Source organism: Helianthus annuus, chromosome 11, assembly GCF_002127325.2.
Source record: "Helianthus annuus cultivar XRQ/B chromosome 11, HanXRQr2.0-SUNRISE, whole genome shotgun sequence".
In the NCBI taxonomy this organism is placed as follows: domain Eukaryota; kingdom Viridiplantae; phylum Streptophyta; class Magnoliopsida; order Asterales; family Asteraceae; genus Helianthus; species Helianthus annuus.
Window position 1 is genome coordinate 101,997,689 of NC_035443.2, and position 72,089 is coordinate 102,069,777.

Genomic DNA, 72,089 nt, shown 5'->3' on the forward strand with positions numbered 1-72,089 from the left:
AGGCTATAGCTATGGTCACCTAATGTGTTTGGTCGGATCCTAATGATCGACCAAATGGGTCGGGTTCGATAGTATAAGCGATGGTTTAGATCGCTTACCTTACGACCCTATATAAGCACTAAACTAAAAGTGACGAGCTAAGCATGTTAGAACATGCTTAACTAAGTTTAGAAAACAGGTTTGGCATCAAAACAAACGGCTTTGATGCCCACGAGTAGTTTGGTTACAAAATACGCAAGAATGCGCATTTTGGCCGAAACTACGACTCGTCACTGAGCCTAGATAACGTGGTAATCAGTAGGTATAGTCACTACGGACTGTAACCATCGTGATCACGCTCACGTTATGAAGTTCCATGAACTTCGTGTTGACCATAGGCTGGTCAATGCAGAAAGTCAACAAAACGTTGACTTTCGGACTCGAAAAGCGAATAAAAGAACGAAAGAACACTTACGGAGGGTCCCCGAATGCTAATCTAGATCAAAATAGCTCAGGTATGAAACAAAGGTTCCAACTTAGAGCTTAGATCAGATTCTTGTGGGTTTTAACCAAAAGGGGGGGGGGTATTTATAGGAAAAGCAAAGCCGTTAGGATCGTTTCTTGAAAAACATGATCGAATCTCGTGCGTACACTTGTCGCAAACTTGTGGTTACTGAAAATGCCCCTTAGTGAGCTGAAAGGGCAAGTGAAAACATGTGGACGAGGTTTAATCAGCTGAGATTCGCTGACTAATCGATCTTATCTGATCTGCTAGTCTGACGCGCCCCACTAAAGGATTTGGGCAATCCTTACGCGCCCCGCCTGGCCCTGTCTGATCTGCATCACTTGCAGAATTTACAGTTTTGGTCCCTGTCGCGTATTTAAGCCATTTCCGACACTTCTAAGGCCCGTAAAGCCAACTTTAAGGCCCTAAAATGATGCCTAAACATTGTGGACATGAAACATGCCCAAAAATATGTCGGATGTTGGTTCGTTTGGCCGTACGATCGCGATGTTCGCTTAATTACGACAGAATGCGCATAAGCGCGAAAGACGATCCAAATCACGCGACGAATGGATTTTTCTCATGCCAAATACTAAGGCATAATATTAGGATGCTTACATAAATTTTTGAATGTCCGGATGTATTCAGAATGTAAGTTATGTGCGAAAGTGCAAACTTGTGCACTTTTTGACACTTTTAGCCCCTGAATGATCCAAAAGTTACTTTTAGCGTACCAAACACCTCAAAGCCTATTTCTAAGCTTTGTAGAGGATATTTAAGGTGTGTTTAACTCATGGTCATGTTCCGGAATGTTTGTTACAGTTCAAATTGGCATACTTTCGCAGTTTGTCAAGTTTAGTCCCTGTAAGCGAATTAACTTGTTTTTGCCATACCAAAGCCTTCAAAACTTATTTCTAAGTTATGTAAAGGTTATTTAAGGTATGTTAAGTGTATGATGGTCTTCCAGAGTATTTGTCGCATTAAACTGAGTACGTTTACGCACTAGTTTGCGTATAACTCCCCAGAAAGTGTTGTAGAGTTTGAAGTTAAACAAGAATTTATATGTGCAAAAGATACACATATTTATACACGATCCCAAGAATGAAATACAATATTTCATCGGCTTGGTATTTGTTTGATGGTTGAAGTGACACAGGTGTCACAGTCTCCCCTACTTTAGGAAATTTCGTCCCGAAATTTAATTCTAGAGGAAACTTGTGAGGACAGCTGTGACGGTTTCGCCTTCTAATAGATCCATTGAACCCTTAAGTAAAACTCTGGGCCATGTTAGGACTCTTAGCGAATTTGTTAACCTTCAAAGTGAATTCCTTGTAATAGTAAAACATGAAATTTTTGGACTACAGACAGAAGAACGTTTCTTATGAAGGCTTATCATAGGAAACTTGGTGTGTGATTGAGATCAGAATTGGGGGAGCATGAGAATAAATGACATTGGTCGAGGTCCGAGACTTCTCCCGTATCATTATTCTTGTCACTAGGTCTTAACACATGATGAAGCTTCCTGTGGCTCCTGTGCACTGAATTCCATAATTATGTAGGCCTCCATAATTACGTAATTCCTTGCACAGTCCGCACAGTCCATTTCATAATGCGTAGGAAAAATTACTTGAATAAACATGAAGCGATTCGACTAGACCACAAAAGGATCCTTTTAATTAGATCAACGAACGATTTTTTTTAACTAGATCAACACATGATCTTCTTAACTAGACCGTCGTACGATCTCTTTAAATAGACCACTTAAGGGATCATTTTTTTTGTTATATCATCACATGATATTTTTAATCAGATTTCCAAAATCAATTTGTTTAACCAGACCATTCAAGAGGTCCAATTATAGAATAATACTTTATAACCCGAGGGACTTAACTACAATGTTGAAGTCCGTTAAGGGTTTAAGATAGTATCTTTGGATATCCTATTATGAATCTCTCGTATGAGATATGAAAGATTCTATGAGGATTTGGATGGATCACATATAACCACAAAACATGTAAGAAAGCACATGAGCACAAATTTAGTTAGCTTGATTCTTTATTTTGTTATCTTTAGGTATGGATATTTAAAGCACACTAGGAATCCAATCCATGGATTTCATTTGGTACTTTAATGATTTTTAAGGATCTATCTATAAAGATAGAGGGATTCTCAATAAGAATTTGACTTTGTTTCTTAAAAGAAACGAGAGTTTAAGGTTCTTGGGGAGATCTCAAGTGATCATAATATGACAGAACCATACGAGTAGTTTGTCTTTGGGTTGACATCATAAGGTTTCATCAAGCATTCATACAAACGCATAAATTTTGCAGAAATAAAAACAACAAATCTTTATTTATGTAACAACGGAATTGTTTTGAAGTGTCAAAAGATAACAACCAAGGAAACACAAAACACTAATTGTTCACTGCTGCATCATTGTTCATATTTGCCTCATTGATGTTGAACACTCGTCCACGCGCTGGAGGTATGTTAACAAGCCTTGGGCAATTGTTCCTGTAGTGGGTAAGGTCACCACAGTTATAACATGACCCTGGAGGGAACCGTGCTGGAACAGCAGCAGGGTTTGCAGCAGCTTGATTTGCATAATGACAAACATTGATCAAATGTCCCAACCGCCCACAGTGGGTACATTTGTGACACTGCTCTTGCTCTAGATGATGACGGTTGCATTTGTTGCACAAAGGTGCGGTACCAACATAGTTTTGTCTTTCACGAGGTTGTGCTAGCTGGTTTGGTGCAACTTGTTTGTCTTGAGCAGTTACAGCGTAGCTTTGAGAGGCTTTGCGCTTCTTCTTCTTGGACACCTCAGCATTTTCTTCCTTTGGTTCCACATGAGCAGTCTTGTCAGATGGTCTTAAGTCGCCCTTCCGAAACAGCTTGCGCTTCCTGATATGGGATTCAGTCAGAGTGGCAGCAATTCGATGGCTTGTCTGACAGTAGCAGGGTTGCTGCCAGTAACGATATCCTGGACTACGTCAGGAAGCCCATCAATGTATTTCTCAATCGCCTTATCCAGAGGCGTAACCATAGTAGGGCATAACAAGCTCAATTCCTCATAGCGGTCAGTATAGGCTCGATGTTCCCCACTGTCTTGCTTTAAATCATCAAATTCCCTTTCTAGAGCCCTAAGCTCATGACCAGGACAGAATTCCTTCATCATAAGAGCCCTAAGCTCGGCCCAAGTCTGTGCTAATGCAACCTCAGCACTGTGGTCTCTCATAACCCCGTTCCACCACGTAAGAGCCCTCTTCTGAAACACACTCAAAGAAAACTCGACCTTGCGATTTTCAGGACACTGAACGTGACGGAAGGTATTCTCAATGCTCTCGAACCATTGAAGAAGCCCAGTTGCTCCCTCAGAACCACTAAACTTGAGTGGTTTAGCCGAGTTAAAATTCTTAAAATTGCATGGAGCATTGTTGTTGTTGATGGCTTGAGTTATTTGAGCATAAAGATTCGGAAAGGCAGCAGCCATTTGCTGCGCGATGATTTCCGCCAGTTCGGCATTCGCTATCTGGTTGTCGCGTCGAGGAGGCATTCTAAAAGAGGAAACATGAGAGGAAACGAGTGAGAGAATTAGACGAAAAGAATGAGATGAAACAAATCTGATGAAAGCAAGGATAGTGGTCATTTGTTTGTTACTACAAAGCAACAAACGACCTCGGTGATTAGTCAAAGTAAATAGGTCAAAAATAATGTATCGCGAAGACATGCTCGCCTATAAGTGGACACTCACCGCAAGAGTTCCCAGGTAAGAGTGACTGGCCCGATTATGTGGATTTGTACGAACACTCTAGCCTTAGATAGAAAACTCAGGGTACAGGCACCCACTCTTCCAGATTGCACGTGTTCACATTATTTAGACCAACTTTGACGGGATTTTGAAAACTTAAAGGGTTCAAAACCATATAATAAATCATCTTAGAACAGATGATTAGTTTTCAAAGCGGGATAGAAATTTATGTTATTATTGTGGTTGTCATCTAAGAATAAGTGACGGTATTGTTTTAAAACTAGACACAAGAAAACTTGTGTTAGGGTCCTAGGAAGGTTATAGACTAGGTCAAAGCATTGCTATTAACCTAATTCCCTATAACCATGAGCTCTGATACCAACTTTTCTGTCACACCCCGACCACGTGGAACAACAAAACATGACGGAAACGTCGGGGAGTGTTGTAACAAAATCATTGTTTCATAACACATGGAAATTTAAATATTGTTTTATTGATTAAATGAACTCATTGTTCTATTACAATCACATAAGTACAACTATGATCTTCCAAGTTTTAAAGTTGCTAAGGCACGAGTCCATCCTAAATGTAGCATGTATCAACAATCATCTCAAGACAGAACCAGAAACATGTGTAAAAATAGGTACGTCAGCATAAAAATGCCTGTGAGATACATAGGTTTTGTGAAAATGGGATTCATGACTTGAGTTTAAAGAAAACGTTTAATAACAGTCAGTCATGAACCTTGTAATTTGTTTTGTCTTGTAAATCATTTGAAAAATGGTAAAATCAGATGATATGTAAAAATAAGAGAACACTGTGTGGTTAAATGGATAACCATGTAAAATGAGTTTGTATAAGATAAGTCGTTTGTAAATCATTGTCTTGTGAAAGGTGTGTTATTCGTGTAAAATGTTATATGACCTAAATTGAAATGATTCAAATAACGCTACGATATGTAATACCATACAAACACTTATATATAGGAAGTACCAGCGGCGTATCCACCATGCTTGTATCATATTACACACGCCTCGTTACTTAAGTCACTTACGCAAACCAAACCGCCAATATAGAATGTTCATGTTTAAACCAATAGTCCAAGGTTATTGTATAACTCAAGTTAAATGTAAACCATGAAATGTATAAACAAAAGTTATGTATGGTAAGTGAAATGAGATTTCTTAAACCACAAGTAAAAATGTACAAAACAAGGTGTTTGAATAAATCAAAAGTTATGCTTTGTAAAAAAAAGGTTAATCGAATAACCTTATAGCAGCATATTAACAGTATACTTTCGATTTGTAAATAACATATTAAAAATATGTTTTGGTTTGTTGATAAAAAGCTTATGTTGGTTCTGTACAATACCACACATGAGAGTATATCAAACTATACTTTTTGGGAGTATATCAAAATATACTTTAAAGGTGCGATTTAAGAATTCATTCAGACCTAGTGCATCAAACTACACCTTTGAGACTATAAGGATACCACAAAGGAAATCCCTATTTGGATGGAGAAACAAATTGGTTTCAGACATTCCATGACAACAGGAATGGGGTGTCTAGTCCTATAGCGCTATATCATACTACCAATCGGTTTGGTGAACAAAATAAGTACTATTCCAACAATTACTTTTGTAATCTTTGAGAAATCAGTGTTTAAACCATAGATAGTCATTTAGTTTGTCAAAAGATAAATACTAACATGCATAATCAATTATACTTTGAAATCATGAAAATAACAGATAGGTACACATGCTTCACCCCAAAACAGTTGAAAACAGTAAAAGAGGGGAACTATGTACTCACCTGAGATTGCTTAGTAGTCCTTGAATAACAACCAAACAATGCTAGAGATCACGAATATCAAACGGCACCTAATAGGTAGCTATATTAATATACCTGACCAAAATCGGAAGGATCGGATAGTATGCGGGTTCGTAAACCAAACGAGTATGGAGACTCGTGTAATATGGTTTAACAAAGCCTACATACTAAAATGAAACCTAACCTAAGTGCTTACGGCCCATCACGACCCGTTTAGGTAGCTTATGCTACCATAACGCGTCGTTCGCGTAGAACGCGTTTGGAACGCCTAACATCGTGACCACAAGGCATAACCTCGGAAGGCTATAGCTATGGTCACCTAATGTGTTTGGTCGGATCCTAATGATCGACCAAATGGGTCGGGTTCGATAGTATAAGCAATGGTTTAGATCGCTTACCTTACGACCCTATATAAGCACTATACTAAAAGTGACGAGCTAAGCATGTTAGAACATGCTTAACTAAGTTTAGAAAACAGGTTTGGCATCAAAACAAACGGCTTTGATGCCCACGAGTAGTTTGGTTACAAAATACGCAAGAATGCGCATTTTGGCCGAAACTACGACTCGTCACTGAGCCTAGATAACGTGGTAATCAGTAGGTATAGTCACTACGGACTGTAACCATCGTGATCACGCTCACGTTATGAAGTTCCATGAACTTCGTGTTGACCATAGGCTGGTCAATGCAGAAAGTCAACAAAACGTTGACTTTCGGACTCGAAAAGCGAATAAAAGAACGAAAGAACACTTACGGAGGGTCCCCGAATGCTAATCTAGATCAAAATAGCTCAGGTATGAAACAAAGGTTCCAACTTAGAGCTTAGATCAGATTCTTCTGGGTTTTAACCAAAAAGGGGGGGGGGTATTTATAGGAAAAGCAAAGCCGTTAGGATCGTTTCTTGAAAAACGTGATCGAATCTCGTGCGTACACTTGTCGCAAACTTGTGGTTACTGAAAATGCCCCTTAGTGAGCTGAAAGGGCAAGTGAAAACATGTGGACGAGGTTTAATCAGCTGAGATTCGCTGACTAATCGATCTTATCTGATCTGCTAGTCTGACGCGCCCCGCGTAAGGATATGGGCAATCCTTACGCGCCCCGCCTGGCCCTGTCTGATCTGCACCACTTGCAGAATTTATAGTTTTGGTCCCTGTCGCGTATTTAAGCCATTTCCAACACTTCTAAGGCCCGTAAAGCCAACTTTAAGGCCCTAAAATGATGCCTAAACATTGTGGACATGAAACATGCCCAAAAATATGTCGGATGTTGGTTCGTTTGGCCGTACGATCGCGATGTTCGCTTAATTACGACGGAATGCGCATAAGCGCGAAAGACGATCCAAATGACGCGACAAATGGATTTTTCTCATGCCAAATACTAAGGCATAATATTAGGATGCTTACATAAATTTTTGGATGTCCGAATGTATTCAGAATGTAAATTATGTGCGAAAGTGCAAACTTGTGCACTTTTTGACACTTTTAGCCCCTGAATGATCTAAAAGTTTGTTTTAGCGTACCAAACACCTCAAAGCCTATTTCTAAGCTTTGTAGAGGATATTTAAGGTGTGTTTAACTCAGGGTCATGTTCCGGAATATTTGTTACAGTTCAAATTGGCATTCTTTCGCAGTTTGTCAAGTTTAGTCCCTGTAAGCGAATTAACTTGTTTTTGCCATACCAAAGCCTTCAAAACTTATTTCTAAGTTACGTAAAGGTTATTTAAGGTATGTTAAGTGTATGATGGTCTTCCGGAGTATTTTTCGCATTAAACTGAGTACGTTTACGCACTAGTTTGCGTATAACTCCCCAGAAAGTGTTGTAGAGTTTGAAGTTGAACAAGAATTGATATGTGCAAAAGATACACATATTTATACACGATCCCAAGCATGAAATACAATATTTCATCGGCTTGGTATTTGTTTGATGGTTGAAGTGACACAGGTGTCACAATGATTTCTTGTTGTTAATCTTTGATTATGTGATTCATGCAAAACCCTAGTTCTACATGTAATGGTTCTGTGTTTATTGATTCTGAGTATTGTGAAATGGTTATGAATAGTTGTGAAATCACTTGCTGAATGTTAAGATGTCTGTTATGATAGAATGTTTGATTGTGGATTTGATCACTGCACTGCGAATATGAAAACTAGGGTTTCTTGATCGTGGAAAACGTAACTGTTACAATGAAATTGAATATTACATGATTTATGTTAGTCCGACCTTTGTGATGTTAGGATGTTTGTCCGAGTTTTAAGATGGATGGATGTCCGAATTTTGTAAGCATGTTAGTCATAATTTTATGTCATGATCACTTGTCCGAACTTTATGAGGATGCTTGCATAGTCCGAATTTTGAAAGGGTAATAAAGTCCGAACTTTATATGTTGTAAAGGTCCGAATTTCTTGTGATGAACATGAAGTCCGAGTTTGTTATAAGGACCCTAGGTCCGAGTTTGTTATAAGGACTCAAGGTCCGAATTTTAAAGGGTAATGGGTTGTCCGAGTTTTGCTTGTAATAGTGTTGTCCGAGTTTTGTTTAAGGGGAAGTTTGTCCGAGTTTTAAGTGGTGGGGGATGTTTGTCCGAATTTTTAAAGGCAAGGGGGGGGGGTCCGACTTTTGTGAAGCACAACATGGTCCGAGTTTCATGATTTGTTGCCTTGTCCGACTTTTGGTTATGATCTCTTGATCGAACTTTAGATAACACACAAGGTCCGAGTTTTGTGATGTTGTGTAGTCCGATATTCACATGTATATATAACTGTCTGAGTTAGTTATTGTTTGAACTGAGTTTACGTATAATGCTGAATTCAAAACCCTGAATGAAGAACACATTGCATGTTACTGTATATGTTACGGTATATCACTGTATATCACTGTATATAACTGTACGCTACTGTATGTATGAACATTCTATCTGATGTCATTCTGTACACAACCATCACACGAATCTCAGTTGTTTGGATACCAAAGACTTGTAAACCATAATTGAATATAAACACTTACATCGAGTTATGTGCAATGTATCTAGGTCGCGTGTAAAGGACCTAACTATTAATTAACACTAGAAGCAATAACATACTGAGCAAAACAAGGTGAGTTCACACTCTTACCAAGGCATGGGATTCCCGGGTTTTGGGAATCGGATTGAAGGAATAGATTTGTACTTACACAGTTACTAGACTATCTACCATCGTCCTCGGATGCGCAGGATACATACGTAAAACCTACGTATACTTGTACACATCACTGTCCTCAGGTTGCGAAGGACACTTACGTAAAACCTACGTAAACTTATACTCACTACTGCCTCGGTTGTGTCAGGCACTTACGTAAAACCTACGTAAACCCCCGCGTACCCCTGTCCTCGGTTGTGAAGGACACTTACGTAAAACCTACGTAAACTTTATACGTACTACTGTTCTCGGGTTAAGGAGAACACTTATGGTTACAAATAGTCTAGTGTATATACAACTATGGGAAACCCCCACCAATAGAACATACTATCGGCCCAGTAGCGCCACACGTTACGAAAGGAACCTAATATAACAAACTTGCTTACTGTGAACTCGCTCAACTAGTTGTTGACTCTCTGTTACATGCCTTGCAGGTCGTTAGGTATACATGGAGCTTGCATGGGGAGGCGCGGTCGTTGTGGACAAGGATCGTGAATGCTTGATTTAAACATTATGACATTACATACTTTATTTATGAATGGGCTTTTACTCATACGCTTCCTCTAAACTTTGTTATTATACTTATGTTTCGGAACACCTTTCATATGGATTGGTTTGGTTAATTTACCTTTACATTTACTATATACATTGTTCTATATGATTGGTGGCTTGATCCTAGTCAGTTACGCTCCCAAGCGGTGATACTCCACGTGCGGATTTTGGGGGTGTGACAAAGCTGATGTGGTAATTCCGTACCCATTAAATTTTTGTGAAACACAAAATTGCTGAGCTTGAAGAACACGAGTTTGAAGAGTAAATAGCGTTTAGAGCGCTTCTTCTTGTTTGGGTCTCCACTCAAAGGGCTTATTCTTTTAAGTCAAAGCAGTGAGTGAAAAAACGATTTTTGAGAAGTTTGAAAATGATTCGATGATAATATCCAGCAAGACCAAGAGAAGATTGGATCTCTGTTGGTGTTGTTGGTGTATTCTAGTCTTTAATAGCAACAATCTTGGATGGATCCACATGAATACCCTGCTCATTGACTATATGACCCAAGAATTGAACTTCTTTAAGCCAGAATTCACACTTGGAGAATTTAGCGAAAAGTTGTTCCTTCTTCAGGAGTTCCGATGTTAAGCGAAGGTGTTGCTCGTGCTCGGCTCGAGACTTCGAATAGACCAGAATATCGTCGATGAACACAATGATAAGGTTTATAGATCCTATTCATTAAGTCCATAAAGATGGCTGGAGCATTTGTCAAACCAAAGGGCATGACAGATAACTCATAATGCCCATACCATATGCGGAAAGCAGGTTTGGGAATATCTTCTTCGAGAACACGAAGTTGATGATACCCAGAACGCAGGTCGATTTTGAAAAGCATGAAGCACCTTGCAGCTGATCAAAGAGGTCATCAATTCGAGGTAGGGGATATCGATTCTTGATGGTAAGCTTATCAAACTCACAACAATTGATACATATTCGAAAAGACCCATCTTTCTTTTTCACGAAGAGGACAGGGGCTCCCCAAGGTGAAAAGCTCAGACGGATGAATCCTTTATTAGATAACTCTTTAAGCTACTTCGATAATTCTTGCATCTCTGAAGGTGCAAGTTGATAAGGCGCTTTTGCAATTGGGTTGGCATTGGGTACAAGGTCAAAATGAAACAGGACTTGACGAACTGGAGGCAAACCAGGCAGTTCAATCAGGAAACACCTCTGGATAATTCTGAACAGTCGGAATATCCTGAATACTCTTGCTCTTGACTTTTTCCTCGGTGATATGTGCTAGGAAAGCAACATATTTTTTTTTCGTAGATAGCTTTGGGCTCTTGTTTCTTAAAAGAAATGGGCGTTTAAGGTTCTAGGGGAGATTACAAATGATCATAAAAAATGACAAAACCACACAAGTGGTTTATTTTTGTATTGACATCATAAGGTTGCATCAAACATTCATACTATTGCATTGGTTCACAAAAATAAAAACCATAAATTTTTATTTATATAACAACCGCATTGTCTTAAAATGTTAAAAGATAACAACCAGAGAAAATACAAAATACTAATCGTTCACTGCTGCATCGTTGATTGCCTCATTGATGTTATACACTCGTCCACGTGCTGGATTCACATTGACGTTGACGTTCGCATTCAGGTTTGCATTAGCACTCGCGTTTGCAGTCATCAGTCTTGGACAGTTGTTGCGGAAGTGACCAAACTCTCCACAATTGAAACATGAACCCGGTGGGAATCTCACAGCATTCCCTTGAACCGGAGCTTGAACCTGAGCAGTCTGATTTTGTCCCAGACGACAAATATTGGCCAAATGCCCAAGTTTTCATCACGTTGTGCATTGCTTACAAGCTTGCTGTGCAACGTGGTGACCGTTGCAGCGTGAACAATGAGGTGCGGTACCTGCATATGCCTTCTTTGCAGGAGGCTGAGCCGGTGAGTTCTGATTAGTCTTGTTGTAACAGCGAAATTCTGGGCATCCTTCCGCTTCCTCGACTTCTTCGACGTCTCACCTTCCTTATCCTCACCCTTACCCTTTTTCTTGTCTTTTCCAGAATCAGTCGCCTTCTTTTTATCACCCTTGCGAGTGAGTTTACCCTTCCTGACTTGAGACTCAGTCAGGGTAGCAGACAACTCGATTGCTTGACGAAGGGTAGTAGGATTAACACCGGTCACAATATCCGGAATAGAATCGGGTAAACCATCGATATATCTCTCGATTGCCTTCTCCAGAGGGGTAACCATGGTGGGACATAATAGACTGAGTTCCTCAAAACGATCCGTGTACGCATGGTGTTTAGCCCCATCTTGCTTTAAATCGTCAAATTCTCGTTCCAAAGCCCGAATCTCGTGACGGGGATAAAACTCTTTCATCATGAGAGCCCGAAGCTCATCCCACGTTTGTGCCAATGCCACTTCGGCACCCCTATCGCGCATAATACCATTCCACTAGGTAAGCGCTCGCTTCTCAAACACACTAGAAGCAAATTCAACCTTCCGCGCATTCGGACACTGGACGTGTCTGAATGTGCTCTCGATACTCTCAAACCACTGCAAGAGCGCAGTTGCTCCTTGCGACCCAGAAAACTTTAGAGGCTTGGCAGAATTGAAGTTCTTGAAGTTGCACGGCGCATTGTTGTTGTTATTATTGTTGTTGAATATCTCGTGGACTTGGGTCACAACACCTGGAAGCACAGCAGCCACTTGCTGAGAAACCAATGCTGCGATTTCTTCAATAGTGAAAGATTGTGCTTCACGTCGAGGAGGCATTGTCTAATAAGGAAACAAGAGAAACGAGTGAGGTTGAAAAGCAAAAGAGGTATTGAAAATACCGTCAAAACACCAGAAAGGCGATCATTTGTTTGTATTATATTGGGTTGGGATTCGGTGGAGGTGGATGTTATGGTTCTTGCTCAGTCGGCTCAAGTTTTACACGTCCAAATTAATTGTAAAGACAGTAATAGAATTTTTTTCTGTTCGCTGGTTTATGCAGCAAATTATTATGTTCACCGTCGAGAACTTTGGCAGAATCTTCGTGTGCACAAGGCTTTCATTCATGACAAACCATGGGTCATAATGGGAGACTTCAATTCTGCTCTCAATCTTGAAGATAGGTCGATTGGTAGCTCCTCTATCTCTCATGGTATGCGTGATTTCAATAACTATGTTGAAGATATTGAGGTTTTTGATATTAAGCGAACAGGTTTTCAATACACATGGACTCAAAAACCTAAAAAGGGTGTCGGGTTACTAAAGAAGACTGATAGAATTATGGGGAATGTTCCTTTCGTTACTTCTTTTCCCCAATCGGTTGCTGAATTTAAGCCTTATGGAGTTTCGGACTATTGTCCGTGTGTTTTGAAATTGTTCTCGGCTGAGAAGCCCAAACCGAGACCTTTCAAATTTGCAAACTTTTTGGTGCACAAACCGGGATTTTTAGATATTGTTATGGCGAAGTGGAATATCAACGTTGAGGGGGTTCACCAGTTCCGAGTCGTTAAGAAACTGTCTATTATGAAGTCTTCTCTTCGTGCTCTTTTATATAAGCAAGGGAACCTACATGAAAAGGTTGTGAATGCTAGAGGCAAACTTGAGGATATCCAACGTGCTATAGACAGGGACCCCGTAAATGAGTCGTTACGTTCTCAAGAGGCTTCGGTGCTTCGTGACTTTCAGGAGGCGTCGCTTGATGAGGAGAGGTTTCTAAAGCAGAAGTCTAAAGTAGATTGGCTTCGTGCGGGTGATGCTAATACGGCATACTTTCACACGTCGCTAAAGTGTAGAAATCACATTAACCGTATTGAGATTATTTCTGATACGAGTGGTCACGTTTTTGAGGGTGACATGGTGGCTGAGGCGTTTGTTACCCATTATGAACGGTTTCTGGGTTGTCAGGGCCAAGTTTCTCTGGTTCCTTCTCCGGATCTATTTTCCAATATGTTGAATCCGGATAGTGCTAATCATATGGTTCGCCCGGTTACTTTGGAAGAAATAAAGGCAGCTATGTTTTCTATTGGGAATGATAAAGCTCCGGGGCCGGATGGTTATACGGCTGCGTTTTTTAAGAGTACTTGGCATATTGTGGGAGGTGATGTTTCGAACGCTATTCTTGATTTTTTTAATACCGGTAACCTGCTTCAACAGCTTAATCACACGTTAGTTGTTTTGGTGCCTAAGATGTCGACTCCTTCATGTGTTACTGATTATCGCCCTATTTCATGCTGTAGTATTATTTTTAAGTGCATTAGTAAGTTGTTGGCGGATCGATTGAAGGGTTGTTTGAGTGAGATTGTTAGCATTAACCAATCAGCTTTTATTCATGGTCGGAAAATTTCAGATAATATTCTTCTTACACAGGAATTAATGCATAACTATCATCGTGATTTTGGTCCTCCGAGGTGTGCTTTTAAGGTTGATATCCAAAAAGCTTACGATACGGTAGAGTGGAGTTTTCTGAAAACGGTGTTGCTTGGGTTTGGATTTAATGGTATCATGGTAGACTGGATTATGCTATGTGTTTCTACCGCCTCCTATTCGGTTTGCGTAAATGGGAATGTTCACGGGTTTTTTAAAGGTAAAAGGGGTTTAAGACAGGGTGACCCCTTATCCCCTTATCTTTTTACTCTAGTCATGGAAATTTTGACCTGCATTCTCAACCATTCTACGAGAATTGATACGTCGTTTCGGTTTCATAATAAATGTGAGAAGCAGAAAATCGTCAACCTGTGTTTTGCGGATGATCTATTCCTTTTTGCCAGGGGAGATGTGGCTTCAGCTAGGTGTGTTATGGCTTCTCTCACTAATTTTACGAAGATGTCGGGGTTAGTGCCTAGTGTTCAAAAGAGTACAGGTTTTTTCTGTAATGTCCCAAATCATGTTAAACGAGAAATTTTGACTATTATGCCGTTTGTTGAGGGTACATTGCCAGTCAGATACTTGGGAGTTCCTCTTATTTCGTCTAGATTGCTTTACAAAGATTGTAGCATTCTAGTCGAACGTCTCGATCGGCGGATTGATAATTGGAAGAATAAAATGTTGTCTTTTGCGGGAAGACTTCAGCTAATTATCTCGGTTCTTTCGTCGCTCCATGTGTATTGGTCTTCGGTTTTTATTTTACCAGCTAGGGTGGTTAAGGATTTGGAAGCTAAAATGCGGAATTTTCTGTGGGCTCAGTCTTCTTCTAAGCAGAATAGAGCGAAAGTTTCTTGGAAGCCTGTTTGTGTGCCGAAGTGTGAAGGGGGCTTAGGTATCCGTCGGGTCTCTGATTTTAATAAAGCTCTTATGGTTTCGCATGTTTGGAGTATTCTAAGTAACCGTCATTCATTATGGGTTGCTTGGATACACTCTTATCGTTTAAAAGGGCGGAATTTCTGGGATCATAAGGTGCCAGTTAGTTGTAGTTGGAGCTGGAGGAAGATGGTTCAGATTCGTCCCATGATTCGTCCACACGTCTGGTCTTTGATTGGTGATGGCAGAAATACTTCAGCTTGGTTTGACACATGGAGTAATATTGGTCCGCTTTGTTCGTTTTTGTCTCCAAGAACCATAACCCGAGAGGGTTTTTCTCTCAAGGATACAGTTGCAGATATATATTTTAATGGTTCTTGGATTTGGCCGGATGCATGGAGAGATATGTTCCCAGTTCTTATTCAGCTCGACCATATGCAACGGAATTTAAATGCCCAGGATCGTCTTATGTGGAAACATGGAGATAATGTGGCCGAATACTCTTCTTCTAGAGTGTGGGATCCCTTCGAGCAAGGGATCAGGAGGTGGATTGGGCTAATCTCATTTGGTTCTCTCAATGTATTCCTCGACATGCTTTTCTGATGTGGCTTATTGTTAGACGAAAGTTGCTAACTCAGGATAAAATCTTGCAATGGAACCATACACGGTCTAACAACATGAACATGATGTGCTGCTTATTGTGCTATGAAGATGTTGACTCGCATGAGCATTTATTTTTCGAGTGCAAGTGCGCCACGCAAGTTTGGGAGGCGGTTCGTTCAAAAGCTGGTATGGAATTTCTGGAACCTAAGTGGTTTGATATTCTCGACTGGCTTGGCAGTCATTCGCGGTCAAAGTCAGCAAAAAATTTGGTTTGCAGATTGTTAGTTGCGGCCCTGGCTTATACTATTTGGCAGGAAAGGAATAACCGGTTGTTCAGAAATCATGCCCGGCCGCCGGATACTTTATGTAAGGTGGTGTTGGAAAGTGTCAGATATAAACTGATGGGGCTTAGATTCAAGAATACTGCGAGGGTTCGGGAGCTACTTGAAAAGTGGGATGTTCACGGAGCTGATTTGGTCATGGAAAATAGATGAGTCTCGCTTCTCGTTTCAGTCTAGATTTTTAGTCTAGTGGGTGTTTATTTTGTTTCACTTTTAGTTGTTTTTCTTGTTCTACTTTCATGGGGGTATGTCCCATGTTTGAACTAGTAAGGACTTTACCTTACTACTTGTTTTGATTTTTGTGAATATATAGAATCACCGGGGTAACCCTTTACCCAAAAAAATACCTCAAACAAACAAATGACACGGAGAGACTAATCAAAGTAAATGGATCAAAAATAATGTATCGCCGAAGACATGCTCGCCTATAAGTGGACACTCACCCCAAGAGTTCCCAGGTAAGAGTGACTGGTCCGATACTGCGGATTTGTACGAACACTCTAGCCTTAGACAGAAAACTCAGAGTACAGGCACCCACTCTTCCAGTTTGCACGTGTTCACACTATTTAGACCCAAACTCTGACGAGATTTGAAAACTTAAAGGGTTCAAAACCTTATAACAAAGGGTTCAAAACCAAGTAATCAATCATCCTAGAACAGATGATTAGTTTTCAAAGCGGATTTGAACTTCGCGTTCTCATCGTGGTTATCACCTAAGGATAGGTGACGGTATTGTTTTAAAATCTAAACGCAAGTAAACTTGCGTTGGGGTCCTAAAAGTTATAGTCTAGGTCAAAGCATTACTAATAACCTAATTCCCTATAACCATTGGCTCTGATACCAACTTCTTCTGTCACACCACGACCACGTAGGACAACAAACCGTGGCGGAAACGTCGGGGAGTGTTGCAACAGAAGCTATTGTTTCACAACCATGGATACACAAAGAGTTTCGTTTTATTGACAAAATTATTTTTTGGGTAAAGGGGTTACCCCGGTGATTTTATATATTCACAACCAAATAAAACAAGTAGTGTAGAGAGCCTACACTAGTTCAATCATGAGACATGCCTCATGAAAGTATACCAGCAAAAAGCAAACACAATACAAGAAAACCAAAAAACAACCACTAGTCTAAAGAACTAGAAAACTCTAATTCGAGTCTCTAATCAGCCACCTTCGAATCCATCATCACGAATATCCCAATCCTGCAACAGCCTTGCCACTCTATCAGTTCTCTTCAACCGAACTCCCATGAGTTTTATTGATAAAATTAATCATTTCATTGTCTTAACACATAGAACAAACTAGTTTTATATCGTCTATCATAGTTGTTATGTCACCAAGGCCTTGTCCAGATCCTATGTGACGCATGCATCCTAGAAATCAATCAAGTATCAACACCTGAAACATATGTAAAAACTTAGTCAGCAAAGAAATGCTGGCGAGTACATAGGTTTTATAAGAGTATCAGAATCATGGCTTGTTTATATGTTGCAGTACTTTATTAGACTACAAGAGTCAAAATACAAACCTTGTTTTGAAAAGTGTATTGCAACATAGTTAACCAACTCAAATCAAGTGGGTTATAGTTTGTAAAATCCCATAGCCATGCTTCTTAACCCAAAAACATTTGTTTTAGAAAACCAACTTGTAAAACATCTTGTAAAAATTCGTTAAAAACTCGTATGGTTTATAACCTTTAGAAAACATCGTTTGTGTGAAATCGTTTCAAAATCGTTTACCCAAGTGAACTAAATAACGCCACGGTATGTAATATATTGAAAACACTTATATATAAGAAGTACCAGCGGCGTATCTACCATGAATTCACCATATTACACCCGTCCCGTTATCTATATACTAACCAAAAACCAATCGTTTATCCAATTCGTATAACTTGTTCAAATCGTTAACTCGTTTAAATCGTTTAAAATCATCCTCGTTTTAGTTGTGAAAACTTATTTATGGTCGTCTCGCTAACAACATTCAAACCTTCGTGACTCGATCACCTCGCTGCTCGTTTCTCGAATTAACAAACCACCAAAGGGTAAGTTAACAAACATCAGATTCAGTCGCTACCCACAACCCCCACACATAACCATGGGTGCAGTGCAATAACGGGATTTGTCAGATCCTATGGTACCATAACCTAATACTGGTCGGCTTGATCAATGCTAATGAATGTCATTTGTTATGTGACTACAACCATCAAGTTTCGTTCACATTATTGAAATCGTTATTAGTTTAGTAAAAATCGTTTTAATCGTTTTTGAAATCGCCGTTTAAACCTTGAAAATATTTCGTACATATGAATCACCCCAAAACATTTAAAAACAGTAAAATAGGGGAACTATGTACTCACTTGGAGTGCAAAGTATCTTCAATCAATAGAACTCAAGCAACTCAAGTAAACCAGAGCAATCAAACAGCACCTAGTAATCGAACCACTAGTCAAACAATAGATGCCTAAATCGGAAGATCGAATAGAATGAAGTCTTGTAAACCAAATGAGTGTTGGAACTCATGTGATATGGTTTAACAAAGCTTACATCCTAAAATTGAAACCTAACCTAAGTGCTTTCGACCCATTGCGACCCATTAAGGTAGCTCACGCTACTTTAACGCGTCGTGTGCGCAAAAGCGCATTCGAGACGTCTAACTAGTCCTATGACAAGTATTATATGCCAAGAAATGTTTAATTATGTTACATAATCAGTTACGTGACAAAAGTTTAGGTTACATATGCTTAATTACCAATTATGTATGAAAATGGCATTTTGGTAATTTACCAAGGCATATAAACTACTTATCATGCGACTACCTAAACTAGGTGACCATAAGGTATAACCTCGGAAGGTTATTCCCTATGATACTATGGCCACTAAACATGTTTGGTCGGATCCTAAAGATCGATCAAACGGGTCGTGTTCGAAAGTCTAAGCGGGTGTTTAGTCCGCTTGACTTACGACTCTACATAAGCACTAATCTAAAAAGTGACGAGCTAAACATGCTATAACATGTTTAGTTAAGTTAGAAAACAGGTTTTGATATCAAAACAAACGGTTTTGATATCCTAGAGTAGTTTGGTTACAAAATATGCGAGAAAACGCATTTTGGCCGAAACTACGACTCGTCACTAAGTCTAGATAACGTGGTAATCAGTAGGTATAGTCACTAGGGACTATGACCATCGTGATTACGCTCACGTTATGAAGTTCAAACGAACTTCGCATTGACCATAAACTGGTTAATGAAGAAAGTCAAACGCAGTTTGACTTTAACGATAGAAACGAACGAAAAACGCGAAAGAATACCTACAGAGGGTCCCCGCAAGATTGAATTCCAAGTATTTCTCAGGTATGAAGTGATAATCACTCCAACTTAGAGAAAATCTCAGAATTCAAGTGAGGAATGAAAGAAATGAAGGTGGGTATTTATAGGAGAGCTAGAACCGTTAGGATCGTTTATCGGGAAACGAGCTTCGATCTAGACCCTCCACTTGGGCCCATGGTATTGCTAAACAATGGGGCACAAGAAAACCATCAAATTTAGCCCATGGTATTGCAAAAATTGCATTAAAACCCCTGAATTCGACCCAGATTGCAAAATCTGAAGTTTCTGTCTGACAGGCTCTCGCGCCCCGCGTAAGAATTAGGCTTGGCTTACGCGGGCCGCCTGGCCAACTTTAGCAGATTGTCAAAACAGGTCCCTGCACATCAGAAACTTGCATTTCGGCTCATTTTTGACACGTTTAAGCCCCGTTAACCTCATTTCAAGGCTCTAAAATGAAGTTAAAGTATAGGGAACTCAAAACATGCTCAAAAATATCTCGGATGTCGGTTCTTTTGGTCGTACAGTTGCGTTGTTCGGTTAATTAAGACGGAAGTCGTAACGAACGCAAAAACGATCCAAATTAAGCGACGAATGGAATTTTATCATGCCAAACACTAAAATAAAATATTTTAATGCTTACATAAATTTTTGGAAGTCCGGATATATTCAGAACGAAAGATATGCGCGAAAATGCAAACTTTTTTTTTTGGGTAAAGGGTTACCCCGGTGAATCTATTAAAATGCAACCGCAATAAAGTACAAGTAGTGAGGATGTGTTCCACACTAGTTCATATACAGGACATGCCCCATATATGTAGAACAAACAAAAACCAAAGACCTATAACACCCCAAAAACCTAGCCTACTATACATCATGACACGACATCTAGTAGACAAAACAATGCAAAACACAAAACACAATCCTCAACCACCATCATCAAAGATAAAGTAGCCACAAAACCGCAGCCCCTTCAGACGAAAAGCAGACAGCCTATCCATTAGAGAACTTGGTAGAGGAGGTGCTTGCCCCTGCTTTCGAAGAGAAAGGATGAGTACCCGATGTCATAAATTTACTAGTTTCATTGTAGACTTCTTCAACCACCTCCTCATCCGAATCCTGCCTGTCACTCGACGGTTTCTTCTCCACTCGACCCACAGTGGTACCTCCCTGATTACCATTATCATCCTTCAGAATGTCAAACGGGTTAGACGTTGAAACCTGATTCTGCATCGGACTATTTGAGGACGATTTTGGTTTAGGGTTGACAACTGGCCTGTAAACTACCTTTGGCTTCTGGTTTTTCATATGAAGCCCTTGATTATTGGGTTTCTTCTTTTTGGCTCCTACGACCTGAAAGTCATCATTTTTCTTCTTCTCATTATCCCCACTCAAATTTACCTGAGGATTCTTAGGGCACGAGCTATCATCATGACCGAAGACACAACAAGATGAACATCTTAACGGTTCCCAATCATACTCAATTTTAACCTCCACCATTGAATGACTAAGACCCTCCAAAGATGGGATTGCTACAGTAACACTCTTCTTGAACTCAACTCCTGCCTGAACTTCAATAAGAGCTCTAGCATAGCTGCTTCTTCCCCAAGATTCCGCACACATTGTAGCAGTATACGAATCTAACATTATAGGCACCCCAATCTTAGATGCAAGTAAACTAAGCCCATCCTCAGTAAATGCCGCTAACGGCACATCATGCATCTTGACCCAAACCGGAATAGGTTTTAAATCCTCTTTTTCCAACTTGATAGAGGCCGACCACGCTTTCAAAATGATTGGAACATTTCTTATCATCCACGGACCATCCTCTAACATTTGATCCATCCCTTCTTTCGTTTTAAACTTAAAGAAGAAAAACCCGTTTGCATTCATCATAATTCTTGACAACCCATATTTTGCCCAATTGTTCCTGCCGAAGAAATCAACCACAGGATATGCCAGCCGTTTGCCCAGAAAGTAACCATACAAAGTGTTCGCATACCTGTCGGTGACTTGTTTAACTGAAGACACTGGAATGACAACGTCAGCTCCGTCAACAACCTCATTCGATTCCATCACCCTAAAGTTTACCTTAACCTTCTCTTTAGAATCCTTCACAACATTCGCAAAGGATAATTGTTCCGCAGAATCAGAACCTGTTTGTTTCCTCTTGTCAGCCGATATAGGTGCACCAAATAGGTCTGATTTTGGCGTAAACTTGCTAGAGAACTCCCAAACATTATCAGCCTTTTCAACCTCCCGTGTTTCCAAATGAATCGGAACTGTTACCTTTGTGAGATCATCGATGATATTTGAAGAACCACGCTTTGGCTTCAATGTGTTCCCATCAACATCAATAAACCGTGCAGCAATTTCATCAAACGATAATCGCGGCTTCCCACGAGTATCCTATTGATTTCCACCAGAACTGTTAAGTTTATCCATACCCATATTGAGAAACCCTAGTTGCCGTCAACAGAGATTCAGCAAAAGGATTGCCGGCTGAAAACAAGGCAGCCGTGACAAAACCCTAGCCGAAAACTACAATTGAAGTAGATCAAACCCTAGTCGCCGTGAAGCTGAAATTCGACCAAACCCAACCAGAATCCAATCGGAACGAACAAACCAGGCAACTCTCTCCAATAATCAAACAGAAAACAACGAACATGCAACAGAATTACAATCAAACAACGACCGCAACCAACAGAAACGAGCAAAACCCTAATCTAGGCGGCGATTGAGAACGAAAAACAGAAACCCTAATTTTAAAATCGATCACTACTGGTAACAGAATCTGCACTAGAGATTGGAGAAACAAACGCTAATAGCAAACCTGTTAATCAGAAGATTACGAAGAAGAAATTAGGGTTACATGAGGAACGACAATCGCCAGGCTAGAGAGAGAGATTAGGTGCTAAGCTTACATTCCGAAAATGCAAACTTGTGCACTTTTTGACGCTTTTAGTCCCTATTGATCAATAAAGTTTATTTTAGCATACCGAACACCTCAAAGCCTATTTCTAAGCTATGTAAAGGTTATTTAGGGTATGTTTAACTTATGATCAAGTTTCGGAATGTTTTTTTCTTGGGTAAAGGAAAACCCCGGTGATTCTGTATATTCACAACCAAATAAAACAAGTAGTGTGTGGCAATCAAGCTAAGGCCATCCTCTGTATAAGCGGCTAGAGGGACATCATGAATTTTAACCCATAACTGGACTCTCTTCACCTCTGACTTAACCAGCTTAGTACGACATCACTTGCGCATGCCCCATATCGAGGCCATGGAAGCTCTGGGCGAAATTGGCGACACGTGAAACCCTAGCTTTCTTGTTCTTCTTGTTCTTGCTGATCTTTTTCTTGATTAATCTGGGTTAGCGATTGTGGTTTTGTCGTTCCTTCTGAGTAAGGATACTAGACTTTACCGTGGTTGCTAATCTTTTGCCGTCAGGATTAGGGTTAGTGTTGTTTTTTTTCGTTTTCTCTGCTAGGGTTTGCTGATTTCGTCTCGGTTGCTTGTCTTTTGATTTGTATTCACGTTGCATGTTCTAGTTTTTGATTGCCATGGAAGCGAGTCAGATCAAACCGACGGATAAGGATGCAAGACATGCAAAGCCGCCGGATATTTTGACATCCACGTTAAACCCTAATAAGGGTTTTGCTTCGAGAACTCTAAACATTGATGGTAAAACGTTTTGTCCACGAAGGGGGGTCTCGTCTGATAATCAGCAAGGGCAGAAAGTTGTGAACATAATAGATGAGCTTACCAAAATCACTGTTCCAGTTGATGTCCAAACTGATGGCCAGCATGATGCTAATCTAGAGACTGTGAATTTGGTAGATGACCGTGCAAACCTGAATCTTTCTCCTCAGGCTACATATGCAGATAGGGTTAAAAATAACGTGAAAGGGAAACGTGAGGTTAACTTCAGACTTCTGGAATCCATGGAGACGGTGGAAGAGGCTGATGTGGTTATCCCGAAAGAAGCTGTTCGGCAGGTACAAAAGAAATTCGAGAACGTTCTTTATGGTTATTTTCTGGGTGATAGGTTACCGTTTCCGGTAGTAGATTATTATGTTAAGAATGTCTGGGTGAAATACGGGTTTGTTAAGGCAATGATGAACTCTGAGGGGTTTTTCTTTTTCAAGTTTGCAACCAAGGAGGGTATGAATCAAGTTCTAGAGGGGGGACCATGGTTGATACGTAAGATGCCGTTATTCTTAAATGTATGGGGTCCGACAGTCAGTCTAAAGAAAGATGGAATTAAGTCTGTGCCTGTGTGGGTAAAGTTTCATAATGTTCCTCTTGCTGTTTACTCTGATGATGGCCTTAGCCTTCTAGCTTCGAAAGTTGGTATCCCCAAGAGGTTAGATGCTTACACAGCGGATATGTGCATTGATAATTGGGGCCGGACTAGCTATGCTCGTGCCCTGGTAGAGATAAATGCAGAAAATGAGCTTAAGAGTCAAGTAGTTGTAGCTATTCCAAAGATGGATGACGAGGGTTTTGTTAAGGAAACCATCAGGATTGAGTATGAGTGGAAACCACATCGCTGTGATATTTGTCGGATATTTGGCCATAATAAGTCGTCTTGCCCGAGTAATCCTAAGGATAAAGCTAAGCAGGTTACTATCGATGATGAGGGGTATACTATGGATAGAAGGAGGATAGCTAAGCATGGTTTCCCGCAGAAAAAACAGAAGCCGAGATTTGTTTACAAACCTAAGCCTAACTCTAATGGGGCCAGCACTTCAGGTACAAAGGAACAACCGGAAGTAAAACAAGCGTCTTATCATGTGGATACTCAGAATAAGTTTGAAAGTCTAGCCGATGACTCGTTGAAGTCAGGAAATTTGAATGAGCTGAATTATGGTGATCCGATTTATGAGAAGCCTCAAAGTTCAGGTAGTAGTCAAGTTGACAAGAGTCCAATGCATCAAAACCCGTATGATCTTGAGGAGGAGGAATTTCGTGATCCTTTCCATACAGAAGTTTCGTCATTCATGAGTTTGAATAAAAAGAAAGATAATTCTGAGGGGGCAAGCACTCCCGGTGACATGGGTTTACATGGATAGTATAGCTGCATGGAATATAAGGGGCTTGAACCGGCCCCTGAAACAAAGGGAGGTTCAGCAAATAGTTAAACAAAATTATCTGAATGTATGTGCTATCTTAGAGTCTCATGTAGAGGTCTCAAACTTGTCAAAGGTGTGTGGTAGAGTGTTTAATAAGTGGGATTGGACGTCTAATGGAGGGGTTTGCAACAAAGGAACCAGAATTATTGTGGGATGGAATGATGAACACGTTCAGCTTATGGTGCTAGCTCAAACAGACCAGGTGATGCATGTTCAACTTAAGTCTAAGATTGATTCCAAAATCCTGTTTGTCTCTTTTGTCTATGCTAAGAATACCTATCAAGAACGACGGGTTCTCTGGCAAGATTTATGCAAGCATAGGTTGGTAATTGGGAGCCATTCGTGGATAGTTATGGGGGATTTCAACTCGGCCCTCTATATGGAAGACTGCCTGCATGGTACGTCTACTCCAACAATAGGTATGAGGGAGTTTTTTGAATGTGTTCAAAAGAATGAGTTAATGGACATTCCAGGCCATGGTCTTCACTTTACGTGGAACCAAAAACCTAAAGACGGTGTAGGTATCTTAAAGAAGATTGACCGGGTTATGGGTAACGTTGCATTTTTGGACGATTTTCCGAATGCCCATGTGGTTTATCATCCGTTCAGGTTGTCGGACCATACTCCATGTATTCTGAAAACGGCTAGAGAGATCCGAATAAAGCCAAAACCTTTTAAGTTTGCGAACTTCATTGCTGCTAAAGATGGTTTTAAGGAGTGTGTTAAGGCTGAATGGAGCAAAAACATGGTAGGTATTCCGATGCTTTCAGTGGTGAAGAAGCTTCGAAACCTCAAACACCCGTTACGGAGCCTTCTTCACAAGCAAGGTAACTTGCATGTTAAGGTTAATGATCTTAGAGCTCGTTTGGATGATGTTCATAAGCTGATTGATCAGAACCCGTTTGATGCGGATTTACGGGCCAAAGAATCACAGATTATTAAAGACCTCCAGAGCGCTGCTTATGATGAGGAATTGTTTGTGAAACAGAAAGCCAAACTTGACTGGCTTAGTGCGGGTGACGGTAACACGACTTATTTTCACAATTTCGTTAAGAGCAGAAATGCAAGGAGCAGAATTCATTCTATTAACGATGTTGATGGTAATCATTTCGAAGGCCCTGATGTGGAATGTGCTATAGTAGATCACTACATGAAGTTTTTGGGTATAGAATCTGCGGTGGAGGACATGAATATAGAGGAGTTGTTTCCAAATACCGTAAATCCGGTTGATGCTAATCACATGATTCGGCCTGTGACTCGTGAAGAAATAAAGGCTGCAATGTTTAGTATTGGAGATAATAAAGCTCCAGGGCCTGATGGTTTTACGTCAGTTTTTTTCAAGAAGACTTGGGATATAGTGGGTGAAGAGGTCTCCGATGCGATTATGCAGTTTTTTGAGAATGGTAAATTGCTTCAACAGGTTAATCATACTATAATTGCTCTTGTCCCTAAAGTTCCTACTCCTTCGTCGGTGCTCGACTACAGGCCCATCTCTTGCTGCAATGTTATTCTTAAATGTATAAGCAAAATTTTGGCGGATCGTATAAAAGGGAGTTTGGGTGGTTTGGTGAATATAAATCAATCGGCGTTCATTCCGGGTAGGAGGATTTCTGATAATATCTTGCTCACTCAGGAATTAATGCATAATTACCATCTTCATAAGGGAAAACCAAGGTGTGCCTTCAAGATTGACATTCAGAAAGCCTACGATACGGTTAACTGGTCTTTTCTAAAGTCTAGTCTAATCAAGTTTGGTTTCCCTAGTAGAATGGTTGATTGGATAATGACATGTGTGTCCACTGTTTCGTTTTCCTTGAGTGTTAATGGGAATCTTTGTGGTTACTTCAAAGGTAAAAGAGGCCTTAGGCAGGGAGACCCTATATCCCCTTATTTGTTCACGTTAGTTATGGAAGTTCTTTCGTTGCTGTTACAAAAAGCTGCTGCTCAACACCCTGCGTTCAGATATCATGATAAGTGCAAGCAGCAGAAGATTATCAACGTGTCCTTTGCCGATGATCTTTTCCTGTTTATTAACCCGGACACGGTCTCTGTTAAAGTGATGCGTGATACATTGGAATTGTTTACTAGAATGTCGGGACTAACTCCGAATCTAGCGAAAAGTACTACATTCTTTTGCAATGTCTCTCATGTGGTCAAGCAGGAAATTCGGTCGCTATTGCCGTTTCAAGAGGGAGAGCTCCCTGTGAAGTATTTGGGAGTGCCTCTTATATCTACTAAGCTTATGTATAAGGATTGCAAGATTCTTGTGGACCGGGTAGATAAAAAGATCGATCATTGGATGAATAAAACTCTTTCTTTTGCGGGTAGACTCCAACTGATTAAATCAGTCATATCGGCTATGCATATTTATTGGGCATCTGTGTTTATGCTTCCAGCGCGTATTATTGGTGATATTGAAAAGCGTATGCGGAATTTTTTATGGAGCGGGGGGCTGAATAAAGTTAGTCATCCTAAAGTGGCATGGAAGAATGTTTGTCTTCCTAAGACGGAAGGGGGATTGGGTATTCGAAGGATCCAGGATATGAATAAAGCTCTTCTCGCTAATCATGTTTGGAGTATTTTGCTTAAAAGGGAGTCGTTGTGGGTTAAATGGGTCCATTCTTACAGGATTAAGGGCAAGAACTTTTGGGATATTCCGTTTCGGGGTAGCATGACTTGGGGGTGGCGGAAAATTCTTAACCTTCGTGCTTCTATTCGCCAGTTTACTTGGTATGAGATTGGTAATGGCCAGAGCACGAATGCATGGCATGATAACTGGTGTAATCATAGTCCTTTGGGAGCCTTCATTACGCCAAGACGCATACATGGGGCGGGATTTAATATGAGTTCTAGAGTTGCGGATCTTGTCAGTCACCGTAGTGAGTGGACATGGCCTAGCTCGTGGCTTCAGTTATATCCGGGTTTGATGAGTCTTGTGCCGCCTATTCTGAACCAAAATGTTCCGGATAAGTTGATTTGGAAGGATAGAGATGCTAAGCATAGGGAGTTCAGTACTTATGAAGCTTGGGATAACGTTCGTTCGCGGGGGGAAGAGGTTCTTTGGGCTGAGCTGGTGTGGTTTTCTCAGTGTATCCCGAGGCATTCGTTTCACATGTGGCTTGTTATAAAAAATAAGCTCAAAACTCAAGATCGGATGGGGATATGGGACGCAGGTAGTGCAACTAATTTAAACCTTATGTGTTGTCCACTTTGCTGGAACGGTAAAGACTCTCGTGATCACTTATTTTTCCGATGCTCGTTTGGGTTGCAAGTGTGGAATATGGTTAAAGATTTGGCGTACATGGAAACAGTCGATGCCAATTGGGATTCTATTATGAATTGGTTCTATCATAATCCTTCGGGTAAGTCGGCTAAAGTTTTAGTTGGTAAAATGGTTGTTGCGGCTTCTACTTATTTTATATGGCAAGAGAGGAACAATAGATTATTTTCTACAAAGCAGCGGGATGCTACCTTGATTGCAAATATTATTCTCCATACGGTCCGCATGAAGTTGATGACGTTCAAGCCAGGGAGAGGATCCAAGAATCCGTTATTGCTAGAGCGGTGGAAGTTCCAAGTCAAGACTATGAGCATTGATCCAGGCTAGAGTGGATATGTAGTCTTTGTGTGTCTTGGTGTTGCCATTGTTTTGGCTTCTGGTCGTGTTTTGTTATGGTTGTTTTTGTTTTGTTTGGTCGTGAATGCTTGTTGGTGTTTTTGGTTTTGCTAGTCTTGGAATGCCAAGGCTAGCCCTAGTGTGCCTCTCTGGCCCACTCGTGTTATTCTTTATTCTTTATATAAAATTTACCGGGGTAACCCTTTACCCAAAAAAAAAATAAAACAAGTAGTGTAGAGAGTCTACACTAGTTCAATCATAGGACATGCCCCATGAAAGTATAACAAGAACAATCCAAAAAACACACCCAAAAACGGATAACAATGAAAGCCAACTAGACTAAAACTCTAGGAAAAAATAAACACAAAACAACTAATCAACCGCCATCATCATCAACGCCATCCCCATGAATCTCCCACTCTCGAAGAAGTTTCCGCACACTAGCCGTGTTTTTCAGCTTTGCTCCCATCAACTTGTATCTTACCGTGTTTATTATAATCTCACTAAGCTGCTCCGGAGGCCTTAACTGATTCTTGAATAACCGAGCATTCCTTTCTTGCCAAATGAAGTATGTCGAAGCCGCAACTATGAGTTTAGCAACATAAATCAGAGCCGACTTTGACCTAGCACGGACAAGTAACCAGTCGACAACATCCATCCATTTCGGCGAAGTAGGCATCATGGCCACCCTTTGCCTCACTATATTCCAAACTTGAGCTGAATACTTACATTCAAAAAACAGGTGTGGATGCGAATCAAAATTCTCGAAACACAAAAGGCAACACATCATGTTCATGTTTTTCCGTCGCGCTAGATCCCAACTTAGAATTTTATCTTGAGTTAGGAGTTTACCTTTAATGACCAACCACATCATAAAAGCGTGCCGAGGAATACATTGCGAAAACCACACGATATTACACCAATTAACTTCCGGTTCCTTATACCGAACCGAGTGCCACACACACGAAGAAGAGAATTCATCTAGATCATTATCATCCTTCCATAATAATCTATCGGGCTTTGTCGGATTTAGTTGAACTTCGTCTAGTTGAATTAACACCGGATAAATATCTCTCCACGCCATAGGCCAATTCCAAGAACCATGCGAGTAGACATTAGCCACCGAATCATCCAGCCTAAAGTCCGCATCGGTAATGGTTCTAGGAGTTAGAAACTCACCGAGCGGTCCCAGGTGACACCAGAAATCGAACCAGGCTGAAGTCGAAGCACCATCTCCTAGATCCGACCAAACATGTTTCCTTATAAGAGGACGTAGATGAATTAGATTTCTCCATGACGAACAGCAATTCAAAGGACTTTTACAAACCCAAAAACTCTTGCCTTTCAGTCGATAACTATGCACCCACGCTACCCATAAAGAATCTCTTTTAGAGACGATGCTCCAAATGTGAAACGCCATGAGAGCCTTGTTCATATCTCAAATTCGCCTAATACCCAATCCCCCTTCATATTTTGGAGTATAAACAGACTTCCAAGAAACTTTTGATTTACCCTTAGAAAACGATGTTCCTTGAGACCAAAGAAAGTTTCGCATCTTAGCTTCTAGCTCTTTAATAACCCGAACCGGCAAGATAAAAACGGACGCCCAATAAATATGCATAGAAGAGAGGACTGAAATAATAAGTTGTAACCTACCAGCAAATGATAGCAACTTGTTTTTGCAGTTCGTGATCCGTTTCTCAAGTCTTTCCACAAGCACTCGACAATCATTATACCCAATTCTGGATGAGATTAAAGGCACTCCAAGATATCTAACAGGAAGATTCCCTTCCACAAATGGCATAAGATCCAAAATAGCATCTTTAACAAGGCCACTTACATTGCAAAAGAAAATCGTTTTTTTTCTGGTTACTAGGAACTAACCCCGACATCTTTTTTTTTTTTGGGGGGTAAAGGGTTACCCCGGTGATTCTATTATAGACAACCGCCAAATAAGTACAAGTAGTGAGGATGAGTTCCCCATTAGTTCATATACAGGACATGCCCCATATATGTAAGCAAACAAACAAACAAACCAAGTTACCACCTCAATCTAGCCTAGTACAATCATGTTAATGACTAACTAGTAGACAAACGAAAAAAATCAAACAAACGACGTCAACCGCCATCATCAAATATGAAATTGCTACCAACCGGCAGCCCCTTTGCATGGAACCGAAGCCACCTATCTATTGGATAACTTTATGTGAGAGGTGCTTGCCCCTGTACTGGAAGACGTAGGATGTGTACCCAATGTCATAAACTCATTCGTTTCATTATATACAACCTCTACCTCATCCTCGTCAGACTCCTCATTTAGCTCACGGCCTCCTTTATATCTCCCCTGCAAGGAACCCCCATTCCCCCCAACAAACCCAAGAGCACTAAACGAATTGTGTGTTTGAACCTTGGACGAACTAGTGCACCGCGCATTCACGTAGGAAGAACTCACTGCCTTTTTCTTTTTATCAACGGGTCTATATTCAAACTTGGGCTTTTGATTGTTAACTTGAAAACCGCTCTTCTTTACATTCTTCTTTGTCTTGACTTCCGTATAACCATCCTCATCTACTTTCGGACTGTTTGTAGGAGGTTTCACTGTCGATCGAATGCATTTTGGACACTCCTGAGAATCATGCCCAAATACACAACAGTGGGCACATCTCGGGGGTTTCCATTCATACTCCACACGAATAGTCTCAGTGACATACTTGGTCTCATCCAACTCAGGAATAGCCATGGTTAGGACCTCTTTAAAGTCATGTTCAGCAGAGATATCAATGAGGGCCCTAGCATAGCTGCTTCGTCCCCAAGCCTCGTTGCACATATCAATAGTGTGACAACACGCAATCTGAGCCTATCTTTGTGTAACATTCGTGAACATGACACGACTTTATGAACTTGACTGATTATGTGAATAATATGATTGTTGAATACATGATATGTTGTTATGTGGATGTGTGCTATGTATGTATGTATGTTAATCGAGCCCAACCAGAGCCGCACAATTCCCTCTCGATCGCACAAGCCCACTTCGGGCCTTACTTTTGTACACGAACTAAGGGCGGCCCATTTAGGGGTCCGGCCCACTCCTCTTAAACGTGTAAACACCTATGGTTGGGGTTGGTGCTCTCATTTGTTACAATCACCTCACACACACAAGAAACCCTAATCTTTACTTCTCTCTCTCTCTCTCTCTCTCGTTTTGCTTTGGAACCCGATGGCAAATACCCTTCGAAGCTTGTGAACCAGATCGATCCTCTACTTCCATCCGGTTAGTGTTTTAGCATTTGTGTGTTACTTGGTTGTATGATGTATGCGTGTGCGGTATATATGAATGTTTTGATAAGTCGGCTTATATGATGTTGTTATGTTCATACGAATGGATAGATTATTGTTTATGCTTGAATTAGGGTTCATATGGATTAAACGGTCATTTACCTTGTTTAATCGATTATGGATTTAATTGGGAAACTGTTAGTGTGAATTGAATGATTATGATGTTTGTTCACGATTAAACCGGTTAGAGTTAATATGAAATTTGTAATAAAAACCTTGTTTGATCGAAAGAACGTTAATCGAATAGATGGAAATTTTGTTGATTGATTGATGAAAACTTGGAAACTAATAATGTGTGTAACCGATTGCCATAAGTTTCGGATGATTTAAATGAGTCGCACAAGATCACACGTACAAGCTGTCCGGATCGCACAAGGGAAACCAGGCCGCAATAGTCACTTATGGGTTATTTAGTTGAACCGATATTGGACTGCGTGTGTTATTGGGCCGAACAAGTCCAAATTCAGATCGCACAACCCAAGCAGATCGCACAAGTCTGCTTGGATCGCACAAGGTCACACATATAGTGACTGTTTGGGCCGAACGGTGATTGGACTGGGCTAGTCCGATCGCACAAATCCAGCGGATCGCACAAGTTATACATTTTCACTTTGGGCTGTATATGTTTGGACTGTTTATCTATTTGGGCCGGGCATATTGGATCGCACAACATGTTGTGGATCGCACAACATGTTGGGCCGATTACTATTGGGCATATAAATTGCACAAGTTGAATGTGTTGCTTGACTGTTAAATGTTGCCAGGATCCATTCGTGTTTGTAACGTGTTAACTCTGTGCAACCATACGTGCCTTACTTGAACCAAACCTGACTTGTATGGTAACCCTGTTAGGACGTGATTGACCACTCTTAATTCAAGTAACTTTGGTATAATCTGCCGAGCAAACCAAGGTGAGTTCATTGCATTTCTCAAGCATGCGTCCCGGTGGTTTGGGACAACTAGTATACGTTTGGAAAGGGAATCTTGGGTAAAACAATGGAATTGAGTCTTGGTTATTGCATATGGGATCGATCATTACCAATGCCTGGTTAGGGGCATTGGGGGCTGGACACACTCCAGGTTATTGAGGGACACACTTCCTGGATACATATGGGCACACTCCCTAGGGTATCTCAACAAGTTATAAACAGCATCAAATCAAAACACAACGTTGACTTGACCTAACGTCTATTTGGTAACAAAACACGATAACTAAACTTTGAACTCACCAGCGTCGTCTGACACACTTGTCTGCATGCTTGCAGGTCGTTAGAATACGAGACATGGACTTGCTATCTGGGAGTGCTGGAGTGGTCATGGATCGAGACTCTTGGATTAACTTATATTTGATACATTGGTTTTAAGTATTATTATAAAACAATTGCTAAACGAATTATTACATGCTTCCGCTATACAACATTTTGAGAATTGATATCATGTTTGATATTTTCTATTGGTAATAAATGGTATGTTTTATTTAAGTATTTACCATTGGTTCAATGTGATTGGTGGCTCGAACTCTGATGCGTAACACGCCTCGCGGGGTTTCCGCAGGTGGAATTTTGGGGGTGTTACAAATAGTATACGAATCCAACCGCAAAAGAGAACCAATTTTAGACGCCAACATGCTTAACCCATCATCAGTATACGCCGCTAGAGGAACCTCATGCAATTTCACCCAAACCGCAGCCTTTTTAATATCTTCTTTTTTAAGAGTGCTTGTAGGGGACCAAGTGTTGAGAAAAAGAGGTTTGTTCCGAATCAGCCAAGGACCCCCTTCAAGAACATTATTCATACCCTGACTATCTTCAAACTTGAAGAAGAAAAACCCATTCGAATTCATCATAATTTTTTGAAAACCATGCTTTTTCCAATTTGTTTTCACAAAATATTCAACAACCGGATAAGCAATTCTATCCCCCAGGAAGTAACCATAAAGAGTATTTGCTAACCTGTTGTTAACCTGACGAACAGAATCAATTGGTAAAACTACATCCACTCCTTCCAAGGAGACATCCGACTTTAGCGACCTAAAGTTAATTTTAGGAGTTTGATCAGCCGACTCATTAGCATTCTTTGCTGAATTTTGAGCATTCGAACCCGAATCCATGTTAACACCCCCTGGACAGCTTGTTTGTTTGAAACAACATTAGCGTACGATTGAGAAGTAGCTCGAGGGATAGGACTAACATCATTCAACGGGAGCACAAAAGCTACCTTTCTTTTATCAAAAACCTTAGCATACTGCTGATTAGGAGAATCAGATCAACCAACCTGTTCATCATCATCTAGTGGCAGCATAAAGGTTACCTTTTTGCTCAGTTCGGAGACCCTCGCAGCTATATTTGACATTAGTTTTGGCTCAAAAGGTTTACCATCAATATTCTTTATCTTCCTCGCAAAGACGTTTACGTTGTCTGCATTTTGTTCATCCATTTCAGCAGCCACAACTCTTCAGAACACGTTAACTTGCTTGAATCTGAATTACGGCCGAAGATTTAAACCAAATCAGGTTATTAAGAAATCTTAATTCGTTAATACAATCAGGCGTCAACTCTAACCTGAAACCCTAATTCGTCAAACCCAAAAACGGCCAAGAAAGCTCAGCCAATCTTGAAATCAACGATTGTTTACTGCAATTTAAACACTCTCCCTTGATAAAACCCAAACAATTACGAAACACAAGCACCCAATGAACCCAAACACAACAGCAGCCAACGAAAATTGCAAAAAGGATGGAAAAAACGTAACCCTAATGTATAAAAACGGATTCTTAATGATTAACCCCGACATCTTCGTAAACTTGGATAGAGATGTCATAATACAGCTTGCCGAACTGACATCTCCTCTAGCAAAAATGAACAAGTCATCCGCGAAACAAAGGTTGATAATCTGCTGCTTTTCACACTTATTATGAAATCTGAACGAAGAGTCAATACGAACCGCGTGCTGAAGAATGGACGTTAGAACTTCCATGACTAAGGTAAAAAGATACGGAGAGATCGGGTCTCCTTGCCTTAAGCCTCGTTTACCCTTGAAGAACCCGTGCACCGAACCATTGACACACATCGAAAAAGAAACCGTGGAGACACAGATCATGATCCAATCTACCATCTTCCTATTAAACCCAAACCCATGCAAAATGCTCTGTAGAAATCCCCAATCAACAGTATCATAAGCTTTTTGGATATCTACTTTAAAAGCACACCGTGGAGGACCAGCATGTCGATGGTAATTATGCATTAATTCTTGGGTGAGCATAATATTATCAGAAATTCTCCTGCCTGGAACAAACGCCGATTGATTAACGCTAACAATATCATTCAATACGCCTTTGATTCTATTAGCAATAATCTTGCTAATACAATTATATAAGACATTACAGCAAGCAATCGACCGGTAGTCAGTGAGAGCCGAAGGAGTAGGAATTTTCGGGATAAGCACTATAGTCGTGTGATTCAATTCCCTAAGAAGCTTCCCTGTTTCAAAAAAATCAATAATGGCACAAGTAACATCATTACCGACAATAGGCCATGCACTTTTGAAAAACGCCGCTGTATATCCATCCGGCCCCGGAGCTTTGTCAATACCAATCGAAAACATCGCCTTCTTGACTTCCTCCTCATGTTTCCTTATAAGAGGACGTAGATGAATTAGATTTCTCCATGACGAACAGCAATTCAAAGGACTTTTACAAACCCAAAAACTCTTGCCTTTCAGTCGATAACTATGCACCCACGCTACCCATAAAGAATCTCTTTTAGAGACGATGCTCCAAATGTGAAACGCCATGAGAGCCTTGTTCATATCTCAAATTCGCCTAATACCCAATCCCCCTTCATATTTTGGAGTATAAACAGACTTCCAAGAAACTTTTGATTTACCCTTAGAAAACGATGTTCCTTGAGACCAAAGAAAGTTTCGCATCTTAGCTTCTAGCTCTTTAATAACCCGAACCGGCAAGATAAAAACGGACGCCCAATAAATATGCATAGAAGAGAGGACTGAAATAATAAGTTGTAACCTACCAGCAAATGATAGCAACTTGTTTTTGCAGTTCGTGGTCCGTTTCTCAAGTCTTTCCACAAGCACTCGACAATCATTATACCCAATTCTGGATGAGATTAAAGGCACTCCAAGATATCTAACAGGAAGATTCCCTTCCACAAATGGCATAAGATCCAAAATAGCATCTTTAACAAGGCCACTTACATTGCAAAAGAAAATCGTTTTTTTTCTGGTTACTAGGAACTAACCCCGACATCTTTTTTTTTTTTGGGGGGTAAAGGGTTACCCCGGTGATTCTATTATAGACAACCGCCAAATAAGTACAAGTAGTGAGGATGAGTTCCCCATTAGTTCATATACAGGACATGCCCCATATATGTAAGCAAACAAACAAACAAACCAAGTTACCACCTCAATCTAGCCTAGTACAATCATGTTAATGACTAACTAGTAGACAAACGAAAAAAATCAAACAAACGACGTCAACCGCCATCATCAAATATGAAATTGCTACCAACCGGCAGCCCCTTTGCATGGAACCGAAGCCACCTATCTATTGGATAACTTTATGTGAGAGGTGCTTGCCCCTGTACTGGAAGACGTAGGATGTGTACCCGATGTCATAAACTCATTCGTTTCATTATATACAACCTCTACCTCATCCTCGTCAGACTCCTCATTTAGCTCACGGCCTCCTTTATATCTCCCCTGCAAGGAACCCCCATTCCCCCAACAAACCCAAGAGCACTAAACGAATTGTGTGTTTGAACCTTGGACGAACTAGTGCACCGCGCATTCACGTAGGAAGAACTCACTGCCTTTTTCTTTTTATCAACGGGTCTATATTCAAACTTGGGCTTTTGATTGTTAACTTGAAAACCGCTCTTCTTTACATTCTTCTTTGTCTTGACTTCCGTATAACCATCCTCATCTACTTTCGGACTGTTTGTAGGAGGTTTCACTGTCGATCGAATGCATTTTGGACACTCCTGAGAATCATGCCCAAATACACAACAGTGGGCACATCTCGGGGGTTTCCATTCATACTCCACACGAATAGTCTCAGTGACATACTTGGTCTCATCCAACTCAGGAATAGCCATGGTTAGGACCTCTTTAAAGTCATGTTCAGCAGAGATATCAATGAGGGCCCTAGCATAGCTGCTTCGTCCCCAAGCCTCGTTGCACATATCAATAGTGTGACAACACGCAATCTGAGCCTATCTTTGTGTAACATTCGTGAACATGACACGACTTTATGAACTTGACTGATTATGTGAATAATATGATTGTTGAATACATGATATGTTGTTATGTGGATGTGTGCTATGTATGTATGTATGTTAATCGAGCCCAACCAGAGCCGCACAATTCCCTCTCGATCGCACAAGCCCACTTCGGGCCTTACTTTTGTACACGAACTAAGGGCGGCCCATTTAGGGGTCCGGCCCACTCCTCTTAAACGTGTAAACACCTATGGTTGGGGTTGGTGCTCTCATTTGTTACAATCACCTCACACACACAAGAAACCCTAATCTTTACTTCTCTCTCTCTCTCTCTCTCGTTTTGCTTTGGAACCCGATGGCAAATACCCTTCGAAGCTTGTGAACCGGATCGATCCTCTACTTCCATCCGGTTAGTGTTTTAGCATTTGTGTGTTACTTGGTTGTATGATGTATGCGTGTGCGGTATATATGAATGTTTTGATAAGTCGGCTTATATGATGTTGTTATGTTCATACGAATGGATAGATTATTGTTTATGCTTGAATTAGGGTTCATATGGATTAAACGGTCATTTACCTTGTTTAATCGATTATGGATTTAATTGGGAAACTGTTAGTGTGAATTGAATGATTATGATGTTTGTTCACGATTAAACCGGTTAGAGTTAATATGAAATTTGTAATAAAAACCTTGTTTGATCGAAAGAACGTTAATCGAATAGATGGAAATTTTGTTGATTGATTGATGAAAACTTGGAAACTAATAATGTGTGTAACCGATTGCCATAAGTTTCGGATGATTTAAATGAGTCGCACAGAATCACACGTACAAGCTGTCCGGATCGCACAAGGGAAACCGGGCCGCACAAGTCACTTATGGGTTATTTAGTTGAACCGATATTGGACTGCGTGTGTTATTGGGCCGAACAAGTCCAAATTCAGATCGCACAACCCAAGCAGATCGCACAAGTCTGCTTGGATCGCACAAGGTCACACATATAGTGACTGTTTGGGCCGAACGGTGATTGGACTGGGCTAGTCCGATCGCACAAATCCAGCGGATCGCACAAGTTATACATTTTCACTTTGGGCTGTATATGTTTGGACTGTTTATCTATTTGGGCCGGGCATATTGGATCGCACAACATGTTGTGGATCGCACAACATGTTGGGCCGATTACTATTGGGCATATAAATTGCACAAGTTGAATGTGTTGCTTGACTGTTAAATGTTGCCAGGATCCATTCGTGTTTGTAACGTGTTAACTCTGTGCAACCATACGTGCCTTACTTGAACCAAACCTGACTTGTATGGTAACCCTGTTAGGACGTGATTGACCACTCTTAATTCAAGTAACTTTGGTATAATCTGCCGAGCAAACCAAGGTGAGTTCATTGCATTTCTCAAGCATGCGTCCCGGTGGTTTGGGACAACTAGTATACGTTTGGAAAGGGAATCTTGGGTAAAACAATGGAATTGAGTCTTGGTTATTGCATATGGGATCGATCATTACCAATGCCTGGTTAGGGGCATTGGGGGCTGGACACACTCCAGGTTATTGAGGGACACACTTCCTGGATACATATGGGCACACTCCCTAGGGTATCTCAACAAGTTATAAACAGCATCAAATCAAAACACAACATTGACTTGACCTAACGTCTATTTGGTAACAAAACACGATAACTAAACTTTGAACTCACCAGCGTCGTCTGACACACTTGTCTGCATGCTTGCAGGTCGTTAGAATACGAGACATGGACTTGCTATCTGGGAGTGCTGGAGTGGTCATGGATCGAGACTCTTGGATTAACTTATATTTGATACATTGGTTTTAAGTATTATTATAAAACAATTGCTAAACGAATTATTACATGCTTCCGCTATACAACATTTTGAGAATTGATATCATGTTTGATATTTTCTATTGGTAATAAATGGTATGTTTTATTTAAGTATTTACCATTGGTTCAATGTGATTGGTGGCTCGAACTCTGATGCGTAACACGCCTCGCGGGGTTTCCGCAGGTGGAATTTTGGGGGTGTTACAAATAGTATACGAATCCAACCGCAAAAGAGAACCAATTTTAGACGCCAACATGCTTAACCCATCATCAGTATACGCCGCTAGAGGAACCTCATGCAATTTCACCCAAACCGCAGCCTTTTTAATATCTTCTTTTTTAAGAGTGCTTGTAGGGGACCAAGTGTTGAGAAAAAGAGGTTTGTTCCGAATCAGCCAAGGACCCCCTTCAAGAACATTATTCATACACTGACTATCTTCAAACTTGAAGAAGAAAAACCCATTCGAATTCATCATAATTTTTTGAAAACCATGCTTTTTCCAATTTGTTTTCACAAAATATTCAACAACCGGATAAGCAATTCTATCCCCCAGGAAGTAACCATAAAGAGTATTTGCTAACCTGTTGTTAACCTGACGAACAGAATCAATTGGTAAAACTACATCCACTCCTTCCAAGGAGACATCCGACTTTAGCGACCTAAAGTTAATTTTAGGAGTTTGATCAGCCGACTCATTAGCATTCTTTGCTGAATTTTGAGCATTCGAACCCGAATCCATGTTAACACCCCCTGGACAGCTTGTTTGTTTGACACAACATTAGCGTACGATTGAGAAGTAGCTCGAGGGATAGGACTAACATCATTCAACGGGAGCACAAAAGCTACCTTTCTTTTATCAAAAACCTTAGCATACTGCTGATTAGGAGAATCAGATCAACCAACCTGTTCATCATCATCTAGTGGCAGCATAAAGGTTACCTTTTTGCTCAGTTCGGAGACCCTCGCAGCTATATTTGACATTAGTTTTGGCTCAAAAGGTTTACCATCAATATTCTTTATCTTCCTCGCAAAGACGTTTACGTTGTCTGCATTTTGTTCATCCATTTCAGCAGCCACAACTCTTCAGAACACGTTAACTTGCTTGAATCTGAATTGCGGCCGAAGATTGAAACCAAATCAGGTTATTAAGAAACCTTAATTCGTTAATACAATCAGGCGTCAACTCTAACCTGAAACCCTAATTCGTCAAACCCAAAAACGGCCAAGAAAGCTCAGCCAATCTTGAAATCAACGATTGTTTACTGCAATTTAAACACTCTCCCTTGATAAAACCCAAACAATTACGAAACACAAGCACCCAATGAACCCAAACACAACAGCAGCCAACGAAAATTGCAAAAAGGATGGAAAAAACGTAACCCTAATGTATAAAAACGGATTCTTAATGTTGAGAATATGCTGCCTAACCTGCTGACTAACATTACAGAAAAAAACCGTACTCTTTGCAGGGCTCGGAACTAGTCCCGAAATATTAGTGAACAGCTCCAACGCCTCCTTTATTCTGTTGACCGGGGAGACACTCCCATGAACAAAAATAAACAAATCATCAGCGAAGGAGACATTAATAATTTTCTGCTTCACACATTTAGCATGATACTTGAACGTTGTGCTTGAACGAGCATTATGCTGAAGGAGTAAAGTGAGCACCTCCATGACAAGAGTGAACAAATAAGGAGACATTGGATCTCCTTGACGAAGCCCCCTTCTCCCCTTAAAGAACCCGTGGAGATTACCGTTTATACTCAATGAATAGGTAGCCGTGGTAACACACGCCATAATCCAGTTCACCATCTTTCTATGCAACCCAAACTGACAAAGAATCTGTTCTAGAAACGACCAACTAACAGTATCATACGCCTTTTGAATATCAATCTTGAAAGCACACCTTGGCGGGCCTTTGTTGAGATGGTAATTATGCATCAGTTCTTGCGTCAATAGGATATTATCCGAAATCCTCCTACCAGGCACAAACGCCGATTGATTAATGCTAACTAGGGTCTCCAAACACCCCTTTAGTCTCTCCGTTATAATTTTACTTATACATTTGTAGAGAACGTTGCAGCAAGATATTGGACGGTAATCCAAAACCGAGTCCGGGGTCTCAACTTTAGGGATTAGAGCCAAAATTGTATGATTCAATTGCTTAAGAATTTTACCGTTCTCAAAAAACTCCAGAATCGCTTTTGTAACCTCAGCCCCCACAATATCCCATGCATGCTTGAAAAAAGCAGACGTGTAGCCATCCGGACCCGGAGCTTTGTTTTCACCAATACTGAACATAGCCTTTTTAATTTCTTCTGGAGTAACCTGTCTGACCATGTTGCTAGCCACATCCGGACTAAGCGTATTAACACAAACCTCCGACAAATCAATACTAGCAACTTGATCCTCCATTCCTAAGAAGCCCGCGTAGTGATTTACTAACGCGTCCGAAGCCGCCTCCCCTTCATATCGGGTTCCAGCCACATCCCGAATACAATGAATCTTGTTTCTAGCGTTTCTACATTTCAGGCTATTATGAAAAAAGGCTGTATTCGAGTCACCGGCACAAAGCCACTCAACCTTTGATTTTTGTTTCAAGAAACATTCTTCATCATACGCTGCAATCTGGAATTCCTTTAGGCACTCCGATTCGTTCTTACGAAGCTCCACATCAAGAGGGTTCTTGTCTAGCAGGCATTGGACCTCATCAAGCTTTTTACGCAACTCACTCACCTTTAAGTGTAAATTCCCTTGTTGATTCAGGATTTTCCTAAGACCTGGCTTCAAATTTTTCAGGAAGGCACCTTACCTGTTCGGTATCTTGGTGTGCCGTTGATTACCACGAGGTTAATGGCAAAAGATTGTAAGTTGCTGGTGGATCGTATGGAGAAGAAAATTGATAACTGGATGACAAAGACTCTCTCGTTTGCGGGTAGGTTGCAGCTGGTTAACTTTGTTCTTTCAGCCATGCATTTATATTGGGCTTCGGTATTCATGATCCCGGCACGGGTTACTAAGGAGTTAGAAAAGCGTATGCGGCGTTTTCTTTGGAATGCGGGAAAGAATGGGAGAATCAAAGCAAAGGTGGCGTGGAACGATATATGTCTGCCAAAAGCGGAAGGTGGTTTGGGTATTAGATGTATTGCGGATGTTAACAGGGCCCTCATTACTAAGCATATTTGGAGTATCCTCTCGAAAAGGAACTCGTTATGGGTGCAGTGGATCTATACTCATAAACTGAAAAATCAGAATTTTTGGGAGGTTCAAGGTAAAGGTAGTATGACGTGGGGTTGGAGGAAGATTTTATCCATTCGGAATGCGGTTCGGCCGTTTATTTGGAGCATCATTCGGAGTGGTAAGCAAACGAATGTGTGGAGCGATAATTGGTGTCACTTGAGTCCTCTTAGGTCTTTCATAACACCAAGACACATTGCGAACGCGGGGTTTAACCTTCAAGCCACGGTGGCAGATTTACTAGATGAGAACGGGCAGTGGAAATGGCCCCAAGCATGGTACGATGTATACCCGGTTCTGATTGGGTTAACTGTTAATCAACAGGAACCCCAGTTAGCGGACCGAATGGTTTGGAAGGACGTAGAGGGTCATGATCAGCACTTTAGCTCATTGGAAGTATGGCATACATTACGAACTCGTGACACTCCAGTTAAGTGGGCTAGTATGGTTTGGTTTAGTCAATGTATCCCGAGACACTCATTTCATTTTTGGCTAGTCATAAAAAACAAGCTCAAAACACAAGATCGGTTGGCGGTCTGGGAAGTGGGCAGCGAAACGAACAGGAGACTCATGTGTTGTCCTCTTTGTAAACATGGTACGGATTCTAGAGATCATTTATTTTTCGTATGTGGTTTTGCTTCACAAGTCTGGTTGAACATAAGGAGGTTGGTGGATTTGGATAACGTTAATGACTCTTGGACCTCGATTGCGGACTGGATGGAACACAATTCGGATTCCAAAAGATTCAAACACATCGTGTGTAAGCTAGCAATATCGGCTTCATCTTATTACATATGGCAGGAGCGGAATAATCGGCTGTTTACGTCAAAGGAGTGCACGGCTGAACAGGTAACCGAGAAGATTAAAAACATTGTCCGGCTCAGACTAATGGGGTTCGTTTACAAAGGAGATATGGATTATCAAAGGACGCTTTCAAAGTGGCAGAACCTGTGTAGGGCATCGGATGAAGACCCGGGCTAAGGACCAAGATGTTGTGTTGTCCGTTTGGTTGTAATTGTTTGTTTTCTTGGTAGTGTTTTTGGCTGTGTGTCGTCATGGGTTGTACGTTGATGTTGGTCTTGTTTTCTTGTTGCCTAGTCTTGGTATGCCAGGACTAGTTGCGTGTGCTATGTCAGGCACATGCTTTGTTCTTATTGGTTATTTATAAAATTTACCGGGGTAACCCTTTACCCAAAAAAAAAAAAAAAAAACGGATTCTTAATGATTAACCCCGACATCTTTGTAAACTTGGATAGAGATGTCATAATACAGCTTGCCGAACTGACATCTCCTCTAGCAAAAATGAACAAGTCATCCGCGAAACAAAGGTTGATAATCTGCTGCTTTTCACACTTATTATGAAATCTGAACGAAGAGTCAATACGAACCGCGTGCTGAAGAATGGACGTTAGAACTTCCATGACTAAGGTAAAAAGATACGGAGAGATCGGGTCTCCTTGCCTTAAGCCTCGTTTACCCTTGAAGAACCCGTGCACCGAACCATTGACACACATCGAAAAAGAAACCGTGGAGACACAGATCATGATCCAATCTACCATCTTCCTATTAAACCCAAACCCATGCAAAATGCTCTGTAGAAATCCCCAATCAACAGTATCATAAGCTTTTTGGATATCTACTTTAAAAGCACACCATGGAGGACCAGCATGTCGATGGTAATTATGCATTAATTCTTGGGTGAGCATAATATTATCAGAAATTCTCCTGCCTGGAACAAACGCCGATTGATTAACGCTAACAATATCATTCAATACGCCTTTGATTCTATTAGCAATAATCTTGCTAATACAATTATATAAGACATTACAGCAAGCAATCGACCGGTAGTCAGTGAGAGCCGAAGGAGTAGGAATTTTCGGGATAAGCACTATAGTCGTGTGATTCAATTCCCTAAGAAGCTTCCCTGTTTCAAAAAAATCAATAATGGCACAAGTAACATCATTACCGACAATAGGCCACGCACTTTTGAAAAACGCCGCTGTATATCCATCCGGCCCCGGAGCTTTGTCAATACCAATCGAAAACATCGCCTTCTTGACTTCCTCCTCAGTGACCTGGCGGATCATATGAGAAGCTGTCTGTGGAGATAGAACCTTAGAGAATAAATCAGGAGCCGGATTGAGAGAAATATCCCCTTGAGCACCGAAAAATTTCTCATAGTGATGAACAAACGCTTGAAAAACCGTATCACCTTCATAAAGATTGCCATCCGAATCCTTTATCACGTCGATTCGACTACAATGATTTCTAATCTTTAGAGATAAGTGGAAAAAAGCAGAGTTCATATCCCCCGCTCTTAGCCAATCAACCTTGGATTTTTGTTTCAGAAATCGCTCCTCGTCCAACAACGCCTCTTGGAGTTCACGGTTAGACAACATCTCAGCAGCCCGTAGCTCAACATTAGACGGATCGCGATCAATGTTTAGCTGAATCTCATCAAGTTTTACGCGAAGAGCTTCCACTTTTTTGTGAAGATTTCCTTGTTTGAATAACATCGAACGAAGGGGATTTTTAAGTAGCCGAAGCTTCTTGACCAACCGAAATTGAGGAACACCATTAACATTAGTTTCCCACGTTTTCTTTACAATATCTGAAAACTCAGGTTTGAAAACCAAAAAATTAGCAAACTTAAAAGACCGCGTTTCACCTTAGTAGCGTCCGGGAACGACAGAATACAGGGGCAGTGATCAGAAAGCCTATACGGCTTGAAGATGGCAACCGCATTCTGAAATTCGGTAATAAAGGGGGTGTTGCCCATTACTCGGTCAATTTTCTTAAGAAGCCCTATCCCATTCTTTGGCTTTTGGCTCCATGTAAAATGGGTTCCCATGCGGTTAATATCAACAACCTCAATATCATCCACACACTCCTGAAAATCTCTCATGCCTGTAGAGACTGACGACGTACCCATAGAACTATCTTCAATGTTAAGAGCCGTGTTAAAGTCTCCTAGAATACACCATGGTTTGTTACCAACTAGGGCTTTATGCATGGACAAACTATGCCATAATTCCTTGCGTGAAACATAATAATTTGCAGCATAAACGAAAGAACAGAAAACCGTCTTCTTATCCAATTTGAAAACGAGCTGGATATGCATAACCTGAGAGGATTGCGCTAGAACCATCACATCAAAAATATCAGGATTCCATCCGATAATAATTCTCGTACCTTTGTCACAACAACCTCCATTCGAAGTCTACTCCCAAGAACGAAAAACGGACTTGCACACTCTACCCAGTTTACCAACATCCACATGAGACTCCAAGATCGCACATAAGCTCAAATTAAAATCATTGACTGCCTGCCGAACCTCCTTCTATTTGAGAGGGCGGTTCAACCCCCTTATATTCCAGGCCGCGATACTAACCATTAGTAACCATCGACGAAGGAGTGCTTGCCCCTTTACTCTTTGTATTTACCGTACCATCCATCATAAAATCATTCGTTTCATTGTACACCTCTTGAACCTCTTCATCCTCCGAATCCTCATTGTTCATATCCGGTTGTTTAACACTAGCTCCGGAATCAGCATCCACCTCATTGAGAACATCAAATGGATTGTTCAATCTATTCATGTTAGAAGTCGAAGCCCTATTGGAATCTCCCTTTGGCTTTGGCCCCACAGGACGATATTCGAACTTAGACTTTTGTTTACTCACGGGAATCCCAATTTTCTTAGCAGCTTTCTTCCCATAGACTCCTGTGTAACCCTCCTGATCCACAACAGGTCCCTTTTTTACTGGCTGATTCTTTTTAACATTCCGATTGTACTCCTGGTGCATATTCTTATTCGGTTTCATAGGTTGCTTCGGGCAAGTATCGGTAGTATGTCCAAAAACACAACAAGAAGCACAACGATGCGGACTCCATTCATACTCCACATACATAGTCTCTTTAATAAAACCCTCTCCTTCAGATTCAGGAATCGCCATTGTAATTTCCTCTCATAACTCTTTATCGGCTGAAACTTCGATCAACGCTCTAGCGTAACTACTACGACCCCATGAGTCCATGCACATAGACGTGGTAAACGAATCCAGCATCAATGGTTCCCCAATAGTCGTTGCAATCAAGCTAAGACCATCCTCCGTGTAGGCCGCAATAGGAACTTCATGAATTTTAACCCATACTTGCACCTTCTTTACCTCTTTCTTTTCAAGTTTAGTTGTCGGGGTCTAGCAATTCAGAAACAAAGGCTGAGATCGAATAATCCATGGCCCATCCTGAAGAACATTAGACATTCCAACATCATCCTTAAACTTGAAGAAGAAAAAGCCGTTGGCGTTCATCATAGTTTTTTGTAATCCATATTTTTTTCCAATTCACCCGCACAAAATAATCAACCACTGGAAAGGCAACACGATCCCCCAAAAAATACCCGTAGAGGGTATTAGCCAGCTTATCTTGTACCATACGAACTGATTCTCTCGGCAACACCACATCACAACCATCATGATTAACGAAACTAGCAAGTGAACGAAAATTAACCTTCCTCAAATTATTTGCACTTACCGAATCAGCGTATGACATGGGCTTAGACTTGGCATCACGAGAACCAGCCGTATCCCCCTTATTAGCCATTGATGAAGATTGTCCAGCAGCGAACAAGTTTTCCACAGGTTTGGAAATACTCATCAGACCATCCAAAATCGATGCATTCGTCGTAGAATACATACCTCTTCTCGGAAGTAAAGGGTTACCTTCAATATTAGTTACACGTAATCCAATCCCACGAATTGGTGCAGTTCCAGGTGTAGACAGTTCCTCAACCACAGGTTCACTCATGCTATCACTTCCATCTATGTTTATCGGTTTCTTAGACAAACCCTGGATTGAGTTAGGCGACTTACCGCGATCATGCATGACACTAGCAGCAGAGTCACCAAGCTTAGAACGATCATCCATACCTAATCAGACAACTCTCACGTGAAACCAGATTATTAAACAACCATGCACCCGTAAATCCAAAACCCTAAAGCCGCCACCAAAAACGAAAACAAAAGAAAGGCAAAACCCTAATCCTATAAACCCTAGATTGAAACCTGAACCCTTAATCGATTAAACCTGAGCATCAATCTAGCTAAATTAATCTCAGTTAACCGCAATCAACGACTACCAGTTTAATAAATCAGGGTTCTTGAATCAAAAACTAGAGCTGCGATTAAAGAAAAAAACGAGAAAAACCCTAGTTCTAGATCGATCCCCAGTGCTAACGAGTTCGTTATAGAGATTCACAAGAACAAACCTTCTAATCACAGACTGTTATGCACAAGATCACGAAGAAAAACATAGGATTCATGATGAACAAGGAATCGCCTAGTAGGTGTGTTGCATTGACACACCCTTGTTCGGATTTGTTCTATTTATAAAATTCATCGGGGTAACCCTTTACCCAAAAAAAAAAACAAGGAATCGCCTATAGGAGAGAGAGCATAGGGTTCTGTTACACGTCCAAATAAAGTCTCAAGTTCCGGAATGTTCGTTACTATACAAATCGGTATAGTTTCGTAGTTTGACACAAATAGTCCCTGCGATTGAACAAACTTGATTTCAACACACCAAACCATCCAAAACTTATTTCTAAGTTATGTGGAGGTTATTTAAGGTATGTTAAGCCTATTTCACTATTCCGGAGTGTTCGTTGCATTGAACTGGTTATATTTACGCATCCGTGCGCATATAACCTTCCAAAAAGCGATTTAGAGCTTGAAATCGGAATCGAATTGAATTGAAAATTTACCAAACACAATTACACATATAATAACATAAAAACACATATAATAACACCAAAGCACATTGCTTTATTGATAACCAACATTGTTTTATATTGAACCACGAGTACAGAACACAGTTGTCACATATCAATTTGATTTCATGACAAGTTTCCTTCAACACATTTATGCTACTTTAAATTTTCATATACACAAAACGGATTAGCAGCCATAAGAGTTAAAATCAGTTTACCTATTCCATTCTTCATAAATGCCAAACATGTTCTAGCCATTCCCAACACCATCGATGTATACCGATCAGTTGACATATATATAAACAAAACTCACAAAGTTCACACTAACATTCACAAACAGGGGGGGTATCAACTGACCAAATGTTCCGAGACAAGGAGAAATGCCTGCTGCCACGGCCACTGCTCACAAGCCGGAGCTCCAAGGTTCAAACTCGAGTCTGAAGAGGGCCTGTTCCGCTGCCGTACTCGGTGGTATTGTCGCCGGAAATCACGATCGCCACAACGGGACTACTCGTTGGACCGAGTTGCTGAGTCGCCGCATTCCGAGAGCCGGAGCCCTCGGGTTGCCGGAGTTCTCTATTTCTTCGAGTTTTCTGCTATCGACGCACCACCAAGGAGTGGTGGTCGGCTCCCGCTCCTCAGCAGCTCTCACTCCCTCTCTTTCTCTTGCAATAGTTTGCGTAGAAGAATGGGAAAGGGGAAAGGTTGAGTGTTGTCGGCTGATGTGTGTGGGTGAGGTGTTGACAGAAGGATAAGGGGGCGTTCTGATGGGGTGACTGGCTGGAGAAGACAGCCGAAAAAGCTTCGGTCGCCGGAGTAACAGAAGAATGAGGGGTGTGGTCTCGAGTGTATGCGGCTGCCATAATTTTGTAGGGTTTTTTTTTTAAATGAGGGGTAGGGGAGGATAAGTAGTTTATATAGTGTAGGGTTTTAGGGGGGGTTTAGGTAAGTGGGCTTGGGCCTAACCCAAGTGTGCGTGGATCTGTTTTTGCACCGTATCTTGTATAAACGGACTGGTCTGGTCTTGTTAGCTAATACGTAAATAATAGGGTCCCTCGTCATGGGATATTATTTTCGAAATAATAATAGTAATAATAAATATAATACTAATAATAATAATAATGACAATAATAATAGTAATTATTAGGCGTTCATTCGTACAGGATCAAAGGGAGAAACTTTTGGGAGCTTCCTTTTCGTGGTAGTATGACATGGGGGTGGAGAAAAATCTTGTCTATCCGGTCCTTTATTCGTCCGTTCATTTGGTTCTTGATTCGTGATGGTACGGAGGCTAATGCTTGGAATGACAACTGGTGTGCTTATAGCCCTTTGCGGGATTTCATTACCCCTAGACGAATTCATGGGGCGGGGTTTAGCATGCGATCTTCAGTGTCAGATCTCATTGATACTCATAATGGGTGGAAGTGGCCGATTGCTTGGTTTGACCTTTATCCAGTTTTGATTAATTTAATGCCTCCGAATATTGTTCATAATGTTCCTGATAAACTCGTGTGGAAGAATAGGCAGGGCAACGTCTCAGAATTCAGTGCTAGTGAGGCTTGGGAGAGCATTCGGGTGCGCGGTGAGGAGGTGGATTGGGTTAACTTGGTTTGGTACGGTCAGAGTATTCCGAGACATTCTTTCCACTTGTGGCTTGTTATTAAGAATAAGCTAAAAACCCAGGATCGAATGGGAGTTTGGGATGCAGGAAGTGCAACTAATTTAAATCTTATGTGCTGCCCTCTATGCAATCAGGGTAAGGATTCTCGGGACCATTTATTTTTTCGATGCTCCTATGCTTTGCAAGTGTGGAATCGGGTGAAGGAAATGGCTTATATGGATTCGGTTGATGAAAATTGGGATTCCATTATTGCTTGGCTTTCTCAACATGCTATTAATAATTCAGCGAAAAGCATTGTCAGTAAGTTGGTGGTTGCGGCTTCGTCTTATTTCATATGGCAAGAAAGAAACAACAGGCTGTTTTCTAGAACTCAGCGAAATGCAACAGTGATCGCAAACATTGTTCTTCATACAGTTCGCCTAAAGCTGATGACTTTCAAGGCTGGGAAAGGTATGAAACACCCGCTGATGCTAGAAAGATGGAAGTTCCAAGTGAAGGCGCTAAGTATTGATCCGGGCTAGAGTTTTTTGAGCTAGCGTTTGTTTAGTTGCCAATGTTTGGCTTCGGGCTGTTTTGTGTTTAGGTGGTGTGTTTGTTTTGGTTTTTGTAGGTTGGTTGTTTTGTTTGTGGTTGTTTGGTTGTGCTAGTCTTGGTATGCCAAGTCTAGCTCTTGTGTCCTACTTTTGGTACACTTGCGTGATTCTTTATTCTTTTTAATAAAATTCACCGGGGTAACCCTTTACCCAAAAAAAAAGCGATTTAGAGCCCGAAATCGAACAAGAATTGATATGTGCAAATGATACACATGTTTATACAAATCCCAAGTATGAAATACAATATTTCATTGGTTTGGTATTTGTTTGATGGTTGAAGTTACACAGGTGTCACACCCGGGGCTTACCCTTCATTACTTCTTTCACGACGAGAGGAACGCGTCTGCATCAGTCGAAGTGGTGGAAGGCCCCCTGAGTCAAAGGGAGAGCTTCTACGCCTCTCTCCAAGAGATACGATTTGGTATCTTAATCGGCTGAAGGAGAGTGAGAGCTCGAAGTTGCCGGTAGGTCAATATCCGGGGGTTGCTTTCCCTTATTAATAGTCAATACGAGGTCCAGAACCCTATACGGGGCAGTGAGAGGTGCTGCTTCGTCTATTTATATTTGCCCACCAGGACCCTTGCCCTATGTTAGCCAGTTTCGACTATGAACCATACCGCAGCAGCGGTTGTCGCTCGATCGAAATGGGTCTAATCCTGATATGGGTATTGGCGCCTTTGATTAAACAATGTTCTCCGCCTTTTTACTCCACTTACCGGGCTAGGTAATTGTTGGAATGTGCTTCATTGGAACGTAGCAAGAGAGCTCTAAGAAGTGGGGGCGACCTCGTAGTTTTATAATGATTCTTTCACTCCTCTCCCCTCATAAGAGGAGGATGCCAAGAGTTTCGCTCAACGGCCTAAAGACTACCTGACCTGCTGACCTTCCTGCAATTCAATTCCCTAATGAAATCAACTACCTGTCTAAGTGCACTAGCTGACTTCTTAATTGCATAACGCTTCTCACCAGACTTCATAATCACAGCTAAGCTGCCTACTGTGAGGATCTAGCTGTTGCTTCATGCTTACCTTCCTTCATAAGAATAGGCTAGGATTAGTCCGGATCTAGCCTTAGGGTAGTAAATACCATCAACAGGATGAACTATATTTGAAGGAAGGCATCTATTCAAGTCTTTATTGAATTCGATATGCGTAGATTCGATTCGAAGAAGCTAGATCTGGCAAGCACCCGGAAGCACTAGACCAATAAGCTAGATCTCCCTACGGGGCATTGCACGTTTAGCCAGACCGCTTCGCTCGTGCTTCTCCTTGCATCTCGCACTAGAACAGGGAAATCGCTACTAAAGCACTTTCTCTCATGAATTGAAAGAGTTCTATCTCATATAGGGTCAACATCTACTGCTTATACTCTTGCAAGCAAGGGGAGAATCGATTCTCTTAGCTGGCATACCCGACGAATCAAAAAAGCTATAATAAGGCAATCCATGGGCATGGAACCCCGAAATAGCCAACTACAATCAAACTTTTAAATCAGGTCGAAAAATGATTGCAAGACTCATTTTAGCCAGGAGCTTACTTTTTTTTGGGTAAAGGGTTACCCCGGTAAAATTTCATTCATCAACCAAATATAAAAAAGTGAGGAACTATGTATCCCTCTCTAGAATGACATGCCATATCTATAGTAAACATGCTAATACAAAAAGAACACGCAAACAACGAAACAAGTCTAAACGACAAACAAGTAATCAAAATTACATCGACCATCTTTCAACTTCCTAGCCGCATTCATCTTGATCCATAAGCAAAGCTCTCAGCAGATTCCACTCGAGCAACACTTGATTCACATGACTAGTCCTCCTAAACTTCATTGTGTGGAGCTTCATGCGAATTGTCGTTAAAATCACCTCAATCAGTTGAGTTGCATTCCTTTTCTTCGACGAAAACAACTGGTTATTACGTTCCTGCCACACAAAATATGTCGCCGCCCCTACCACAAGCTTGCCAATGATATGATTAGCTCGTTTGGAGTCAGCATGCTGCATCAGATGATCAAGTATTTCCTCCTAGTTCTTATCGATAGATCCCATACCAGCTTTGTCATGAACCCCATACCAAATCTGGAATGCGAAAGCGCATTCAAAGAAAAGATGATCATGAGAGTCTGGCCCCGACGTACATAAAGAACAACACATGAGGTTGTAGTTCGATCTCCATCTACTCATTATATCCTGCGTTTTGAGTTTTTTGCAAACAAGAAGCCACATTAGGAATGCATGACGTGGAATAGCTTGAGGGAACCAAACTATACGAGCCCAAGGAGCCTAATCCTGCATTTGGCGAATATCATCCCAAACGACATATGTACTATACTCCATATCGGCACCTTATCTAGATCTCCAAACAATTCTATCTTGAGCATCCGAATTTAACACAACATTAGGCATATTCTCCAAGGCTAGGAACCGGTTTAACCAGGTGTTCGGCCAAGCCCAACCTCCATTTTGAACCATATCCGCAACCGTAGACGACATGTTGAGACCCGCATTTAATATATCATTCGAGGAGTGATGAATACATTTACCCAAATACATTTAAAGGACACAAATTATTCCATATATCGAACCATACCAGCGTATTAGTACCACTACCCAGTTTTATCCATATATGCTTTCAAATGGTTTTTTTTGGGTAAAGGGGTTACCCCGGTAAATTTTTATAAAGAATCAAAGAACAGGGTGTGACAAAAGTTGACACACACTACTAGACTTGACAGGCCAAGTCTAGGCACACAAACACAAACAACCCAACACACTGCCAAAAAACAAACACAACCCGAAAAAACACAGCTAACTAGATGCAATACATAAGAAAAACTAGACTCAAAATCAGCCCGGTTCGTCTGCCATTATTCGCCATGCTTCCAAAAGCTTCCTATGGTTAGCGTCTCTTCCAATCTTTAAACCCATTATACGAAGCTGCACTATATCAAGAACAACTTGTGCCACCATCTCTTCCTTCCTTTGAACGTTTGAAAACAGCCGGTTATTCCTTTCTTGCCATATGAAGTATGTAGAAGCCGCAACAACAAGCTTACAAACAATGTGTTCCAGCTTCTTAGAAGCCGCATTCTGCTCAATCCACACCATTATTGAGTTCCAATTGTCATTTACATTCCCCATATCGATCCTTCTCTTGACAATGTTCCATATCTTCGCCGCATAAGAGCATTGAAAGAATAGGTGATCTCTAGAGTCACGTCCATAATTACAAAGGGGACAGCACATAAGTCGTAGATTTGTCTCACTCCCCGCTTCCCAAACCGCCAACCTATCCTGAGTTTTCAGCTTATTTTTTAAAACCAACCAAAGATGAAACGAGTGTCTTGGAATGCATTGACCATACCAAACCATATTCACCCAAGCCACCTTGTTATCCCTAACCCGAAGGTTATCCCAAGCTTCCCAAGAGTTAAAGTGCACAATTTTTCCTTCCACGTTTTTCCATCCAAGTCTGTCATCCGTATCAGGAACTAGAGGCGGACCCATTACATTTATGAGCACCGGAAATAAATCATACCATGCTTGAGGCCATCTCCAATTACCATCCGCGTCTATAAGCTCCGCAACAGTAGTCTTCAAGTTAAAACCCGCTTGAGCTATTCTCCTAGGAGTGATAAAATTGCGGATCGGACTACACGAGCACCAGTTGTCACTCCACGCATTTGTCTGGGAACCACTACCAATCAACATCCATACATATGGTCTAACCAACGGACGGATAGATAAGATCTTTCGCCAACTCCAAGTCAAACTACCGCGGCTCTGAATCTCCCAAAAGTTTTTGCCTTTCAACTTGTAAGAATGGATCCATTTGACCCAAAGAGATTCCCGGTTGGTTATGATACTCCAAATATGCGACATCATAAGGGCTTTGTTAACATCTGATATACTACGTATTCCAAGACCACCCTCATCCTTAGGCATACAGATGTCTTTCCACGCGACTTTAGACCGAACATTCCCAGGTGCCCACGCGTTCCAAAGAAATCTTCTCATTCTCTTTTCCAAATCCTTCACAATACGCATTGGCAAGATAAAGACCGATGCCCAATACGTATACATAGCTGCAAGAACTGAATTGAGAAGCTGCAACCTACCTGCAAATGATAAAGATTTAGACATCCAGTTATCAACCTTTCTCTCCATGCGTTCCACTAGCACTCGACAATCTCTAAACGAAAGTTTAGTAGAGATTAAGGGAACCCCGAGATAGCGGACCGGGAGAGTACCCTCCCGAAACGGCAACAGACCCAGAATCTCCGCTTTAACATGACATGGAACATTGCAGAAGAAGATTGTACTTTTCGGCAAACTAGGAACAAGGCCCGAGACACTAGAGAATTTCTCCAATGTATTCCGAATAAGCTGAACCGATCCAATATCCCCATTTACAAAAACAAACAGGTCATCAGCAAAAGAAACGTTGATAATCTTCTGTTTTGAACAATGTCTATTAGCAAAATAATCACTGATCGTCTGAAGGGCAGTTTGGGGATCCTAGTGAACATAAACCAGTCGGCGTTTGTTCCTGGGAGAAAGATCTCGGATAATATTCTTATTACGCAGGAGCTTATGCATAATTATCATGTGGATAGAGGTCCCCCGAGGTGTGCGTTGAAGATTGATATCTAGAAAGCTTACGATACTGTTAATTGGTCTTTTTTGGAAGCTATTTTAAACCGGTTCGGTTTTCACCAGAAAATGGTTTCATGGATCATGGCTTGTGTCACAACGGTCTCCTACTCGGTTAGCATAAATGGTGAGTTGCATGGTTATTTTACCGGGAAACGGGGCTTACGTCAAGGGGATCCAATGTCCCCGTACCTGTTCACGTTAATTATGGAGGTGTTATCTCTCATGTTACAAAAGATGGCTTTGAACTCTGCTTTCAAATGGTTGGTCGTAGTTGCAACATCTTCCTCCAACTCCAAGTCACATTGTTCCGAAGAGGCACATCCCAGAAACTTCTTGTGACATCTGTGCTTGTAATCATTGTAAACAATTCAGTTATCAATGAAATAAAGTTATTTGATCCCAATGTTTGTTTGTTTATGTTTGATGTTTTTCATGTTTTGGCTTTTATTCAATTTCAAACTCTATATCGCTTTCTGGAGAATTATACGCCAACGGGTACGTAAACGTACTCAGTTTAACGCGACAAATACTCCGGAACATCAACTTATGCTTAACATACCTTAAATAACCTTTATGTAACTTAGATATAAGTTTTGAAGGCTTTGGTATGGCAAAATCAAGTTTATTCGCTTACAGGGACTAAAATTGACAAACTGCGAAGGTATGCCAAATTAAACTGTAACGAACATTCCGGAACATGATCATAAGTTAAACACACCCTAAATATCCTTTACATAGCTTAGAAATAGGCTTTGAGGGATTCGGTGTGCTAAAATAAACTTTATGCTCATTCAGGGACTAAAAGCGTCAAAAAGTGCATAAGGTTGCATTTTCGCGCATAAATTACGTTCTGAATACATCTGGACATCCAAAAATTTATGTAATCATTAAAATATTTTGTTTTAGTGATTGGCTTGTCAAAAATCCATTCGTCGCGCAATTTGGACCGTTTTTGCGTCCATTACGACTTCCGTCGTAATTAACCGAACAACGCAATCGTACGACCAAACGAATCGACATCCGACATATTTTTGAGCATATTTTATGTTCCCTATACTTTAACATCCTTGTGAAGCTTAAAAATGGGTTTGACGGGTGTTAGAAGTGCCAAAACACGACCATACGCGCATTGGGACCAAAACTGTCAAAATGCAAAGATGGCTGGTCTGCAGGGTCCTTACGGACCGTAAGGGACCTCATACAGTCCGTAAAGCACACCCAGATCAGCAGAAGTGATTTCTAGCCATTTGCAGCTGTTACCCACCTTTGCACATGGTTTTGATGAGTCTATGGGCTGGTTTAGGGGCTCCCCTGGTTTTCTAAAACTATGGACTCGATGTGTACGGCTAGGATTGAATCTCGGTTTACGAGGAACGATCTTAACGGTTCTAACATATCTATAAATAACCCCTTGCTCTCACTTGCAAAAACCCACAATTTGATCTGATTTTACGCTCTCTAAGTGGAAGTATATGCTTCCTACCTGAGAGTGAATCGGGTCAAATCTTGCGGGGACCTTTTTAAGTATTCTTTCATGTTTCTCTTTCGTTTTTAGCATTAAAGTCAAACTTTGTTTGACTTTCTGCATTGACCAGTTTATGGTCAACACGAAGTTCGTTTGAACTTCATAACGTGAGCGTAATCACGATGCTTATAGTCCCTAGTGACTATACATACTGATTACCACGTTATCTAGGCTCAGTGACGAGTCGTAGTTTCGGCCAAAATGCGTTTTCTCGCGTATTTTGTAACCAAACTACTCTATGGTATTAAAACAGTTTGTTTTAATACCAAACCTGTTTTCTAACTTAACTAAACATGTTCTAGCATGTTTAGCTCGTCGCTTTTAGAATTGTGCTTGTCTAGGGTCGTAAAGGTAAGCGGTCTAATCAATCGCTTATACTTTCGAGCCCGACCCATTTGGTCGATCATTAGGATCCGACCAAACACTTTAGGTGACCATAGTTGTATAGGGAATAACCTTCCTAGGTTATACCTTATGGTCACGTCGTTTACGTAGTTGTATGGTAAGTAGTTCTTATGCCTTAGGAAAATTACCAAAATGCCCTTTTCACGCTAACATTCATTTAAAGCCTATGTAACTTAATTTTTGACAACTAAACTGATTTAGCAACAATATTAAACATGTTAAGGCATATCTTACTTGTCATAGGGCTAGTTAGGCGTTCCGAACGCGTTTTACGTGAACGACCCGCTAAAGTAGCATAAGCTACCTAAACGGGTCGTAACGGGTCAAAAGCACTTAGGATAGGTTTCGTTTTAGTATGTAGGCTTTGTCAAACCATATTACATAACTTCCCACACTTATTTGGTTTACAAACCCTCGTACTACCCGATCCTCCGTTAGGTCCGTTTATTAATGTAGATACCTATATTAGGTTCCGTTTGATTCCGTGATCTTCTAGCTTTGCTTGGTGGATATCTAAAGTCTATTGAGCAATCTCAAGTGAGTACATAGTACCCCTCTCTTACTGTTTTTCAAACATTTTCTGGTGAAACACATGTGCCTACTTGTTACATTCATGCTTTTCATGTTTTCACATCATATACTTGCTATGTTCATTAGTACATTATTAGTACATGATTTCATTATGTTTTTTCTATGTATGTCCATTGTGTGCATACTTCGTACATCGTTTTATATGACATTTTATGCTATGTATGTTCATTTAGCACATACTTAGTACATTGTTTCTACATTACCTTTTCATGCTATGTATGTCCATTGTTGCATACTTAGTACATTTGTTTCACATCACATGCTATGTATGTCCATTGTTGCATACTTAGTACATTTGTTTCACATGACATGCTATGTATGTCCATTGTCGCATACTTAGTACATTTGTTATTCATCACATGCTTACATTTTGGTATGACATTTGGTTTGTTTAAATGGGACCAAAATACATTCATTAACATTAGCTACGCCATTCGTTAGTAGGTAGTGGTACCATAGGAATTGACAACTCCCACTCCTGACATCCTAGGTATGTTTGGATGAATGGAATGACCGAATTCGATATACATAACTCAGATAAACCTTTAATTTGTTTAAAGATTATCGCCACAGTCGCAAGGCTTGAATGTATGCATTTTCACAATACCGCATAGATGTTTGTATCAGTATAACATGCATTTCCACAAAACATAACGTTGATTTAAACCACGTTTTACTTCAATACATTGTTTTGTGCATTTTCACCTATGGTTCAGTTGATATATATGTCACTTGCCATGCATGACATTTTGTTTACACATTACTTGATTGGCATTTGACATAGACATTTTTTTATATTGGTATACACATTTCATGGACCACATTTTGACATACACATTTTGACATGGTTTACACAAAGACATTTGACAAATGGTTTAGACATGGGCAATTTACATTGGTGGTTTGTTTGGGTAAGTGATTTAAGTAACGAGGGGTGTGTAATATTATACAAGCATGGTGGATACGCCGCTGGTACTTCCTATATATAAATGCCTGTGTGATACTACATATTTTTTTTTGGGTAAAGGGTTACCCCGGTGATTCTATTATAGACAACCACCAAATAAGTACAAGTAGTGAGGATGAGTTCCTCACTAGTTCATATACAGGACAGGCCCCATATATGTAATCAAAATGTCAAAACAACCAATATACCCTATCTACCTAGTCTACTACAATCATGAAAATGACAGACTAGTAGACAAGACAAAAAACTAAGAAAATAAATCTTCATCCACCATCATCAAAAATGAAGTTGCCCCTAAGAAGCAACCCTTTAGACCGTTCCAACAGAACTCTATCCATTGGAGAACCTTGTATGAGAGGTGCTTGCCCCTACCCGATCAGGCCTGGGATGCGTGCCTGATGTCAGAAAATCATTACTTTCATCATAAACCATCTCTACCTCATCTTCATCAGACTCCTCAGTTGAACCACGACCCCCTTTTCTGTTTCCCTTAAGGAACCCCCATTCCCCTCACCAACTTCAAGAGCACTAAACGGGTTGTGAGTCTGAACCTTAGACGAATTAGTACCCTGCTCATTTACATAGGGAGAACTCCCTGACTTTTTCTTTCTATCCATAGGACGATATTCAAACTTGGGTTTCAGGTTATTAACTTGAAAACAACTCTTCTTTGCACTCTTTTTCGACATAACTTCAGTGTAACCATCCTCATCTACTTTCGGCTTGTTTGTAGGAGGTTTCGACGTCGAACCAATGCGTTTAGGACATCCCTCAGAGTCATGTCCAAACACATGACAGTGGGCACATCTTGGGGGTATCCATTCATATTCCACTCGAATAGTCTCAGTAACATACTTATCTTCATCCAACTGGGGAATAGCCATGGTTAGAGCCTCTTTAAAGTCAACCACCACAAGTGGCCTAGTGGTGGAGTGACTTGGGTTCTCCAATGGAGACCCAAGTTCAATTCCCATTAGTGCCACTTTGGTAGCCACCGACACCCGCTTTAAAGCCAGACCGAGGACACTCGATGTCTCGGGTTTGAAACATGTTTCTTACCCCTCTTTGATGGCTATGGGTATTTGCCGCCAGGGATCCTTGTCGGGTGGTGAACTGGGAAGGGAGATCCCTTCCGCGGTCAGGGGTACCGTGCAACTACCCTTTTTTAGAGCCTCTTTAAAGTCATGATCAGCCGATATTTCAATGAGCGCCCTAGCATAGCTGCTCCTTCCCCAAGCCTCATTACACATATCACTTGTATACGAATCCAACCGCATAGGAGAACCAATTTTAGAAGCCAGCATGCTTAACCCATCATCTGTATACGCCACTAACGGAACCTCATGCAATTTAACCCAAACCGCAACCTTTTTAATATCTTCTTTTTTCAGGGTGTTTGTAGGAGGTTTCGACGTCGAACCAATGCGTATAAAATAAATTGTTTTGTAAAACAAAGTCTTGTGAAAAATATGTTATTTAACCATGCATTATTCTTGGTTATTCATTTAACCAAGTCTTGTAAAACAACTCATTTTACTTGGTTATTCATTTAACCATGCATTATTCTTTATTTTTTTGGGTAAAGGGTTACCCCGGTGATTCTATTAAAATGCAACCGCAATAAAGTACAAGTAGTGAGGATGTGTTCCACACTAGTTCATATACAGGACATGCCCCATATATGTAAAACAAAACAAATCCAAAGACCTATAAAACCCCAAAGACCTAGTCTACTATACATCATGACTCGACATCTAGTAGACAAACAATGCAAAACACAAACACATAATGTCAACCACCATCATCAAAAATAAAGTGGCCACAAAACCGCAGCCCCTTCAGACGAAAAGCAGACAGTCTATCCATTCGAGAACTTGGAAGAAGAGGTGCTTGCCCCTGCTTTTGAAGAAAAAGGATGAGTACCCGATGTCATAAATGCACTAGTTTCGTTGTAGACTTCTTCGACCTCCTCCTCATCCGATTCCTGCTCGTCCCTCGAAGGTTTCTTCTCAACCCGGCCCACTGTGGTACCCCCCTGATTACCAGCCACTCGACCCCCCATGTTACCATTACCATCGTCATCTTTAAGACTATCAAAGGGGTTCGACGTTGAAACCTGATTCGAATTTTTCACAGCCGCATTCGGTTTAGGTTTGACAACCGGACGATAGACTACCTTAGGTTTTTGATTTTTTATATGAAGCCCTTGAGTAGTAGCTTTCTTCTTTTTAGCACCCACAACCTGAAAATCATCACCTTTTTTCCCATAATCCCCAATTGGAACAACCTGAGGGTTCTTTGGGCACGAACTATCATCATGACCAAAAACGCAGCAACCCGAACACCTTAAAGGCTCCCAATCATATTCAATTTTGACTTCCACCTTAGAATAACCATTACCATCTAAAGATGGAATGGCAACAGTGACACTTCTTTTTAATTCAGCCCCCGCCTGCACTTCAATAAGAGCTCTAGCGTAACTACTTCTTCCCCAAGAATCAGCACATATCGTAGCAGTATACGTATCCAACAACTTAGGCACCCCTATCTTTGATGCAATCAAACTAAGACCATCCTCAGTATAAGCTGTAAGCGGCACATCGTGCATCTTTACCCACACCGGAATAGCTTTAAGATCCTCTTTTTCTAGTTTGATAGAGGCCGACCACATCTTCAAGATAATCGGAACATTTCTTATCATCCATGGCCCATCCTCTAACATTTTATCCATCCCTTCCTTAGTTTTAAACTTAAAGAAGAAGAAGCCATTCGCATTCATCATCAATCTATCCAGACCGTACTTAACCCAATTGTTCTTAGCAAAGTAATCCACCACCGGAAACGCTAGCCGTTTACCCAAGAAATACCCATAGAGAGTGTTTGCATAACTGTCCGTGACTTGCTTAACCGAAGCCAACGGAATAACAACATCAGCTCCATCAACAACTTCAGAAGACTCCATCTCCCTAAAATTCACCAGCACCTTCTCCTTCAAGTTCTTTACTGCATTTGCAAAAGATACCGGTTCCGTTGTCACTGAAGGTTGCAAATTCCCCTGACCTGCCAAAGCAGCCGCATTGAATTCCAATCTTTGTGCATATCTCTTGGTAGCTTGCTTAATCCCTTCCCAATCAGAAACCCTAGTTGCTGACCGCAGGTTTTCAGCTTCAATTGGAACTGAATTCTTAACCAATTCATCAATTATGCATTATTCTTTATTTATACATATCATCTGATTTATTATCGTTTTTCAAATGATTTATACAAACAAACACTTAAACAAGGTTCATGACAAATTTTCATTAAACATTTCTTTAAAACTAAGTCATGAATCCCATTTTCATAAAACCTATGTTACTCACAGGCATTTTTATGCTGACGTACCTATTTTCACATGTGTTTCAGGAGCTAATGCATAGGACGTTCGTGACATGCTAGGGTGGACTTGGGCCTTAGTGACATAAAATGAAGATAGACTTAGTTTAATTATGTTATGTACTCTTTGGTTCTTGTTTTGAAACAATGTATTCCACCTTTGGTATATGAATAAAATGTAATTTAAATTGCATGGCTTTGGGTTTCATCAGAAGATGGTGGCGTGGAACAATAATTCTGTTACAACACTCCCCAACGTTTCCGCCACGATTTGATGTTTTACGTGGTCGGGGTGTGACAGAAGAGTTGGTAACAGCCAATGGTTATAGGGAATTAGGTTATTAGTAATGCTTTGACCTAGACTATAACTTTTCTAGGACCCCAACACAAGTTGCCTTGTGTTTAGATCTTAAATCATGCACTTCACCTATTCTTAGGTGATCACCAAAACAAGAACCCAATTTTCTGAAACGATTTTTGAAAAACAATCTTTTGTTTTCAAATGATTTATTATATGGTTTTGAACCCTTTTGATTTTTCAAATTGATTTTGAAAATTTATCATTTGTTTTTGAATGATTTCTTTGGGCCTTATGCCTTCCAAGTTTTCAAAATCTCCTCAAGGTTTTGGGTTCTAAATAGTGTGAACACGTGCAAACTGGAAGGGTGAATGCCTGTACCCTGGGTTTTCTGTCTAAGGCTAGAGTGTTCGTACAAATCCACATAATCGGACCAGTCACTCTTACCTGGGAACTCTTGGGGTGAGTGTTCACTTATAGGCGAGCATGTCTTCGCTAAGCATTATTTATGGACCCATTTACTTTGATTAATCACTGTGTGTCATTTGTCTGCTTTGTGATACGGATGAATGACCACCATCCTTGCTTTTGTTGATTTTGTTTCATCTCGTTCTTTTCATCTAATCATCTCACTCGTTTCCTCTCATGTTTCCTCTTTTAGCATGCCTCCTCGACGTGAAAACCCGTTATCAAATGCTGAAATTGCAGAATGCTCCTTGTAACTTCAAGAGCTTCAATCGGCTAAACCACTCAAGTTCAGTGGTACTGAAGGGGCAACTGGGCTCCTTCAATGGTTCGAGAGCATTGAGAGTACATTCCATCACGTTCTGTGTCCTGAGAATCGGAAGGTCGAGTTTGCTTCTAGCGTATTTCAGAAGAGGGCTTTGACATGGTGGAACGGGGTTATGAGAGATCCTGGTGCTGAAGTTGCTTTAGCACAAACATGGGCTGAGCTAAGGACTCTTATGATGAGGGAGTTTTGTCCTCGTCATGAACTGCGAGCTCTAGAAAGGGAGTTTGATGATCTGAAGCAAGAAAGTGGTGAGCACCGGGCATATACTGATAGGTATGAGGAGTTAAGCTTACTTTGCCCAACAATGGTTACCCCACTCAAGAAGGCTATCGAGAGGTACATCGATGGTCTACCTGACTCCGTACAAGACATCGTTACTGGTAGTAATCCTACCACAGTCCGTCAGGCAATCGAGCTATCCGTGACGTTGAATGAGTCACATATTCGAAAGGGTAAGCTACACAAGAAGGGCGAGAAAGGTAAGAAACAGGCATCTGACAAAGGGGATAGCAAGAAAGGTAAAAACAAGAAGGGTAAGGATTCGGGTTCTTCGAAGGGATCAAGGAAGCGTAAGGCTTCCCAAAATTTTGCTCTTACCGCCCAAGCTAACCCAGGCAGCTCCCAATCAGCCTGCACAACCACCAGCTAAGAAACAGTATGCAGGGAATGCACCTTTGTGCAACAGATGCAATAGCCACCATCAGCCACAAGTTCAATGTCGTTTCTGTACCAACTGTGGGAAGTCGGGTCATCTTTCTGATGTCTGTCTTTTTGTTCAGAATCTAGCTGAACGTAACCCAGCTCGGTAGGCTGCTCAACCGCCTGTTCAACAGCAAGCACAAGCTGCACGACCTCACTTTCCTCCTGGTTCGTGCTTTAATTGTGGAGACCTGACCCATTATCGAAACCAGTGTCCAAGGCTGGTTAATGCAAATCAGAATCAGGCTCCAGCTCGAGGTCCAGCTTTTAATATGAATGCACAAGAGGCACAAGCAGACAATGAAGTGGTGAGCGGTACGTTCTTTGTTAATAATCAACCTGTATCTGTTCTTTTTGATTCAGGGGCCGATAAGAGTTTTGTGTCGTTGTCTTTTGAGCCATTGCTTTGGGTGTTTAGAACGAAACTAGGTAAGCCTTTGACAGTAGAAGTTGTAAGTGGTGATCCCTTTGTTCTTGATTCTGTTCTTCGCAACTGCCAGTTGAACCTTAACAACCATCTTTTTCCCATTGACCTCACACCTATGCAACTGGGAAGCTTCGACATTATAGTGGGTATGGATTGGTTAGCCAAGCATCGCGCAGAGGTAGTTTGTTTTGAGAAGATCGTTCGTGTGCCGCTTTCGTCAGGTGAGATCCTACAGGTTCGTGGTGAGAAACCTGCTAGTAGCCTCAAGCTTATGTCTTGTTTTCAAGCTCGGAAATATCTGCGAAAGAATTATGTGGCCTTCTTGGCACATGTTACAGCAGATAAAGGCAAAGGTAAGTCTATTCAAGATATTCCTGTTGTTCGGGATTATCCGGAGCTATTTCCTGAAGAGTTACCTGGTCTACCTCCAGCACGCCAAGTTGAGTTCCGTATTGATCTCGTACCTGGTGTAAATCCTATTGCCAGAGCTCCATATCGTCTTGCACCGTCTGAGATGCAAAAGTTGTCTAAGCAGCTTCAGGAGCTTTCTGACAAGGGTTTTATCCGTCCTAGCTTTTCACCTTGGGGTGCTCCCTTTCTTTTTGTCAAGAAGAAGGATGGATCTTTTTTTTTTTGGGTAAAGGGTTACCCCGGTTAAATTTTATACCAACCAAACCAAATAAAACAAGTGAAGGCAAAGCACCTCCAGTTCTCAAGTATGACAGACCATACAAGAGTAAACAAGCGACACAAACATAACAACTCGCTCTACTAGTACAACACGAGACTCTCAATCTCTATCAAAAGACAAACTACAAACACTAGTCAACCACAGTCATCATCCGCTACTAGCAACCCACGGGGTAAACTCCAATCCTGCAAAACACGAGCCGTGTGGACAGAATTCTGAAACCTCATAGTGTGGAGCTTCATTCGAACCGTAGAAAACACGACCTCTATAATCTGTTCTTTAGTTCTCCGTTTTGGTGTGAATAGTCTTCTATTTCCTTCCCCCCACACAAAGTAGACTGTTGCACCAACTACCAGCTTCGCAATGACATTTATAGCCTTTTTAGAGTTAGCTATACTTACCAGATACTCAAAGATATCACTCCATGTATTCTGAATAGCACCCATACCAGCTCTATCTCGAACACCATACCAAATATGCTTGGCAACGTCACACTCATAAAACAAGTGCTCATGTGAGTCAGGACCCCTTGAACACAACGAGCAACATAACAGGTTAAGATTCATATTTCCCGTGTTCTATCTACTCATAACATCTTGAGTTTTCATTTTTTTTAGAACAAGCAGCCATAGAAGAAAAGAATGCCGAGGTATAGCTTGCGGAAACCAGACTATACTCGCCCATTGAACCTCATTTTGCGAATACCTCAAATCATCCCAAGCCGTTGACGTACTAAAATCAATTTTTCGTCCGCCATTTGTACACCAAACCAGCTTATCTTGATGAGTCGGGTTTAACTCCGGTATCTGCATAGCGAGCAACCCCAGAAACCGACTAACCCAAGCCTCCGGCCACACCCATTCCCCATTAATGCAAACATCAGCTACCCGAGAATTCATATCAAAACCCGCATTAGCAATGGTTCTAGGAGAAATAAAATTACCAAGCGGACACGCTACATCCCATTTATCAAACCAAACACATGTGTTCGAACCATCTCCAAGGTTAACCCATATATGATTTCCGATACTCTGTCGTAAGCCTAACATCTTACGCCAACTCCAGGTTATGTTATTTTTTATTGGAACATCCCAAAAGTTTCTCTCTCGAATACTATATGCATGAATCCACTTGACCCATAAGGATTCCCGGTTCGTGAGCAAACTCCATATGTGCGCAACCATCAGAGCTTTATTTATATCACCGATCCTACGAATGCCCAAACCAGCTTCTGTTCCCGGTAAGCAAACCACTTTCCAATTAACCTTAGCCTTACCTCTAATGCCGTTTCCTTGAGCCCAAAGGAACATCCGCATACGCTCCTCCAGATCATGGATGATAGGTTTTGGAAGGATAAAGACCGAAGCCCAATAAACATGCAAAGAAGATAGAACCGATTGAATAAGCTGTAACCTGCCAGCGAAAGATAAACTCTTATTTTTCCAATCAGTAATTCTAGCTTCCATTCTTTCCACCAATTTTTTACAATCTTTGTAGTAGAGGCGAGACGAAATAAGCGGAACACCTAGATACTTCACTGGAAGCACCCCTTCCTCAAAAGGCATAATAGCTAGGATACGTGCTTTAACAGAATCCGCCACATTACCAAAAAATACCGTACTCTTTAACATACTAGGAACAAGCCCAGACATGTTCTTGAAGTTATCAAGAGAATCCGTAATCACCCTAGCCGATCTCGGGTCCCCTCGAGCAAATAGAAATAGGTCATCTGCGAAGCAAAGATTAATAATTCTTTGCTTTTCACATTTAGCATGATACCTAAAATCCATTGATTCCATAACCTGCTTTTGAAGAATCAAGGTCAAAACCTCCATCACCAATATAAAAAGATAAGGGGACATAGGATCACCCTGACGCAGACCTCGCCTTCCTTTAAAGTACCCGTGCATGTTTCCGTTAATCGCTATTGAAAACAATGTGGAAGAGACACAAGCCATAACCCATTTAACCATTTTCGAATGAAACCCAAACCCCACTAAAGCATTCTCTAGAAATTTCCATTCAACCGTATCATAAGCCTTTTGGATATCCACCTTAAACGCACATCTTGGTGGACCCATGTTGCGATGATAATTGTGCATAAGTTCCTGAGTTAACAGGATGTTATCAGATATTCTTCTGCTCGGCACAAAGGCAAATTGATTTATACTCACAATATCCCCCAACCCTTCTTTAATTCGGTTAGATATGATCTTACTGATGCACTTGTATAGAGTATTGCAACACGAAATTAGTCTAAAATCAGTTATGAGAGACGCAGTCGATACCTTCGGAATTAATGATATAACAGTATGGTTCAATTGATGAAGAAGTTTCCCATTCATAAAGAACTCCCTAATCGCTTTACACACCTCCTCGCCAACAATACTCCAAGACTTTTTGAAAAAGACAGACGTATATCCATCCGGGCCTGGCACTTTGCTTCCCGCAGTAGAAAACATCACAGTCTTAATTTCCTCATCCGTCACATTACGAACCATATAGTTAGCCTTGTCCACCAAAAGCTTCTGATGAAATAAGTCGGGAGAAGGCTGAATCGGCGTATCAGCAACAGTACCAAAAAAATCCATATAATGATCTACCAAAGCTTGTGGCACATCACTACCTTCAAATAACTGACCCGCAGCATTTCGAATGGCGAAAATTCGACTTCGATGATTCTTTGCTTTAACAACATTATGAAAGTATTTTGTATTAGAGTCACCCAATGACAACCAGTCCACCTTTGATTTCTGTTGCAGAAATAAAGCTTCATCCCGAACAGCCTCTTTGTACATCTGTAAAGCCTTTTCATGATTCGACAATAAATCATCATTACCCGGACACGTTACCAACTCACACTGGCACTCCTCCAACCGCTTCCTCATCGTTAAAACCTTCTCATGCAGATTGCCTTGGTTATAAAGAAGTTTCCGTAACGGACCCTTCAAAAGCTTAAGCTTATATACCACCTTATACATAGTATATCCCGAACATTCCGTTTTCCAAACCCGATTAACTTCCTCAAGAAAGCCCCTCTTATCAGCAATTAAGTTAACAAACTTAAAAGGTTTCGCTTTGTCTTGCTGCACATTTGGAAGGATGAGAATGTAAGGAGTATGGTCCGAGACTCGGAATGGCAAGAACCTGGCCGCCGCATTCGGAAATACATCCGTAAATTGCACATTCCCTAGCACACGGTCAATCTTCCTGAAAATTGTATTACCATTCTTTTGTTTATTCGTCCACGTGTAATGAAACCCTGAGCTATTAACATCAAACATATCGATCTCATTCACACAATCTTTGAATTCCTTAGTCGCAATATTCATCATTGAAGAACCCGTTAAAGTATCATCCAAGCCTAACATGGCGTTAAAATATCCTATTAACACCCACGGTTTACTCCGCATAAACGAATGATGGCGACATAAATCATCCCATAAAACACGCCTCTCCTTGTAATGATTTTCCGCATACACAAAAGAGCAAAAAAGCGACTTCTTATCAAGCTGAAAGATAATCTGCGTATGAATCACCTGATTTGTTTGAGCAAGAATCATGACATCCACTTTGTTATCATCCCATCCCACCATAATGCGGGTTCCACCCGAGCAACAACTAGCATTAGAATACCATTGCCAATTACTACAAACTTTCCTACAAACATCCGAAACGTTTGAAGCATCCACATAAGTCTCCATTATAGCACATACCTGCAGATAGTACATAAACCCTAATTTCTCTCTCTAGCATGGCGATTTTTGCTTCTCCTGAAACCTTCGATTCTTCCTCTTGATCGTTGTATAACAATCTGATTATTGGAGTGTTGATTCATCAATACTCTAATTCGAACTAGTTAGCAATTGTGATTGAGTTTAATCTAGGGTTTTCTTTCTTTCTTTTCGTCGCCTACCTTTACTTTGTGTCATCGATTCTATTGGAATAGTGATTAGGGTTTATCGGTCCTACTGGTTGGGCAGTAACCTTGATTCACCTGAGTCCCTATTTCGATTTGATTAGATGCATGTGGTAAAGTTCTAGATTAGGGTTTTGCTTTGTGTTATTTGTTCGGCTGGTTTTCTTGGTATTCGTGATTTGCTTGCATGGAGGGAAAAAGTGATGGGATTAAACCTTTGGATCATGGTACTCCTGGAAATGATGATAACACACCACCGGTTCGTGGGATTGGGCTGCGAGTAACAAATATTGAGGGTAATCCTATGATGCCGAGACGTGGTATGTATTCTACTAATAATATGTCGGTGATAGATGGTTTGTTTGAGATTTTGAAACCTGTGGAATTGGATGCTACGTGGGGATATGGAGGAGGGTATACAGCGGCCAAGATGGATACCCATGCAAACCCTAGTTGAGTAACGTGGTGAATCAGGGTGTTGATGACTCTAAACCTACTTCGTTTGCAAAGATTGTCCAGAATCAGAAGGATCCAGTGAAAGTGAATTTCAGAAAGATGGATACGGAGGTTAACATGGAAGGTGTGGATGTTGGTATTCCGGTTGAGTCGGTGAAACAAGTAAATGATAGATTTGCTAATACATTATATGGGTATTTCTTGGGTAAACGTTTGGCGATTCCTGTTGTTGAGTACTTTGCTAAAAACAATTGGGCGAAATATGGTTTAATTAGATTAATGATGAATGCGAAGGGATTTTTCTTCTTTAAATTTAATTCAAAGAAGGGATTGGAAAAATTGATGGAAGATGGTCCATGGATGATTCGGAATGTCCCTATTATTTTGAATGAATGGTCTCCATCGGTGAGTTTAGTTAAAGAAGATATTAAGACTACTCCAGTGTGGGTGAAGATGCATGATGTGCCATTAGCGGCTTTTACTGAGGATGGTTTGAGTTTGCTAGCTTCTAAAGTGGGTGATCCGAAGATGTTAGACTCATACACCGCTTCGATGTGTGCTGAATCTTGGGGTAGAAGCAGTTTTGCTAGTGCCCTTATTGAGGTGCACGCTGATTCTAAGCTAAAAAAGAATGTCAAGGTCGCGGTCCCGAGGTTGGAAGGTAATGGTTTCATGACGTCAGAGGTTAAAATTGAGTATGACTGGGAACCGATAAGGTGTGCTGGGTGCTGTGTTTTTGGGCATGACGATAAATCTTGCCCGAAGAACCCGAAAAAGGTGGTAGATGATGGAACTAAGAGTGATGCTGATGGATTTCGGGAGTTTAAAGGGAAGAACAAAAAAGGTGGCCAGCAGGGATCCAGATTAATAATAAGAAGCCGAAGATGGTGTACCGACTTGTTGTTAAAACCCAGGCTAAACCCCAGGCGAATAGAGCTTCTTCGTCTACTGCTCAGGTTCAGGTGTCTAACTTCTTTGATGTGTTGCAAGATGAGGAGGATGGCAATATCGTTGACGATTCTAATGCTAATCTTGTCAAATATAGGGACCCGATTAAGAAAGGTAGTACTGGGCTAAGAGATGAGATTCTAACGGATGAGGTTTCACTGGATGACCTTCTTTCTGAGATTCCTAAGTTCATGGATGGAAAGAGTGATGTGACACCTGTGTCACCACCACCATCAAATAAATACCAAGCCAATGAAATATTGTATTTCATACTTGGGATCCGTATAAATATGTGTATCTTTTGCACGTATCAATTCTTGTTCGATTTCGGGCTTTAAATCGCTTTCTGGAAGGTTATACGCGATCTGATGCGTAAATATAACCAGTTTAATGCAACAAACACTCCGGAATAGTGAAATAGGCTTAACATACCTTAAATAACCATTACATAACTTAGAAATAAGTTTTGGATGGTTTGGTTGCCGAAATCAAGTTTATTCGCTTACAGGGACTAAATTCGACAAACTGCGAAAGTATGTCAATTTGTACTGTAACAGACCTTCCGGAACTTGATCATAAGTTAAATATGCCCTAAATATTTTTTACATAGCTTAGAAATAGGCTTTGAAGGGTTCGGTATGCTAAAATAAACTTTATTGATCAATAAAGACTAAAAGCGTCAAAAGTGCATAAGTTTGCAGTTTTGCGCATATCTTACGTCCTGAATATATCCGGACATACAAAAATTTATGTAATCATTAAAATATTTTATTTTAGTGATTGGCATGATAAAATTCCATTCGTCGCTTAATTTGGATCGTTTTTGCGTTCGTTACGACTTCCGTCGTAATTAACCGAATAACGCAACCGTACGGCCAAACGAACCGACATCCGTGATGTCTGTGAGCATATTTTAAGTTCCCTATACTTTAGTATCATTTTAGAGCCTTGAAATGAGGTTAAAGGGTTTAAAAGTGCCAAAAAAAATCAAGTTTTACAAGTGTAGGGACCATTTTTGAAATTTCTGGCAGATTCAATGAACCTAGTCCATTTTGAAGTGTTAATGGTTTTCACCCATGGTTTTGCAAAACCATGGGATGGTATTCAATGAACATAGTCCACATTAGGGGCTCCCATGGTATTTGAAAACCATGTGCCCACATGTAAGGTCTAGATCAAATCACGTTTTTCGACGAACGATCTTAACGGTTCAAGGAAATCTATAAATACCCCTCACCCATTTCATTCTTCCTCACATTTGAATCTGATTCTACACTCTCTAAGTGGAAGTATATGCTTCCTACCTGAGAGTGAATCGGGTTCGAATCTTGCGGGGACCTTCTGTAAGTATTCTTTCGCGTTTTTCATTCGTTTTAGCGTTAAAGTCAAACTGCGTTTGACTTTCTGCATTAACTAGTTTATGGTCAATGCGAAGTTCGTTTGAACTTCATAACGTGAGCGTAATCACGATGGTTATAGTCCCTAGTAACTATACCTACTGATTACCACGTTATCTAGGCTCAGTGACGAGTCGTAGTTTCGGCCAAAATGCGTTTTCTCGCATATTTTGTAACCAAACTACTCTAGGGTATTAAAACCGTTTGTTTTAATACCAAACCTGTTTTCTAACTTTACTAAACATGTTCTAGCATGTTTAGCTCGTCGCTTTTAGATTTGTGCTTGCTTAGGGTCGTAAAGGTAAGCGATCTAATCAATCACTTATGTGACAACTCAAATTTCCAAAATTTCTATTTCGTATTTATTGCACGATCATGTAGTGATTGCCATGAAGTTATTTATGGTTTGATTGTTTGGTTGTATTTGTGAAACTTGTCAAATGTGTGAACTTGTTAGTGTGAAACACAAAGATCCTTCGAAGGATAGGTCCAACCTTCGAGGGATCACGAAACATGACTTACAGATCGAAGGATCACGAAAGATAACCTTCGATTCGAAGGATCAACTTTCGGTTCGAAGGATCACGAAACATATCCTTCGACCAAGGACTCTATCCTTCGAACAAAGATAGGATCCTTCGACATCCTTCGGCCCAGTCTTTCTAATGGGCTTGGCCCATTCCTGTGATACGTTTTATATACGTGAATGCATGTAAGTCGGCAGTTATTTCAAAAACCCTAGTTCCATTGTGTGTGTGTGACGGCATAGCAGACCCATTCTCTGTTCGAAGATCTCGTTCCGTAATCCAGATTTTCCGGTTAGTGTGTGATGTTGTTTATGTTAATAGATGATGCTTTGAGTGTATATGATTTCATGATTTATCAATTGTCTTGCAATATGTTGTTTGTATGTTAACCGGATATGTATGTTAATCGGATATGGGTGTTAATCGGATATGTATGTTAATCGGATATGGATGTTAATCGGATGTGTATGTTAATCGGATCTGTTGTGATGATGTTTAATGATAATGTTTTGTGGATCGGCTGTGATATTATGCAATTCGGAATTTTTATTGTTCATGGAACCGGAACATAATATGATTAAGTGTTATTATTGTTCATGTGGTTAAATTAGGGTTCATGAGGTTTAATATGAAACTCCCTGTTTGATCGATTCTGAGGTAACCGAATACTTGAAATTGTGTTAATTGATAATCACGGATAAACTTGGAAACTTTGAGTAAACGTAACTGATATTTATCGAAAGATATTAGTTATTCGAAACATAGTTGT

The 72,089-nt window shown here is 40.8% G+C and overlaps 3 protein-coding genes across 3 annotated transcripts; 2 read left to right on the forward strand and 1 right to left on the reverse strand.

Annotated features, from left to right (window-relative positions):
• Positions 1-22,821: 22,821 nt before the first annotated feature.
• On the forward strand, positions 22,822-28,000 carry LOC110888146. Its single transcript, XM_022135686.1, has 2 exons — positions 22,822-24,319; positions 24,435-28,000. The coding sequence occupies exons 1-2, from the start codon at positions 22,822-22,824 to the stop codon at positions 27,998-28,000; spliced, it is 5,064 nt and encodes a 1,687-aa protein (XP_021991378.1).
• A 385-nt stretch (positions 28,001-28,385) lies between these two features.
• On the reverse strand, positions 28,386-29,429 carry LOC110888148. The gene has a single exon (XM_022135687.1). The coding sequence runs from the start codon at positions 29,427-29,429 to the stop codon at positions 28,386-28,388; it is 1,044 nt and encodes a 347-aa protein (XP_021991379.1).
• A 19,211-nt stretch (positions 29,430-48,640) lies between these two features.
• LOC110888149 lies at positions 48,641-50,148 on the forward strand. Its single transcript, XM_022135689.1, has 2 exons — positions 48,641-49,505; positions 49,937-50,148. The coding sequence occupies exons 1-2, from the start codon at positions 48,641-48,643 to the stop codon at positions 50,146-50,148; spliced, it is 1,077 nt and encodes a 358-aa protein (XP_021991381.1).
• The last annotated feature ends 21,941 nt before the right edge of the window (positions 50,149-72,089 follow it).

What these genes read in the sequence shown, in the direction of transcription:
- LOC110888146 (XM_022135686.1), top strand. Translation starts at nt 22,822, where the DNA reads ATGGAAGCGAGTCAGATCAAACCGACGGATAAGGATGCAAGACATGCA. An exon ending in AAGCACTCCCGGTGACATGG is followed by an intron (nt 24,320 to 24,434) that starts GTTTACATGGAT and finishes GTGCTATCTTAG; the next exon opens with AGTCTCATGTAGAGGTCTCA.
- LOC110888148 (XM_022135687.1), bottom strand. Translation starts at nt 29,429, where the DNA reads ATGGCGTTTCACATTTGGAGCATCGTCTCTAAAAGAGATTCTTTATGG.
- LOC110888149 (XM_022135689.1), top strand. Translation starts at nt 48,641, where the DNA reads ATGACATGGGGGTGGAGAAAAATCTTGTCTATCCGGTCCTTTATTCGT. An exon ending in GACTTTCAAGGCTGGGAAAG is followed by an intron (nt 49,506 to 49,936) that starts GTATGAAACACC and finishes GAAGTTACACAG; the next exon opens with GTGTCACACCCGGGGCTTAC.